The sequence below is a fragment of the Chiloscyllium punctatum genome, chromosome 1 (assembly GCF_047496795.1).
Source record: "Chiloscyllium punctatum isolate Juve2018m chromosome 1, sChiPun1.3, whole genome shotgun sequence".
Lineage (NCBI taxonomy): Eukaryota > Metazoa > Chordata > Chondrichthyes > Orectolobiformes > Hemiscylliidae > Chiloscyllium > Chiloscyllium punctatum.
In genome coordinates, this window is record NC_092739.1 from 165,465,535 (window position 1) to 165,536,906 (window position 71,372).

The 71,372-nt window shown below is 48.1% G+C and overlaps 2 protein-coding genes across 3 annotated transcripts; one reads left to right on the plus strand and one right to left on the minus strand.

Moving 5' to 3' along the window:
- The first annotated feature begins 5,502 nt into the window (after positions 1-5,502).
- smyd5 (SMYD family member 5) lies at positions 5,503-47,832 on the plus strand. Of its 2 annotated transcripts, none has more exons than XM_072578053.1 (13): positions 5,503-5,622; positions 10,448-10,556; positions 11,338-11,477; positions 18,701-18,822; positions 21,935-22,004; positions 24,877-24,981; positions 30,684-30,746; positions 31,508-31,578; positions 33,465-33,571; positions 38,098-38,154; positions 39,246-39,340; positions 40,512-40,582; positions 47,560-47,832. In XM_072578053.1, the coding sequence occupies exons 1-13, from the start codon at positions 5,533-5,535 to the stop codon at positions 47,696-47,698; spliced, it is 1,239 nt and encodes a 412-aa protein (XP_072434154.1). In that variant the 5' UTR covers positions 5,503-5,532; the 3' UTR covers positions 47,699-47,832. The 2 variants fall into 2 exon arrangements, with proteins under 2 accessions (XP_072434154.1, XP_072434164.1); XM_072578063.1 differs by lacking the exon at positions 5,503-5,622 and adding an exon at positions 7,889-8,059.
- A 3,018-nt stretch (positions 47,833-50,850) lies between these two features.
- LOC140481603 (protease-associated domain-containing protein 1-like) lies at positions 50,851-64,565 on the minus strand. The gene is made up of 5 exons (XM_072578076.1): positions 64,474-64,565; positions 62,749-62,849; positions 61,720-61,829; positions 52,768-52,935; positions 50,851-51,075 (listed from the first exon to the last, which is right to left on the minus strand). Exons 1-5 carry the CDS (start codon positions 64,547-64,549, stop codon positions 50,955-50,957), a joined length of 576 nt encoding a protein of 191 aa, XP_072434177.1. The 5' UTR covers positions 64,550-64,565; the 3' UTR covers positions 50,851-50,954.
- Positions 64,566-71,372: the final 6,807 nt, after the last annotated feature.

The window sequence follows — 71,372 nt, forward strand, 5'->3', positions numbered from 1 at the left end:
CCCACACCTCCTCCCTCACCTCTATCCAAGGCCTTAAAGGAGCCTTCCACATCCATCAAAGTTTTACTTGCACATCCACTAATATCATTTATTGTATCCGTTGCTCCTGATGCGGTCTCCTCTACATTGGGGAGACTGGGCGCCTCCTAGCAGTGCGCTTTAGGGAACATCTCCGAGACACCCGCACCAATCAACCACACCGCCCCGTGACCCAACATTTCAACTCCCCCTCCCACTCTGTCGAGGACATGGAGGTCCTGGGCCTCCTTCACCATCGCTCCCTCACCACCAGACGCCTGGAGGAAGAATGCCTCATCTTCCGCCTCGGAACACTTCAACCCCAGGGCATCAATGTACACTTCAACAGTTTCCTCATTTCTCCTTCCCCCACCTCACCCTAGTTCCAAACTTCCAGCTCAGCACTGTCCCCATGACTTGTCCGGACTTGCCCTATCTGCCTATCACCTTTTCCACCTATCCACTCCACCCTCTCCTCCTTGACCTATCACCTTCATCCCCTCCCCCACTCACCCATTATACTCTATGCTACTTTCTCCCCACTCCCACCCTCCTCTAGCTTATCTCTCCACGCTTCAGGCTCACTGCCTTTATTCCTGATGAAGGGCTTTTGCCCGAAACGTCGATTTCGAAGCTCCTTGGATGCTGCCTGAACTGCTGTGCTCTTCCAGCACTGCTAATCCAGGGTTGGACCAAAGGTTCTGTTTCCATGCTGTACATTTCTATGACTCTATTGACTCGAAACGTTAACTCTACTTTCTCTCCATAGATGCCAACTTGCCCCAGTAATCTCTGTTTTTGTGAACTGTCTTGTTCAAGCTCAGAGTTGCCATCTGGAGTTGATTGCAAATGAGTAGAATACCAAAGACAGCCTTTACAAATTCAATTGGAAGAGATTTTGACTCAGTTAGCACTAGGTATTGGATACGATGTCTGTCAATTGAGAGACAGTGGAGGAGCCAAGAGAGAGGTCAATGTGAATTAGATCTGGGTGCCATTAGGGAATGTGTGAAAGCAAAGTTGTGCCTTCAGCTGATCCTGCTGAGGGACAGCATGGAGATGAGAAGTAGGCATGATCAATGAATAAATCTTGGGGAACACCAGAACAAATGGTGTGGGAACAGAAAGAGAAACCATTATTGTTCTAATGCCTACCATTAGAGTATTAAGAACGACATGGTGAAATATATATGATTTATATAATAAATACCATTTTCGGGCTGGGATTTCAAAATATTTGGGTCTTGATTCTTTCTGTCAAAAACATCTTAAAAATAGGTGAGGTCGTCTTTCTGGAACAGTGACCTAATTCATTATGTGCCAGAGAGCAGATTATTGCGAACTCTTGAAATGCTCGTGGAAAATTGTTTATAATGTGATGGTTTACAATAGGGAAAGTAGGATTGAAAGCCATTAGCTTGTTTGTTTGGTTCAGATTATTCACGGATTGATTTTATCTGAGTCAAGTTAGAAGTTGAAAGTTTATCGGGCAATTTAGAGGAACCTGGATGGGGTCAGAAGCAAGGATAGTCTCTCCCATGGAAAAGATGTTTTTTTCTCAAGCAGTTGAGGGAATGGGTGACTTCAACTGAAAACTGTAATTTGTACTACTTTTGTACCAGGATTGTTGGCTAAGAAATCCGTAGGTTATTCAAAGCAGAGAAAGCCTCGTGTCTCAGTTTTGTAATTGTAAAATGACTCTCAGTTCACAGGACAGGAACAGTGAAAAATCAGTTAAGTCAAACTTAAAGATTTGATCTCAAGCGGGTAACTTCTCTGGATTTGAATCTCTGTAAAGTGGTGATGTTGGGGAGTGTACAGCACGGAAACAGACCCTTCAGTCCAACTCGTCCATGTTGTCCAGAGATCCTAAACTAATCTAGTCCCACCTGCCAGCACCCCGCCCATGTCCCTCCAAACCCTTCCTATTCATATACCCATCCAGATGCCTTTTAAATGTTGTAATTGTACCAGCCTCCACCACATCCTCTGGCAGCTCATTCCAGTCACGCACCACCCTCTGTGTGAAAAGGTTCCCATTCATGTCCCTTTTAAATTTTCCCCTCTCATTCTCACCCTATGCCCCCTAGATTTTATTTTGTAGTTTTAATAATTATCTGGTTATATTTTGGAGTTTTAATGGCTTTTTGGATTATATTTTATAGTTTTAATAATTATCTAGTTATATTTTGTAGTTTTAATGATTATTTGATTATATTTTGTACTTTTAATAATTACCTTGTTTTTATTTGTAGTTCTAATGATTATTTGGGTTATATTTTGTAGGTGTAATGATTTTTTGGTTATATTTTGGAGTTTTAATGATTATTTGGATTATATTTGGGAGTTTTAATGATTATTTGGTTTATATTTTGTCGCTTTAATAATTATCTGATTATATTTGTAGTTTTAATGTTTTTTCATTATAATTTGTAGTTTTAGTAATTACCTGACTATATTTTGGAGTTTTGATAATTAGTTGCATTATATTCTGGAGTTTTAATAATTATTGGGTTATATTTAGAGTTTTAATAATTATTTGGTTTATATTTTGGATTTTTTAAATGATTATTTGGGTTATATTTTGGAGTATTAATAGAACAAAGAACAAAGAAACTTTACAGCCCAGGAACAGGCCTGAGCTGATCTAAATGTACTGTCTAAACCTGTCAGTCAATTCCTAAGTATCTGTATCCCTCTGCTCCCCACCTCCTCATGCATTTGTCCAGATGCATCTTAAATGAATCTACCGTGCCTGCCTCTACGACCTGTGCTGGTAACGCGTTTCAAATGCCCACCACCCTCTGTGTGAAGTACTTGCTGCGTGTATCCCCCTTAAACTTTTCACCTCTCACCTTGAAAGCGTGACCTCTCGTTATTGAATCCTTCATCCTGGGAAAAAGCTTGTTTCTATCCACCCTAGCTATACCCTTCATGATCTTGTAAACCTCAATCAGGTCCCCCCTCAATCTCCTTTTTTCTAATGAAAAGAAACCAAACCTACTCAACCTTTCTTCATAGCTAGCACCTTCCATACCAGGCAACATCCTCGTAAACCTTCTCTGCACCCTCTCCAAAGAGTCCACATCCTTTTAGTAATGTGGCGACCAGAACTGTACACAGTATTCTAAATGTGATCGAACTAATGTTTTGTACAATGTTAACACGACTTGCCAGCTCTTATACTCAATACCCCGTCCAATGAAGGTAAGCATACTATATGCCTTCTTGACCACTCTACCCACCTGTGCAGCAACCTTCAGGGTACAATGGACCTGCACTCCCAGATCTCTCTGCCCATCAATTTTTCCCAAGTCTCTTCCGTTCATTGTGTAATACACTCTAGAATTAGTCTTGCCTAAATGCATCACCTCACATTTGTCTGGATTGAAAACCACCTGCCACTTTTCTGCCCAACTCTCCAGTCTATCTATATCCTCCTGTATTCTCTGACAGTCCCTTATGCTTTTTGCTACTCCACCAATCTTCGTGTCATCTGCAAATTTGCTGATCATACCAATAGTGCCCTCTTCCAGATCATTTATGTAAAGTATAAACAACAGTGGCCCCAACACTGACCCCTGTGGAACACCACTGGTCACCTTTCTCCATTTCGAGAACCTCCCTTCAACTATTGCTCTCTGTTTCCTGTTGCTCAACCAGTTCTTTATCCACCTAGCTAGAACACCCTGCACACTATATAACTTCACTTTCTCCATTAGTCTACAATGGGAAACCTTATCAAACGCCTTACTAAAGTCCATGTATATGACATCAACAGCCCTTCCTTCATCTATCAACTTGTTCACTTCCTTGAAAAACTCTATTAAGTTGGTAAAACACGATTTCCCCCACACAAAACCGTGTTGCCTATCACTGATAAGCCCACTCTTTTCTAAATATAAATAGATCCTATCCCTCAGTACCTTCTCCAGCAACTTTCCCACCACTGACATCAGGCTCACTGGTCTGTAGTTATCCGAAATATCCCTACTACCCTTCTTGTACGGGAGGACAACATGAGCAACCATCCGGTCCTCCGGCACTTCACCTGTATTTAAGGATGCCACAAAGATATCTGTCAGGGCCCCAGCTATTTCCTCTCTCGCCTCCCTCAGCAACCTGGGATAGATCCCATCCGGTCCTGGGGATTTGTCCACCTTAATAACCTCTAGCCTACCCAACACATCTTTCCTACTTATGTCAAAGTGATCCAGACTAATCAAACTTCTATCTCTCATCTCAACATTCATCATGTTCCTCTTCTCAGTGAACACTGATGCAAAGTAATCATTCATTCTCTCAGGTTCGACACACAGCCATCCTTCGTTATCCTTTAGTGGACCAATCCTTTCTCTAGTTACCTACTTGCTTCTTATACAAGAGTAAAATGCTTTCGGATTCTCCTTAATTCTGCTCGCTAAAGCTATTTCATGACCCCTTTTAGCCCGCTTGATTCCTCGCTTAAGACTTGTCCTATTCTTCCGATATTCCTCCAGGGCCTGTTCTGTTCTCAGCTGCCTAGACCTTATGTATGCTTCCCTTTTCCTCTTGGCTAGTCGTACAATTTCTCCTGTCATCCACAGTTCACGAGTCTTGCCCTTCCTATCCTTACCCTTCAACGGGACATGTCTATCCTGCACGATCTTTAACCTATCTTTGAAAGCCTCCCACATCTCAAATGTGGACTTTCCTTCAAATAGCTGTGTCCAATCCACATTTCCGAGCTCCTGCCTAATTTTGATATAATTAGCCTTGGCCCAGTTTAGTACTTTTCCCTTAGGACCACACTCTTCTTTATCTACGAGTATTCAAAACTAACAGAATTGTGGTCTCCGTTCCCAAAGAAATCCCCCACCGCAACTTCTACCACCTGGCCTGGCTCGTTCCCCAGTACCAGGTCCAATGTGGCCTCTTCCCTCGTCAAGACTATTGACGTAATGATTACTTAGATTACATTTTGTAGTTTTAATGACTATTTAGGTTATATTTTGAAGTTTCAATGATTATTTGGATTACATTTTGGAGTTTTAATAATTATCTGGCTATATTTTAGGCTGGGGTTTTCCCCTGAAGCGTTGGAGGCTGAGGGGGTGACCTAATAGCGGTTTATGAAATCATGAGGGGCATGGACAGGATAAATAGAGAAGGTATTTTTCCCTGATGTGGGGGAATCCAGAACCAGAGGGCATAGGTTAAGGGTGAGCGAGGAAAGATATAAAAGGGACCTAAGAGGCAACTTTTTCATGCAGAGGGTGGGAATGTTAATTATTATTATTTGGTTTATATTTTGGAGTGTTAATAAGAATTTGGGTAATATTTGGTGTTTTAATGATTAGTTGAGTTATATTTAGGAGTATTAATGATTATTTGGATTGTATTTTGGAGTTTTAATGATTACAATTTCCCATTCACCTTCTGTTCTGTCCCACCTCTGAGGCGGGCTCTGCTCTGATTGGTTGAACCTAGTGGTGGGTGGTGAGGGTCAGGGGTCAGAGTTGAGAGGACAGCAAGATGGCGGCTCCCATGTGCGAGCTCTTCTCGTTCTGCAGAGACGCGGCCGCCGGGACACGGGTCGAGGTTCGGTTCATCAGTAACGTTAAGGTAAGCGAGGCCGAGGCTGAGGCCTGATCCTGATCCTGGGACAGGCCCCACTGGAGGGTCAGGGTCCTCCAGGTAAGAGCGGGGTCAGCAGGAGCTGGGATCCGCCTGGCGGGGGACAGAGGGACTTCTCCCAGAGAGTGGAGTGTGAGGTTCATTCAGAGAGTGAAGGGGGGGGAGAGTGTGGGGTCCCTTCAGGAGAGTGAGGGGGGGGAGTGTGGGATCCATTCAGGAGAGTGAAGGGGGGGGGAGAGTGTGAGATCCCTTCAGGAGAGTGAAGGGGGGGGAGGGGGGTGTGGGATCCCTTCAGGAGAGTGAAGGGGGGGAGGGGGGTGTGGGATCCTTTCAGGAGAATGAAGGGGGGGAGGGGGGTGTGGGGTCCCTTCAGGAGAGTGAAGGGGGGAGAGTGTGAGATCCCTTCAGGAGAGTGAAGGGGGGGAGGGGGGGAAGAGTGTGGGGTCCCTTCAGGTGAGTGAAGGGGGGAGGGGGGGAAGAGTGTGGGATCCCCTCAGGAGAGTGAAGGGGGGGAGAGTTTGGGATCATTTCAGGAGAATGAAGGGGAGGGGGGGGAAAGAGTGTGGGGTCCCTTCAGGGGAGTGGGGGAAGAGTGTGGGATCCCTTCAGGAGAGTGAAAGAAGGGGGTGGGAGAGTGTGGGATCCTTTCAGGAGAGTGAAGGGGGGGGAGAGTGTGGGATCCCTTCAGGAGAGTGAAGGGGGGGAAGAGTGTGGGATCCCTTCAGGAGAGTGAAGGGGGGGAGGGGTGTGTGGGATCCTTTCAGGAGAGTGAAGGGGGGGAGGGGAGTGTGGGATCCATTCAGGAGAGTGAAGGGGGGGAGGGGGGTGTGGGATCCTTTCAGGAGAATGAAGGGGGGGGAGAGTGTGGGATCCTTTCAGGAGAATGAAGGGGAGGGGGGGGAAAGAGTGTGGGGTCCCTTCAGGGGAGTGGGGGAAGAGTGTGGGATCCCTTCAGGACAGTGAAGGGGGGGAGAGTTTGGGATCCTTTCAGGAGAGTGAAGGGGGGTAGGGGAGTGTGGGATCCTTTCAGGAGAGTGAAGGTGGGGGGGAGTGTGGGATCCCTTCTGGAGAGTGGTGTGCTGGGGACAGAGTTGTGGGATCCCTTCTGGAGAGTGAAGGGCGGGGGGGAAAAGAGTGTGGGATCCCTTCAGGACAGTGAAGCGGGGGAGGGGTGTGTGGGATCCTTTCAGGAGAATGAAGAGGGGGGAGAGTGTGGGATCCCTTCAGGAGAGTCAAGGGGGGAGAGTGTGGGATCCCTTCTGGAGAGTGGTGTGCTGGGGGCAGAGTTGTGGGATCCCTTCTGGAGAGTGAGGCGGGGTGGGGGAAGAGTGTGGGATCCTTTCTGGAGGGTGAGGCGGGGGAGAGTGTGGGATCCCTTCAGGAGAGTGAAGGGGGGAGGGGAGTGTGGGATCCCTTCAGGAGAGTGAAGGGGGGAGGGGAGTGTGGGATCCCTTCAGGAGAGTGACGGGGGGAGGGGAGTGTGGGATCCCTTCAGGAGAGTGAAGGGGGGAGGGGAGTGTGGGATCCCTTCAGGAGAGTGAAGGGGGGAGGGGAGTGTGGGATCCCTTCAGGAGAGTGAGGTGGGGAGGGGAGTGTGGGATCCCTTCTGGAGAGTGGGGGGGGGGGGGGGGGGGGGGTGGAGAGAGGGGGAGTGTGGTATCCCTCCTGCAGAGTGAGGGTGGGATTTCTTCTGGAGTGTGAGGAGTGGGGGGGGGGGTGGAGTGTGAGATCTCTCCCGGAGAGTTGGGAGGGAGGAGGGGTTGCGGGGTGAGATTCCTCCCGGAGATTGAGGGGGGAGGGTGTGATGTGGGATCCCTCCTGGAGAGTGAGAGTGAAGGATGGGGAGTGGGCTGTGGGATCTGGGATTCCTCCCAGCGTGGTGGTGGGTGGAGTGTGGGATCCGTCAAGTTGGGTTGTGGATCCCTCCCAGGGTGAGGGTGGCGGAAGTGGAGTGTGAATCCTTCCCAGAGTGAGGAGGGTGTGGTGTGGGATCCAGGATCCCTCCCAGAGAGAGAGGCTGGGAATGTGTGGAGAATTTGGAGAATTGGTTACAGATGGGTTGTGGATTGTCCCCAGAGAGAGGGTAAGGTATGTTACAGGGCTGTAGGATACTACCAGAGAAGGTTATTGGGGGTTATGGGGCCACTGACCCCCCCCCCCCCCCCTCCCCCCCCAAACAATGAGAGAGGAGTGGCGGGGGGTTGTGGAAGACGTGGGATTCCTTTGGAGAGAACGGTTGAATGGTTGCCCTAGAAGTAGATAGTGGGGGGGGAGTTGGGTCCCTCAGAGAATTGGAAGAGCGAGTAAGAATCCAAGGGCTGGGGATGAGGAGTCATGATTACCCAGAGAGAGGGGAGTGGGGGACACAATTAAGGTCATGTTTGAGCTTGTTATAACATATAAGATATCTCATGGATTTGACAAGGTAAGTGCTGAAAGATTGCTTTTCCTGAAAGGAGACTCAGGACCACTGGCCACAATCCTAGAATAAGGGAAATAAAGAGGAATTTCTTCGCTCAGCGAATACTCAATCTGTAGTATTCTTTCACGCAGAGGGCTGCTAAAGTTGTATCCTTAGTATGTTCAAGGCCGAGACAGACAGATTTTTAATCAATAAGACAATCGGGGCGAGAGGGAAAAGGCAGGGAAGTGGAGCTGATGATTATCAGATCAGCCATAATCCCACTGAATGGTGGAACAGACTCGATGGGCTGAATGGCCTTCTTCTGCTCCTAAGTTGTGTGCATTCTCTTTCCTACTGGAATGTTTCTTTTCTGGCTATTCTGAAATACCCCTTAAATTTCTGCCAGTGTATTTCTCCTTATTGATACCTCAATCTAACTTTCCAGTTTACATTAGCCAGCCCTGTCTTCGTGCCCATGTCGTTGCTTTTATTTAAGTTTAAAACGCCAATGATTGATCCATTGAGTGCTGTAAATTTTGATAGAATATAGAAAAGATTTTAGTCTATGTTCTAAATCTTTTCATTTTTATTCTTTATGGACAATGGACTATAAACGATAGAAATGGTCACTACTTTTAAAAAATGGAAAATATGCAATGAATTATAGAGTCATAGAGATTTACAGCATGGAAACAGATCTTTCGGTCCAACTCCTCCATGCTGACCAGATATCCTAAACTAATCTAGTTCCATTTGCCAGCATTTGGCCCATATCCATCTAAACCCTTCGTATTCATATACCCATCCAGCTGCTTTTTAAATGTTGTAATTGGACCAGCCTCCACCACTTCCTCTGGCAGCTCATTCCATACACGCACCACTCTCTGCATGACAAGGTTGCCCCTTAGGTCCCTTTTAAATCCTCCCCCTCTCACCCTAAACCTCTCTCCTCCAACCCTGGAAAAAGACATTGTCTATTTACCCTGTCCATGCCCCTCTTGATTTTATAAACCTCTATAATTCACAGCTTTGGGAAAACAAGTGAAGCTCTAACTGCTGCGTGTGAGACAGTGTAGGTCTGGAGATAAATTAAGCCACATGCTCCACAGCTAGTGGTACTCTTCTGTCAAGTCCTTTTAGTCTCAACTTTGCAACCATAGTCCTCCTGGAACCCAAAGACTTTGGTTTCCCAGGAGCTGCTCGGCAGGTCTGCATCTGGAGCTGTTTCTGAATCAAACTGTTACGATATATAACGATGCACCTCGGGGGCAGATGAAACTTGAACCCAGGTCTTCTGGAAACACTGTGTTCAGACAAATTAATACCACCTGGTTGTGTTCAGGGTAATTTTGCCCAGGTACAGTGTTTTGGTTGGCTTTCAATTTGCACAAGTTGCCCACAGGTTCAGGAGAACCCAGCTTAGCAATATGCCTCTGATTGATCAGAATGCAGTGAGAGAAGTGAAACAGAGTAAAAGCAAGGAGACTTTATTAGGCTAGCTGCACAATCGTGCTGTCCCCTTTTTCTGTAAACTAGCTATCTCTCATTCTCTGTTGAAGGAGCAGGGATGCTGAGAAAGTGGTTTTAAAATCCAAAGACAACTAGTTAGACGCTGAATCCTGCCCAACAGCCATTGAGCTAAAGGTAATCATTGCTGTGCAAATAACTTCAAAGCAAGATGGTCTGGTCAATTTGTCCAGTGACTGTGAATTGGAAATGCTCTTTTTTGGCCCTCCACTGATGATATATATTTTACTCTCTGTCTGTGTGTATGTGTGTGTTGGGGGGGGTGGTTTGGACGGAGAAAAGTTCAAGTTGAGTTTCACAATAAAAAAAACTTATTTTAATTGTGACTGAAGGAACCTGGTGTGGTTTGTTTTCATCCTGGGTATCAGTCAGTCAAAGACAAATTGAAAATCACACAACACCAGGTTATAGTCCAACAGATTTATGTGGAAGAATTAACTTTCGGAGCGCCGTTCCTTCATCAGGTGGTCCCCCTGATGAAGGATCAGCACTCCGAAAGCTAATGCTTCCAAATAAACCTGTTGGACTATAACCTGGTGTTGTGTGATTTTTAACTTTGTACACCCTAGTCCAACACTGGCTCCTCCAAATCAGAGGTAAATTGGCTCTTCCGGTAGTTTCATTTGCTCTGGGAATCGTGGGGCTCAATTTCCCGTGCAGTACCTCAGTGAGTCATGGTAATATGAGATGTAAGAAGATGAGGACTGAGATAGACTGTGGTTGGACACATTATTCAGTTTTGTGTTGGGTCTTTTGGATGAGCAGCCTTCCCCTGGGTTGTCAAAGGCATTCACCAGACCCCTCTTCATCCTTCAGGGCAGATCAACTGTCTCCAGCATTTCGGACAGGACTGCTCCATTTAAGCTTTTTTTTGTTTCCAAGGGGAAAGGACTCTTCGCCAGTACGGATATAAGGAAAGGGGAGACCGTTTTTGTGGAGCAGCCAGTTGTTTCAGCACAGTTCCTCTGGAATGCCTTATACAAGTACAAAGGTAAGGTGCAGAGAGAGCATCAACTGGCAACACTTGTTGGTTCACATATTGGGCGAGTGCATTTGCCTCTCAGACACTCCCCTGCATCTGGTTACGCCAGTGGACAGAACTATGTGACACTGTGGTCAAATTGTATGAGCATTCCATGTAATATCCAATGCATATGCAATATATATGTTCAATTCAATTCATGTGTAATTCCATGCAGTATACATTCAATTCCCACAATCTGCACACACTTAACAAAGTATGCATATGTGCAATGTAGGATTTAGATAATATGCCACACATAACCCAACCCAAAAAAAGCATTCCAGGATTAATGTTCTCAGGCAGCAAACCAGGGATAGTGTGTTCTACATCTGCAAGTCAAATGACCAGACTAAACCCTGTGATTAAAGGTTCCCAGGATTGGAGCTATGCACTTAAAAACTGGCTCACTATCATCAAATACTTCTCAAAGGCAACTAAGGGCAAGCAATCAACGCTGGCCCAGGCAGCAAGGCCCACGTCCCATGAGTGAAATTTTAAAAATCCCCACTGCTTTATTAAATTTCACCAAGAAAGGCAATCCCGATGCAGCAGTTGCTTCTGGTACAATAATTGGTTACTCAAGGTGCTTCAGCATTCGAACAAGTAGGAATCAGCAACCAATGTGTTGTCACAACTGCTTAAGCTCCCCACCTCGTGATGTCCCGGTCCGGGGAGAGTTTGATGGGGACAGTAAAGGAGGAAATTTGAAACGGTTGCAATCCTGTCATGTTGTTGAATTTCTCTCCAGCCTGTGATTACTGTATGAGGTCCCTGGAAACAGCTGAGGAGAACAGCCGCAGACTGTCGGGAAACCCCACTTTGATCCTCCCGCACCCTGAACAGTGCAGCGTCCGGAAGGAGCTCCTGGATACTTGCCCTGCCTGCAAGGTAACGGACCTGCTGGCACAATGCACAGGCCACCCTCTGTTCAGTGAACCCACCTTGGGATAGCATGTATTTGCTTCAAGGATCACATGGAGGGAGGGGGACAAACTGCCTGTGAGCAATTGGCATATCAAGGTGGGACTGCAACTTCAACTACAGACTGTGCACCACTGTAACATCTACCGTGACACAGAGCAGTGGAGGGGGGTATGCTAGAGGATGTTGTTGGGTTGTTTAACAGGTAGTAGGTGGTGTTGTGAGTCAGTCCGGACCCCCTAACCGTCAGTGCAGTGATCAGGAACCGTGTGGACCCTCCGACGGTGGGGGATAATTAGCGACAGTGCGGACCCTGTAACAGTGGAGGATGATCAGGAACAGTGTGGACCCTCTAACAATTGAGGATGATCAGGGACAGTGCAGGATGATCAGGGACAGTGCGGACCCTCTAACAATGGGGGATGACCAGGGACAGTGCGGGATGACCAGGGACAGTGCGGGACGATCAGGGACAGTGCCGGATGGTCAAGGACAGTGTGGACCCACTAACAATGGGGGATGATCAGGGACAGTGTGGACCCTCTAACAATTGGGGATGATCAGGGACAGTGTGGACCCTCTAACAATTGGGCATGACCAGGGAAAGTGCGGGATGATCAGGGACAGTGCAGGATGATCAGGGACAGTGCAAGATGATTGGGACAGTGTTGACCCTCTAACAATGGGGGATTATCAAGGACAGTGCGGACCCTCTAACAATTGGGGATGACCAGGGACAGTGCGGGATTACCAGGGACAGTGTGGGATGATCGGGACAGTGCGGGATGACCAGGGACAGTGCCGGATGATCAGGGACAGTGCGAACCCTCTAACAATGGGGGGTGATCAGGGACAGTGCGGGATTACCAGGGACAGTGCGGGATGATCAGGGAGTGTGCACCCTCTAACAATTGAGGATGATCCGGGACAGTGCGGGATGATCCGGGACAGTGCAGGATGATCGGGGACAGTGCTGGATGACCAGGGACAATGCAAGATGATTGGGACAGTGTTGACCCTCTAACAATTGAGGATGATCCGGGACAGTGCGGGATGACCAGGGACAGTGCAGGATGATCAGGGACAGTGTGGACCCTCTAACAATTGGGGATGATCAGGGACAGTGTGGACCCTCTAACAATTGGGCATGACCAGGGAAAGTGCGGGATGATCAGGGACAGTGCAAGATGATTGGGACAGTGTTGACCCTCTAACAATGGGGGATTATCAAGGACAGTGCGGACCCTCTAACAATTGGGGATGACCAGGGACAGTGCGGGATTACCAGGGACAGTGTGGGATGATCGGGACAGTGCGGGATGACCAGGGACAGTGCCGGATGATCAGGGACAGTGCGAACCCTCTAACAATGGGGGGTGATCAGGGACAGTGCGGGATTACCAGGGACAGTGCGGGATGATCAGGGAGTGTGCACCCTCTAACAATTGAGGATGATCCGGGACAGTGCGGGATGATCCGGGACAGTGCAGGATGATCAGGGACAGTGCTGGATGACCAGGGACAATGCAAGATGATTGGGACAGTGTTGACCCTCTAACAATTGAGGATGATCCGGGACAGTGCAGGATGATCCGGGACAGTGCGGGATGACCAGGGACAGTGCAGGATGATCAGGGACAGTGCGGACCCTCTAACAATTGAGGATGATCAGGGACAGTGCCGGATGATCAGGGACAGTGCCGGATGATCAGGGACAGTGCGGGATTACCAGCGACAGTGCGCTTCCTCTAACAGTGCGGGATGATCAGGGACTGTGCGGACCCTCTAACAATTGGGGATGATCAGGTACAGTGCGGGCCCTGTAACAATGGGGTATTATCAGGTACAGTGCGGGCCCTATAACAATGGGGTATGAACAGGGACAATGCAGGTCCTGTAACAATGGGGGATGAACAGGGACAGTGTGGGCCCTGTAACAATGGGGGATGAACAGGGACAGTGCGGGCCCTGTAACAATGGGGTATGAACAGGGACAGTGCAGGCCCTGTAACAATGGGGGATGAACAGGGACAGTGCGGGCCCTGTAACAATGGGGGATGAACAGGGACAGTGCGGGCCCTGTAACAATGGGGGATGAACAGGGACAGTGCGGGCCCTGTAACAATGGGGGATGAACAGGGACAGTGCGGGCCCTGTAACAATGGGGGATGAACAGGGACAGTGCGGGCCCTGTAACAATGGGGGATGAACAGGGACAGTGCGGGCCCTGTAACAATGGGGGATGAACAGGGACAGTGCGGGCCCTGTAACAATGGGGGATGAACAGGGACAGTGCGGGCCCTGTAACAATGGGGGATGAACAGGGACAGTGCGGGCGCACTAACAGTGAGGGATGATCAGGGAGACTGCAGACCCTCAAACAGTGCAGGATGATCAAGGACAGTGCGGACTCTCTAACAATGGGGGATGATCAGTGACAGTGCAGACCCTCTAACAGTGAGGGGATGATCAGGGACAGTGCAGGATGATCAAGGACAGTGCGGACTCTCTAACAATGGGGGATGATCAGTGACAGTGCAGACCCTCTAACAGTGAGGGGATGATCAGGGACAGTGCAGGATGAACAAGGACAGTGCGGGCGGTGTAACATTGGGGGATGATCATGGACAATGCGGACCCACTAATAGTGCAGGTTGACCAGGGACAGTGCCGGATGAACAAGGACAGTGCGGGCCCTGTAACAGTGGGGGATGATCAGGGACAGTGTGGACCCTGTAACAGTGGGGGATGATCAAGGACAGTGTGGACCCTCTAACAGTGGGGGATGATCAGGGACATTGGGGGATGATCAGAGACAGTGCGGACCCTGTAACAGTGGGGGATGATCAGGGACAGTGTGGACCCTGTAACAGTGGAGGATGCTCAGTGACAGTGCGGACCCTCTAACAGTGGAGGATGATCAGGTACAGTGGGGGATGATCAGAGACAGTGCGGACCCTGTAACAGTGGAGGATGAGCAAGGACAGTGCTGGCCCTGTAACAGTGGAGGATGCTCAGGGACAGTGCGGACCCTGTAACGGTGGAGGATGCTCAGGGACAGTGCGGACCATGTAACGGTGGGGGATGCTCAGGGACAGTGCGGACACTGTAACAGTGGAGGATGCTCAGGGACTGTGTGGACCCTGTAACGGTGGAGGATGCTCAGGGACTGTGCGGACCATGTAACGGTGGAGGATGCTCAGGGACAGTGCAGACCCTGAAACGGTGGGGGATGCTCAGGGACAGTGCAGACCCTGTAACGGTGGGGGATGCTCAGGGACAGTGCGGACCCTGTAACGGTGGGGGATGCTCAGGGACAGTGCGGACCCTGTAACGGTGGGGGATGCTCAGGGACAGTGCGGACCCTGTAACTGTGGGGGATGCTCAGGGACAGTGCGGACCCTGTAACGGTGGGGGATGACCAGGGACAGTGCGGACCCTGTAACAGTGGGGGATGATCAGGGACAGTGCGGACCCTGTAACGGTGCGGGATGATCAGGGACAGTGCGGACCCTGTCATGGCGGACGATGCTCAGGGACAGTGCGGACCCTGTCATGGCGGACGATGCTCAGGGACAGTGCGGACCCTGTAACGGCGGGGGATGCTCAGGGACAGTGCGGACCCTGTCATGGTGGAGGATGCTCAGGGACAGCGCGGACCCTGTAACGGTGGGGGATGCTCAGGGACAGTGCGGGCCCTGTAACGGTGGAGGATGCTCAGGGACAGTGCGGGCCCTGTAACGGTGGAGGATGCTCAGGGACAGTGTGGACCCTGTAACGGTGGGGGATGATCAGTGACAGTGCGGACCCTGTAACGGTGGAGGATGCTCAGGGACAGTGCGGACCCTGTAACGGTGGGGGATGCTCAGGGACAGTGCGGACACTGTAACGGTGGGGGATGCTCAGGGACAGTGCGGACCCTGTAACGGTGGGGGATGATCAGGGACAGTGCGGACCCTGTAACGGTGGGGGATGCTCAGGGACAGTGCGGACCCTGTCATGGTGGAGGATGCTCAGGGACAGTGCGGACCCTGTCATGGTGGGGGATGATCAGGGACAGTGCGGGCCCTGTAACGGTGGGGGATGCTCAGGGACAGTGCGGACCATGTAACGGTGGAGGATGCTCAGGGACAGTGCAGACCCTGAAACGGTGGGGGATGCTCAGGGACAGTGCGGACCCTGTAACGGTGGGGGATGATCAGGGACAGTGCGGACCCTGTAACGGTGGGGGATGCTCAGGGACAGTGCGGACCATGTAACAGTGGGGGATGCTCAGGGACAGTGCGGACCCTGTAACGGTGGACGATGCTCAGGGACAGTGCGGACCCTGTCATGGTGGGGGATGATCAGTGACAGTGCGGACCCTGTAACGGTGGGGGATGCTCAGGGACAGTGCGGGCCCTGTAACGGTGGGGGATGCTCAGGGACAGTGCGGGCCCTGTAACGGTGGACGATGCTCAGGGACAGTGCGGGCCCTGTAACGGTGGACGATGCTCAGGGACAGTGCGGGCCCTGTAACGGTGGACGATGCTCAGGGACAGTGCGGACCCTGTAACGGTGGGGGATGCTCAGGGACAGTGCGGACCCTGTAACGGTGGGGGATGATCAGGGACAGTGCGGACCCTGTAACGGTGGGGGATGATCAGGGACAGTGCGGACCCTGTAACGGTGGGGGATGCTCAGGGACAGTGGGGACCCTGTAACGGTGGGGGATGCTCAGGGACAGTGCGGACCCTGTAACGGTGGGGGATGCTCAGGGACAGTGCGGACCCTGTCATGGTGGGGGATGATCAGGGACAGTGCGGACCCTGTAACGATGGACGATGCTCAGGGACAGTGCGGGCCCTGTAACGGTGGGGTATGATCAGGGACAGTGCGGACCCTGTAACGGTGCGGGATGATCAGGGACAGTGCGGACCCTGTCATGGTGGAGGATGATCAGGGACAGTGCGGACCCTGTAACGGTGGGGGATGCTCAGGGACAGTGCGGACCCTGTAACGGTGCGGGATGATCAGGGACAGTGCGGACCCTGTCATGGTGGGGGATGCTCAGGGACAGTGCGGACCCTGTAACGGTGGGGGATGATCAGGGACAGTGCGGACCATGTAACAGTGGGGGATGATCAGGGACAGTGCGGGCCCTGTAACGGTGGGGGATGATCAGGGACAGTGCGGACCCTGTAACGGTGGGGGATGCTCAGGGACAGTGCGGGCCCTGTAACGGTGGGGGATGATCAGGGACAGTGCGGACCATGTAACAGTGGGGGATGCTCAGGGACAGTGCGGACCATGTAACAGTGGGGGATGCTCAGGGACAGTGCGGACCCTGTAACGGTGGGGGATGATCAGGGACAGTGCGGACCCTGTAACGGTGGGGGATGCTCAGGGACAGTGCGGGCCCTGTAACGGTGGGGGATGCTCAGGGACAGTGCGGACCCTGTAACGGTGGAGGATGCTCAGGGACAGTGCGGACCCTGTAACGGTGGACGATGCTCAGGGACAGTGCGGGCCCTGTAACGGTGGGGGATGCTCAGGGACAGTGCGGACCCTGTAACGGTGGACGATGCTCAGGGACAGTGCGGGCCTTGTAACGGTGGGGGATGCTCAGGGACAGTGCGGACCCTGTCATGGTGGGGGATGCTCAGGGACAGTGCGGACCCTGTAACGGTGGACGATGCTCAGGGACAGTGCGGACCATGTAACAGTGGGGGATGCTCAGGGACAGTGCGGACCATGTAACGGTGCGGGATGATCAGGGACAGTGCGGGCCCTGTAACGGTGGGGGATGATCAGGGACAGTGCGGACCCTGTAACGGTGGAGGATGTTCAGGGACAGTGCGGACCCTGTAACGGTGGACAATGCTCAGGGACAGTGCGGGCCCTGTAACGGTGGGGGATGCTCAGGGACAGTGCGGACCCTGTAACGGTGCGGGATGATCAGGGACAGTGCGGACCCTGTCATGGTGGGGGATGCTCAGGGACAGTGCGGACCCTGTAACGGTGGGGGATGATCAGGGACAGTGCGGACCATGTAACAGTGGGGGATGATCAGGGACAGTGCGGGCCCTGTAACGGTGGGGGATGATCAGGGACAGTGCGGACCCTGTAACGGTGGGGGATGCTCAGGGACAGTGCGGGCCCTGTAACGGTGGTGGATGATCAGGGACAGTGCGGACCATGTAACAGTGGGGGATGCTCAGGGACAGTGCGGACCATGTAACAGTGGGGGATGCTCAGGGACAGTGCGGACCCTGTAACGGTGGGGGATGATCAGGGACAGTGCGGACCCTGTAACGGTGGGGGATGCTCAGGGACAGTGCGGACCCTGTAACGGTGGGGGATGCTCAGGGACAGTGCGGACCCTGTAACGGTGGGGGATGCTCAGGGACAGTGCGGACCCTGTCATGGTGGGGGATGCTCAGGGACAGTGCGGACCCTGTAACGGTGGACGATGCTCAGGGACAGTGCGGACCCTGTCATGGTGGGGGATGCTCAGGGACAGTGCGGGCCCTGTAACGGTGGACGATGCTCAGGGACAGTGCGGACCCTGTCATGGTGGGGGATGCTCAGGGACAGTGCGGACCCTGTCATGGTGGGGGATGCTCAGGGACAGTGCGGACCCTGTAACGGTGGGGGATGCTCAGGGACAGTGCGGACCCTGTAACGGTGGGGGATGCTCAGGGACAGTGCGGACCATGTAACGGTGGGGGATGCTCAGGGACAGTGTGGACCCTGTCATGGTGGGGGATGCTCAGGGACAGTGCGGACCCTGTCATGGTGGGGGATGCTCAGGGACAGTGCGGGCCCTGTCATGGTGGGGGATGCTCAGGGACAGTGCGGGCCCTGTCATGGTGGGGGATGCTCAGGGACAGTGCGGGCCCTGTAACGGTGGACGATGCTCAGGGACAGTGCGGACCCTGTCATGGTGGGGGATGCTCAGGGACAGTGCGGACCCTGTAACGGTGGACGATGCTCAGGGACAGTGCGGACCATGTAACAGTGGGGGATGCTCAGGGGCAGTGCGGCCCGTGTAATGGTGGGGGATGATCAGTGACAGCGCGGATCGTCTGACGGTGGGGGATGATCAGGGACAGTGGGGGATGATCACAGACAGTGCGGACCCTCTTATAGTGAGGGATGATCAGAGACAGTGCAGAATGCCCCTGTAATCACACTCTCTTTCTCTCCAGGAGCTGTACTGCAGTACTGAGTGCCGCCAGGCTGCAATGAAGCAGTACCACCAGGTCCTGTGTCTTGGCCCCTCAAAAGATGACCCTCAGCACCCCCTGAATCAGCTGCAGGAAGCCTGGCGGTGAGTGAAATTTTACCTGAACGTATTCCAACTTACAGCTTTCCTGACAAGCATGACAGGGTGGATACAGATAGAATACTTCCAGTGGCTGTTGAGTCTAGAATCAGAAACATCTCAGGATAGAATAGACTAGAACAGCCTTTATTGTCATATATACTCAATGAGTGTTGGGACATGTTTATAAGTTACCAGTTCCAGCGCTGACTTAGATACAAAAGTACCTCAGTGCAGCTTCTTTAGTTCCAAGATTTTAACCAATACATAAAGAAAGCATTCAGCATGATAGGAAAGAGTTCAGTACAGCAGACTACACTGCCATTTAGCTTCCAGTCCCCACTAGACTCTGGCTCCACCTCGTGCCGACGATGTGCCATGCCATGAGGCTGCCACACCATCACCTAGAGGCTGCGGCACTCTGCCTGGAGGCCACTGCACCAGGCCGGGAGTCATTACTCACCAGAGACTGAGGATCGTCCCTCCTCACGGGAGGTCAGTGTTGTTGGTGGTGGCCGGGAGTCAAACTAAAAAAAGAAGGGAAAAAATACGAGGCGTAAGAAAAAAAGAAGAGAAAGAAGAAGAGTGGGCGGAGCGAATGGGTTGCAGCTTGAGCGGCCTACTCTACTGCCACCTTGTAATGCAGAATAAGGGGTAGGCCTTTGAAGACTGAGATTTGGGTAATTTCTTCACTTCGATGGCATTGAATCTTTGGAATTCTCCTCCCCGGAGGACGATGAAAGTTCAGTCATTAAGCAGGTTCACAACAGGCATCAATGTTCATGGTGAGCTGCCTTCTTGAACCGCTGTAGTCCATGTGCTCTGGGTTGACCCACAATGCCCTGAGGGAGGGAATTCCAGGATTTTGCCCCAGCGACAGTGAAGGAATGGCGATTTATTTCCAAGTCGGGATGGCGAGTGGCTTGGAGGAGACGTTACAGTTGGTGGTGTTCCCATGTACCTGCTGCCCTTGTCCTTCTGGATCGGTCGGGGGTTTGGAAGGTGCTGTCTGAGGATTTTTGGTGAATTTCTGCAGGGCACCTTGTAGATAGTACACACTGCTGTTACTGAGCTTCAGTGTTGGAGTGAGTGGACATTTCAAATGCTGGATGGGATGCTTGTTATATGGTCTACTTTGTCCTGGATGAATTGAACTTGTGTTGCTGGGGATGTATTCAGGTGAACCTGCTGTTATCTCGCTCTCAGGCCTCTGTGTCCTTCCTGAAGGGCAATATTTAAAACTCATTGAGCTAGTTGGTTAGGCCACTGTTGGAATATTGCATGCAATTCTGGTCTCCTTCCTATCAGAAAGATGTTGTGAAACTTGAAAGGATTCAAAAAAGATTTACAAGGATGTTGCTGGGGTTGGAGGATTTGACCTATAAGGAGAGGCTGAAAGCTGTTTTCCCTGGAGTGTCGGAGGCTGAGGGGTGAGCTTATAGAGGTTTACAAAATTATGAGAGGCGTGGATAGGATAAATAGACAAAGTCTTTTCCCTGGGGTCGGGGAGTCCAGAACTAGAGGGTTTAGGGTGAGAGGGGAAAAGTATAAAAGAGACCTAAGGGGCAACCTTTCACCCAGAGGGTGGTACGTGTATGGAATGAGCTGCCAGAGGAAGTGGTGGAGGCTGGTACAATTGCAACATTTAAGAGGCATTTGGATGGGTATGTGAATAGGAAGGGTTTGGAGGGATATGGGCCGGGTGCTGGCAGGTGGGACTAGATTGGGCTGGGATATCTGGACGGGTTGGACCGAAGGGTCTGTTTCCATGCTGTACATCTCCATGACTCTAGTTGGTGAAGGAGTCTGCTCCTCAAATGTCTATGTGAATGGAAGTTACTCATGGCCGAGTGGTATTATCACTAGACAATTATGACAGAAACCCTGGAAATGATCTGGGATTTTGGTTTTTAATCCCACCTGGGCATATCGTGGAATTTGGATTCAGTTTAAAATCTGGAATCTAATATTGGCCCAGAAACCATTGTTGGTTGTTAGAAAAACCCATCTGACTCACTAATGTCCTTTAGGGAAGGAAACTGCCATCCTTACCTGGTCTGGCCTACATGTGACTCCAGACCCACACCAGTGTGGTTGACTCTTAACTGCCCTCTGGGCAATTCGGGATGGACAATAAATGCTGGTCTAGCCAGTGATGCCCACATCCTGTCAATGAAAAAAAAAGCCAGAGTTGGAGTTAGATTGTGATCCTGCTCGTGTTTTTGCGTGCAATAGGGTTACAGCAGCAGAATGGTCAAGTCAAGAATAGCTTTCTTTGGCTTTTCTACTGTATACAGCTGATACAGTAAAAACGAGAAGTGTTCCTCCAGGAGGTGGTTACACCCTTTAAATTGGGTAACTCAAATATCTGTGATCAAGTACAGGAAGGTATGATTGTAGGTGAGACAGGTACGGGGCAACAGCCAAAGAGCCTCGGTTTCTGTAATTGTCCAGCAGTTAAGGGGTTCTTGGAAGCTGTCTGAATGTGAATGGTGACTGCAGGGAGGATGCACGAAGTGACCACGGCATTTTGGAACGGGGAGCCATTCAACTGGGAGGGAGAAATAGGAATGTAGTGGCAGTAAGGGACAGTATACTTAGGGAGGTAGATACTGTTCTCTACAGCCATGAGCAGGAGTCCTGAAGGCCATGTTACCTGTCCAGTGCCAGGGTTAAGGACATCTCCTTGTGGCTGGGGAACAACTTCAAGAGGGTGGAGAGAGGTCCAGTTGGCTTTATCCACATTGGTCCGAACAGAATTGATACGATTGGAAAGGAGGTTCTGCTGAGAGATTTCAAGCAGTTCAGAGCTACAGAGCCATTACGACAGAGAAAGAGACCACTCCGCCCATCAAGTCCATTGCTGGACATTGGAGACACTACAGTGAGACAAGCTGCAGAAGGGTGTGATTACAGCGTGACAAGTTTATACAGACAGTTTGTACGACCAATCTACACATTGGAATTTGTAATAAGCTTGTAAAAAATAGTTGATTTTAAAATGGTGACTGAACCATATCCTGGTCAATTAGCTCTCATGCTCAGATATGGGTTTGCCACTCCATGTGCAGGGTTATGGGTCATTGAGTGGTAATAAAAATTCTTCTGTTTGTTACAGGAACATGCACTACCCTCCAGAAACAGCCAGCATTATGCTGATGGTTAGGATGGTTGCCATGGTGAAACAGGTAACTAGAGATTGCCAGGCTCTGTAAGGTATGTCTTGTTGTACCTGAACTGATGAATGATAGGTTTCTTTTCACTCAGTGAGATGTAGAAAGTGGTGTTAATTCAGTTTGGTTATCCTGGGTCAGCTGACCTCAGCAATGGTAACAATTTGCATTTATATAACCCCTTTAATGTTAAAAATAGAACCCACAGGCATGGCTGTGGATGAATATCACCTCTTCGATCAACATGTCGAAGTCCCAGTCCAGAGAACTGAGTCCATCATCCAGGGTGACACTCCCCATACATAGGCAAAAGTGGGTACTGCAGATGCTGGAGATCAGAGTCAAGATTAGCGTGGTGCTGGAAAAGCACAGCAGATCAGGCAGCATCCGAGGAGCAGGAAAAATTGGCAAACGTCAATTTTCCTGCTCCTCGGATGCTGCCTGACCTGCTGTGCTTTTCCAGCACCACTCTAATCTTGATTCCCCATACATACTGAGGGAGTGCTTCACTTCCGGATGTGCTATCTTTCATTCAGATGTTCCGTTAAATTGCAACCCCCATTGGAATCTGTGAAAATTCAAGAGGCGAAGAACTGTCCCAAAAGTCACTATTTAAAGTAAAAACGAACAACTTTATATTTTTAAGTCTAACAGAGAATAATTAACTAACAACCATTTACAACTCCTTTCTCTGAACCTATCTTTTACCTTCCCCTCTACCAGTCCGATAAAACTCCCATTAGGATTTACAAAAAAAAATCAAATTTCAAAACCAGCCAGTTGTCGAATCTTCTCATTGTATGTTCCTCTGTAGATTTTCTCTCCAGGCCAGTGTCAATGTTTCTCTCTGTGCAAACTCCTTCTCCAGACAGATACCTCTCAGAATGCTCTTACTAGCAGCCTACATCTGTTGATCTTTTGGAGTTTGCTTTGCCACTCTGGCTAACTGTTCAAAATGTCTGATCTCTATACCCCAAAACATCAGATCGCTTCATTGGTTTTAATATTGTCAAAATACCAAATTCAAACTTGATTGGAGTTTGGTATCTTGGGGCATAATTTAAACTGATTGGCTGAATTTGAATTTGTTTTTTTTATCCTGGCAACACCGCTCTTAGCTAGTTGTTCGACCAAATGTTACATCATTACCTTGTTCAGAACACTTTTGCTGAGTCAGGTAGTTCTGCTAACGTTTCAATTCTCTTAAAGGTTCATAACACAGGTTTAAATGAAACCATAAGCTTTCAGAGTGCTGCCGTGTGTAGTGAAGAAAAGCAGACAGGCAGAGACATCAATGGACAGTGTAACAGATGTCAGTTTTTCTGTTTAACAACTGTGCCTATATTTTGAAATAGTGTTCTTTTTATGAGCATTGTATAAAGCAGATTTCTTAGATACCCTACAGTGTGGAAACAGGCCCTTCAGCCCAACAAGTCCGCACCGACCCTCCGAAGAGCAACCCACCCAGACCCATTCCCTTACATTTATACTTGCACCTAACAGTATGGGCAATTTTACATGGTCAATTCACCTAACCTGCACATCTTTCAATTGTGGGAGGAACCGGAGCACCCGGAGGAAACCCACACCGACACGGGGAGAATGTGCAAACTCCACACAGGCAGCTGCCCGAAGTGGGAATTGAACCCGGGTCCCTGGTGCTGTGAGGCAGCAGTGCTAACCACTGAGCCACCGTGCCACCCCAATGTATGGGAGGTTGTGGAATCTGATAGTACTGAGTCATTCATGTGAGAATTGGATACATTTCTTTCAGAATGCAACATTTAGGAATGCGATTCGTCAGTAGTGATGGGGTGAGTGTACATGTTGGGGGTGCAAGTAACTTTGGGCTTTGAGCCCCAACTCTCTCCATCACTGAGAGTTTTGCACACCTCATGACTGGTTCTGTTGTCAACTCATCAATGGAGGTCGATTGCTGTAATTAATCAGTTTCACCTGTGTAGACAGTCCCTTGATAATGCAGAACCTGAATGTTGCAGATAAGAGAGGCATGTTCACCTGCTCTCATCAGGACAGAAGGCAAGAATGCCAAATTGCAAATAATTTACACTATGGAAGGAAAGGCTGCTGATTGGTTGGCAAGTTGATTCTGTTTGAGGTCAGAGATAGCGATTCTTTGATTTGGGTCCTGTTTACCACACCCTGAGAAAAAGAACCGGAAATGATGTCACCACAGGAAATGACACCACCAACCCAAGGAAACCCAAACATATAAAGAGAAAGCAGGAAACACCAGCAGTGCTTCATCCGGAGGCTCACTGACGATGTTACCTAGTATGGTGACAAAATGTCTGAAAATGAACCTTCCAGTTCACCGAGCAAACCTGCATCCAGAACCTCAACCTGAGCTACAAATCATATCAAAACTCGCTAGTGATTCTTTTAGTTACCCGGCACTTGGGGAGCTGGTTGTTTTCTCCATAGCCAATCAGATGCTACTTGCCAACCAATCAGCTACCGTTTGGGTTGAAGTTTGGCATTCTTGTGTGTGTCCTAATGAGCGAGAGAGGAAAGCTTGGAGAATTGTTTCGTTTCTCAGCAATATTCAGCCTGATTATAGTTGTAGCATGTGACTGTGAGGATGGTATAAAGTGAGCCAGATGGACCCTGGTCTTCGGAATTTCAAAGTTCTTAACGAGATTTGTCTTTTGCACTAAATATTATGAAACTGTTTTACGTTAGTGTAACTCTTGCTCTGTGAGTGATAATAATTTCTCTAGATTTCCCAGTTTCGGTCACCATTTTTTAAGAACTGCATGGGGATGGGTCCATGACTGGGGTGAGGTTGCTAACCAGTGCCCTGGTGTTTGAAAATGTGCAGGGTTCGCTTTAGCGTCCTCATTTCTGTCCCTCTTTCTGTTCAAAGGCTAAAGACAAGGCACGCTGGGTGAAGCTTTTCTCTCAGTTTTGCAGCCGAACAACCAATGAAGAGGAGGAGATCGTTCACAAACTGATTGGCGACAAATTCCAGGTGGGAGTTTCCATTGGCCTGAGTGTTACGGAAAATAACCTGACCCGCACGGTCGGTGAGGGACCTCTAAGTAAACAAGGTCATGAAGGAGTCAGTAAACAGTCCGACTAACTGGGTGCTGTTGGATTTGTAGCTGCTGCTGTTATCCTTGGCACCCACTTCCATTCCTCCTCGAATTGTGGGAAATGCTGTCAGTTTGTGGCCGATTACCCATTGTCAATGAGAAGGTAATGATGGTTGTCCTCCGACAGCCATTGCTCTGGTTTTCTCAATGGAGCACTTTGCAAGAAGGGGGAAGCAGCATTTTGGTGGTGCAATGGTAGTGCCACCGCACTTTCTTTACTTATTCACTCGCAGGGCATGGATGTGTCTGGCCGGCCAGCATTTATTGTCCATCTTTAGCTGCCCTTGAACTGAGTGGCTTGCTAGGTCATTGCAGAGGGCCGTTAAAAGTCAGCCACATTGCTGTGGGTCTGGTGGTGCATGTAGGTGGGGATAGCAGATTTCCTTCCCTGAAGGGCATTACTGAACTAGTGGGTGTTTCTGACAATCGGCAAATGGTTTCATGGTCATCAGTAGATTTTTAATTCCAGAATTTATTTTTAAATTGGCTTTGAATTTCACCATCTGCCTTGGTGGGAATTGAACTCAGGTCCCCAGATCATTAGCCAACTTTCTGAATTAATATTAATTAATTTGAGTGGGAGCAGCGGCCGAGGAAAAACGAACCCGGGAGACTACAGCTAAGGTAAGACAGTTTGTTTCAAAATTACTTACCTGTAGCGGGCAGCAGAAGTGAGGTTGGAGCGCATAGCTGGGCGGGAAGGTAAGTGATTAGTATTTGAGTGGGTGTGTTCTAGACCCCAGGTCCTACTTCCGTAGGGCCTCCCTCCCACCCTCCTCCTCTAACCTAACTTTAAAGTCCACAGGTTATTGACTCAGTGTTCTTGTTTTTGGAGACAGTGTACAGTCATGGCAGCGCAGGCGGTGGAATGTTCCTCCTGCAGGATGTTTGAGGTAGGGGTGACCACCGATACTCCTGCCGACTTCGTGTGCAGGAAATGCAGTCAGATCCTGATCCTCACCGAACGAGTTAGGGAACTGGAACTGGAGCTGGATGAGCTGAGGATTATTCGAGAGGCTGAGAGGGTGATCGATAGAAGCTACAGGGACATAGTTACGCCGGAGAACAGAGGTAGCTGGGTAACAGTTAGAGGTGGGAAGGGGAAGAAGCAGGCAGTGCAGGGTTCCCCTGTGGTCGTTCCCCTAAAAATAAGTATGCAGCTTTGGAAACTGTTGGGGGGGACAGCCTTGCAGGTGTAAGCTGCAGTGAAGGGGTCTGTGGCTCTGAGATTCAGAAGGGAAAGGGGGAGAAGAGGAGAGCGCTAGTTATAGGGGACTCTCTAGTTAGAGGGACGGACAGGCGGTTCTGTGGACATGGGCGAGACTCTCGGATGGTTTGTTGCCTCCCGGGTGCTAGGGTCCGAGACGTCTCGGACCGTGTCTTCAGCATCCTTAAGGGGGAGGGTGTGCAGCCAGAAGTCGTGGTACACATTGGCACCAACGACATAGGTAGGAAGAGGGGTGGGGAGGTCATTCAAGAGCTCAAGGAGTTAGGCTGGAAGCTAAAAGCTAGGACAGACAGAGTCGTCATCTCTGGGTTGTTGCCGGTGCCACGTGACAGTGAGGCAAAGAATAGGGAGAGAGTGCAGTTGAACACGTGGCTGCAAGGATGGTGTAGGAGGGAGGGCTTCAGATATTTGGACAATTGGACTGCATTCTGGGGAAGGTGGGACCTGTATAAACAGGACGGGTTGCACCTGAACCAGAAGGGCACCAATATCCTGGGGGGTAGGTTTGCTAGCACTCTTCGGGGGGGTTTAAACTAATTTGGCAGGGGGATGGGATCCGGACTTGTAGTCCAGCAAGTAAGCTAGCTGTGTGTCAGGATGTCCAAGACTGTAGGGAGGCTGTGGAGAAGGTAGCACTGACAGGGACTACTTGCGGACACAGAGATGGGCTCAAGTGCGTATACTTCAATGCAAGGAGTATCAGAAATAAGGTGGGTGAACTTAAGGCGTGGATCGGTACCTGGGACTACGATGTTGTGGCCATCACGGAAACATGGATAGATGAGGGACAGGAATGGCTGTTGGAGGTTCCTGGTTACAGATGTTTCAGCAAGATTAGGGAGGGTGGTAAAAAAGGAGGGGGGGTGGCATTGCTAATTAGAAATGGTATAACGGCTGCAGAAAGGAAGTTTGAGGGGGATCTGCCTCTGGAGGTAGTATGGGCTGAAGTCAGAAATAGGAAAGGTGCAATCACCTTGTTGGGTGTTTATTATAGGCCCCCCAATAGCAGCAGAGATGTGGAGAAACAGATTGGGAAACAGATTTTGGAAAGGTGCAGAAGCCACAGGGTCGTAGTCATGGGCGACTTCAACTTCCCAAATATTGATTGGAAGCTCTTTAGATCAAGTAGATTGGATGGGGCGGTGTTTGTGCAGTGTGTCCAGGAAGCTTTTCTAACGCAGTATGTAGATTGTCCAACCAGAGGGGAGGCCATATTGGATTTGGTACTCGGTAACGAACCGGGACAAGTGATGGGCTTGTTAGTGGGTGAACATTTTGGTGATGGTGACCACAATTCTGTGACTTTCACCTTGGTTATGGAGAGAGATAGGTGCGCACAACAAGGAAGTTTTTACAATTGGGGGAAGGGAAATTACGATGCTGTAAGACAGGATTTGAGGAGCATACGTTGGGAGCATAGGCTGTCAGGGAAGGATGTGGTGGAATTGTGGAACTTTTTCAAGGAGCAGATACGACGTGTCCTTGATATGTATGTACCGATCAGGCAGGAAAGAAATGGTCGTGTGAGGGAGCCTTGGTTGACGAGGGAGATTGAATGTCTAGTAAAGAGGAAGAAGGAGGCTTACATAAGGTTGAGGAAACAAGGTTCAGACAGAGCAGTGGAGGGATACAGGATAGCCAGAAGGGACCTGAAGAAAGGGATTAGGAGAGCTAAGAGAGGGCATGAAAAATCCCTGGCGGATAGGATCAAGGATAACCCCAAGGCATTCTATGCGTATGTGAGAAACCTGAGAATGACGAGAACGAGGGTAGGTCCGATCAAGGACAGTGGTGGGAGACTGTGTATTGAGTCGGAAGAGATAGGAGAGGTCTTGAACAAGTACTTCTCTTCAGTATTTACGAACGAGTGGGACCGTATTGTTGAAGAGGAGAGTGTGAAACGGACTGATAAGCTAGAAGAGATACCTGTTAGGAAGGAAGATGTGTTGGACATTTTGAACAACTTGAGGATAGACAAGTCCCCCGGGCCTGACGGGATATATCCTAGGATTATGTGGGAAGCAAGAGAGGAAATTGCAGTACCGTTGGCAATGATCTTCTCGTCTTCACTGGCAACGGGGGTGGTACCAGGGGACTGGAGAGTAGCGAATGTTGTGCCCCTGTTCAAAAAAGGGAATAGGGATAACCCCGGGAATTACAGGCCAGTTAGTCTTACTTCTGTGGTAGGCAAAGTAATGGAAAGGGTACTGAGGGATAGGATTTACGAGTATCTGGAAAGACACTGCTTGATTAGGGACAGCCAGCACGGATTTGTGAAGGGTAGGTCTTGCCTTACAAGTCTTATTGAATTCTTCGAGGAGGTGACCAAGCATGTGGATGAGGGTAGAGCAGTGGATGTAGTGTACATGGATTTTAGTAAGGCATTTGATAAGGTTCCCCATGGTAGGCTTATGCGGAAAGTCAGGAGGCATGGGATAGAGGGAAATTTGGCCAATTGGATAGAAAACTGGCTAACCGGTCGAAGGCAGAGAGTGGTAGTAGATGGTAAATATTCAGCATGGAGTCCAGTTACAAGTGGAGTTCCGCAGGGATCAGTTCTGGGTCCTCTGCTGTTTGTAATTTTTATTAATGACTTAGATGAGGGAGTCGAAGGGTGGGTCAGTAAATTTGCAGATGATACAAAGATAGGTGGAGTTGTGGACAGTGAGGAGGGCTGTTGTCGGCTGCAGAGGGACTCAGATATGATGCAGAGCTGGGCTGAGGAGTGGCAGATGGAGTTCAACCCTGCCAAGTGTGAGGTTGTCCATTTTGGAAGAACAAATAAGAATGCAGAATACAGGGTTAATGGTAGGGTTCTTGGTCAGGTGGAGGAACAGAGGGATCTTGGGGTCTATGTACATAGATCTTTGAAGGTTGCCACTCAGGTGGATAGAGTTTGTAAGAAGGCCTATGGAGTATTATCGTTCATTAGCAGAGGGATTGAATTCAAGAGTCGTGAAGTGATGTTGCAGCTGTACAGAACTTTGGTTAGGCCACAGTTGGAGTACTGTGTGCAGTTCTGGTCGCCTCACTTTAGGAAAGATGTGGAAGCTTTGGAGAGGGTGCAGAGAAGATTTACCAGGATGTTGCCTGGAATGGAGAGTAGGTCGTACGAGGATAGGTTGAGAGTTCTCGGCCTTTTCTCGTTGGAACGGCGAAGGATGAGGGGTGACTTGATAGAGGTTTATAAGATGATCAGAAGAATAGATAGAGTAGACAGTCAGAAACTTTTTCCCCGGGTACAACAGAGTGTTACAAGGGGACATAAATTTAAGGTGAAGGGTGGAAGGTATAGGGGAGATGTCAGGGGTGGGTTCTTTACCCAGAGAGTGGTGGGGGCATGGAATGCGCTGCCCGTGGGAGTGGTAGGTGGTAGAGTCAGATTCATTGGCGACCTTTAAGCGGCATTTGGATAGGTACATGGATGGGTGCTTAATCTAGGATAGAAGTTCGGCACAACATCATGGGCCGAAGGGCCTGTTCTGTGCTGTATTGTTCTATGTTCTATGTTCTAATATCCACCAGGCCATCATTCTCCTGGGTGAATATTGTGGGGACATGAGTTCAAATCTCACCATGGCAGCTGGCAGAATTTAAATTCAATTAATAAAATCTAGGATTGAAAACTATTCTCAGTGATGGTGGCCATGGCAGTCATCATTGGTTGTTGTAAAAAGCGAGTTCACTAATGTCCTTCAGGGAAGGAAACTGTCTTCCTTCCTTCGTCTGACCTACATGTGACTCCAGACCCACAGCAATGTGATTGGCACTTACCTGCCCTCTGAAATGGTTCTGGCAAGCCTTTCGGTTGAAGGACAACTGGGAAGGATAACAAATGCTGACCTGGCCAATGACGTTCGCCTTCCATGAAAGAATTAAAAGAGGTTAGGTACCTGAGGTGTAAGTTTGAAGTCAAATGTAGGCCCGAGCAAGTAATGGTCGCAAATTTCCTTCCGAAAGAATATTAATTAACCAGATGGCCTTTCACTGTCAGAAGCTTTTACATATTCAGTTTTATTTTTGTTTTTAAGATCCCTGTGGAAACAGGCCATTTGGCCCATTAAGTCCATACTAACCCTCCAAACAGCATCCTGTCCAGACCCACCCTCCTACCCTATCCCTGTAACCCTACATTTCCCACTGCTAACCCACCTGACCTGCACATCTTTGGTCTGTGGGAGGAAACCAGAGCACCTGGAGGAAACCCACGCAGACACAGAGAGAACGTACAAACTCCAAAGGTGGAATCGACACTGCTCCTGTGAGGCAGCAGTGCTAACCATTGAGCCACTGTGACACTCCTTCAACTTCTCTTACTGGCTGCTTCATATCTCTGCTGCTTTCTTTCAGGGTCAGTTGGAAACATTACGGCAGCTCTTCACCAAAGCTCTCTATGAGGACACCCTCAACCAGGTAAGCTACCAAATAACAACCTAACTGGATTAGCAACTGGGTGGTTTTACTAACCTAACCTAACAACTGAGCACAGCAAACTCAATAATCTCATCACATTAGCTTAGTAACCAAGCCAGTTTAACATAGCATCCTCAACTAACCAGTAATTGTCACGTGAGTATAGGATGTGACCTAACCAGATAAACTCAGTGAACTAACTGGGTTAACAGAATTGCTGAACTGGATAACTCAATAATCAATCTTGTGGATTTTCCCTGACAATGGATTTTAATCCTTTCTCTGTCTCTATCTCTCTCTCTCTCTCTCACTCTCTTGCCCCCTCCTCTGACCCCTGCCTGCACCCCCATCCTTCAACATCCCATCTCCTTCCTCTTCTCATTCTCACCTACTACTCACCTCATGCAATCACTGTCTCTCTCTCTCTCTCTCTCTCTCTCTCTCTCTCTCTCCCTCTCTCCCCCCCTCCCTTCTCCCTGGCACCCCATTCCCACCCCCCAAACTTGTCCTCACTCCCCCTCTCTCTTTTGCACACCCCTCCTCTCTCTCTCTCACACTCACCCCTCCCCTCTGCCCCATCTCTGTCATGCTCTCTCTCTCTCTCACTCCTGCTCTCTTTCTCTTGTACACTGTCTCTTTCCCGCCCTCGCACTCCCCCTCCTCCCCCAACTCTCATTCCTCTCCACTCTCCCTCCTACCTCTCTCCCCATCATGTGCCTCTCCTTTCATTCCTTCCCCCCCCACCCCCCTCATTCTCGCAGTGGTTCACTCCTGAGGGATTCCGCTCACTCTTCGCGTTGGTTGGAACCAATGGGCAAGGCATCGGGACCAGGTGGGTGGTGTCCCTGTGCGGCTGGGGATCTACTTACCCTCTGTGTTGTGGGGGTGGGGGGGGGGAGGTGGAAGCTCCTTTCCCCCGATCCCCCTGATCATTGGCTCCACGCCCACTGGAGTCAGTCAGATGTTGTGAGGCGAGACCCCAATGGTGGGGCTTGTCTGACTATTTGCAGTGACATCACAGGCCAGACCCATCAGTGCGGTCAATGGCAGTCCGGCCTGAATGAAGCCCGACTGACCACCCCTTCCTGAACTGAAAATGTGTTGCTGGAAAAGCGCAGCAGGTCAGGCAGCATCCAAGGAGCAGGAGAATTGACGTTTCAGGCATAAGCCCTTCTTCAGGAATGAGGAAAGTGTGTCCAGCAGGCTAAGATAAAAGGTAGGGAGGAGGGACTTGGGGGATGGGCGTTGGGAATGCGATAGGTGCATTCCCAACGCCCCACCCCCACCCTCCACCACCCTCCACCTATCGCATTCCCAACGCCCCTCCCCCACCCTCTGTCTATCGCATTCCCAACGCCCCTCCCCCACCCTCCATCTATCGCATTCCCAACGCCCCTCCATCTATCGCATTCCCAACGCCCCTCCACCTATCGCATTTCCAATGCACCTCCTCCCTACCTTTTATCTTAGCCTGCTGGACACACTTTCCTCATTCCTGAAGAAGGGCTTATGCCCGAAACGTCGATTCTCCTTCTCCTTGGATGCTGCCTGACCTGCTGCACTTTTCCAGCAACACATTTTCAGCTCTGATCTCCAGCATCTGCAGTCCTCACTTTCACCCCTTCCTGAAACCTCTCCCAGCTGAGACCACTCCCGATTCGTGGAACATTGCCTTGCTCAGTTGGTTCAGCTAAAGAAGTGCATTTGTATGACGCCATTCTCGACCTCTGATATCTGCTTCTCAAGGACAATATGGGATAGGAAGCAAACCCAGGTCCTGTCAGTTATGCCAAATGTGAATAAAACATACAATTTTGCAACAAATGAAGTATTTTTTAAAGTACAGTTACAGACGTAACTTGAAAATATGATCATCAATTTGTGCTTCCACACCATTGTGATAATTTTTTTTTGTCTTCCTGGTAAAGATTGTCTGAAGACATTGAGGAAGACTCATCTCTCTCTTTCTTCCAAGTAGTGACACCGATCATTTGTATCTACTCGTGAGGGTAGACCAGGCCTTTGTTGAATGCCTTCTCTGGCAGGTAGCTCCTCTGACAGTGCTGCACTCTCTCCACACTCCACCGGTGTGTCAGCCTGCTTTGTGGGCTCATGTTTGGAACTAAAAACCACAACCTTGAGTTGTGCAGATTGAGAGTTCAAATCCCAAGCTGACGTGAGATTGAATAGAAAGAGAGAGGCTTGGGTTTAGTCACAGTTCTGCTTCATCACTGGCCTACAAGTAACTCCAGTCCCATATCGTCTGTTTAACACATTAGGGGGCATTCGGATTAAGGTAGTTCAGAGGAATGATAAAGCTGAAAAGTGTCTCTGCTGGTGGGTGGGGGAGGGAGGGGAGAGGAGCAGGGGATAGCTGAAGTCCCCAACAATGTGACAGAAGTTTGCCTTCTTATCTGGCCTGTCCTGGGGTGCTGTTAACAAGCACACCTTCACACAATGGGCAGTACCAGTTCGAGACAAATAACAAGTTGTGGCTGTGTGCCAATTGAGTCGGTTATATATGATCCTCAGTGAGGATGTTCGGGTGATGCAGTCAAGGCAATGGGTGGAGAAACTATATATAGCAGCATCAATCCAGTCAAATAACAAGCAGCTGAATGACCACCTTTATGTTTTCCTATATAATGGATTTGAGGGGGTGAATGGCTACCTAGTGTGCCTACAGATGAGTTGATTATGTGTTTGATTTTCTGACAGCTCCTTGAGTCAGTGGGTCCATGGCTGTGATGCACTCCAGCTTCCTGCACAGGTGAGGGAAGAGCTGGATGCTTTCATAGACCAGCTGTACAAAGACATTGAGAAAGGTAGGAATGGTAGAGAACAGTGCCTTTCTGTACATCGCATGGTGTTCAGAGTTGGGGGGGGGGGGGGGGGAGGGGAGGAGGTGAGGGAAGGTGAGGGAGTGTGTGTGCGGGTGGGGGTGGGTTCACTGGAGGGAGTGTGTGTGTATAGGGCTGAGTGTGTGTGGGGGTGTGGAGTGCGAATGTGTGTTTGTGTGCATGTGTGTGCATTGAGTGTTGGGTATGGATATATAAGTGTGGGTGTGTATGTGTGCACGTGGAGTGTCTGCGCGCAGGTTCAGGCATGGAGTGTCTGCACGCGGTGTCTGGCATAGAGTGCCTGTACACGGGGTCGGGCATGGCGTGCCTCTGTGCGCAGGGTCGTACTAATTCTGGATTGACCCATGAGAGGGAACATCTTTTGTGCATTCATCTTGTCAACACTACTCAGGATCTTATTCACCTCTGTCAAGTTACCCCTCACTCTTCTAAATTCCAGTGGAAACAACACAGTCTGTTCAACTTTTTCTCATAAGACAACCCACTCATCCCCAGTACTAATCTGATATACTGCCTCTGAACCACCTCCCATACATTTGCATCCTTTATATAAAGTGACAAAAGGTGTACAGTATTCAAGTGGGTCTCAACAATGCCCTGAATAACTAACTTTTATATTCAGTTCCTGTCATAATAACATACTACGTTCCCACCTGCCAGACTTTTACTCACCTGTCAGTTTGCACCTTCTTTATGTTGTCCTCACAAGAGCACCGTGTTTTTGCAGCCCTCATCTAGGTCATTGATGTAAATAGTGAAAAGGTGAGGCCCCTGAAGTTTCCACTCATCACATCCTCCCAATCTGAAAAAGACCCATTTATGCACACTCTGTTTTCTGACAGCCAGCCAATATTCTATCCATGCTAATACGTTAGCCCCTATTTTAGGTTCTCCACGGGAGGCTATTGTACAAAATACAGAGGCATGGGATCGAGGGTAAGTTGGCAGTATGGATCAGAAATTGGCTAGCTGAAAGAAGACAGAGGGAGGTGGTTGATGGGAAATGTTCATCCTGGAGTTCAGTTACTATTGGGGTATCGCAAGGATCTGTTTTGGGTCCACTGTTGTTTGTCATTTTCGTAAATGACCTGGATGAGGGCATAGAACAATATGTTAGTAAATTTGCAGATAATACTAAGGTCGGTGGAGTTGTGGATAGTGCTGAAGGATGTTGCAGGTTACAGAGGGACATAGATAAGCTGCAGAGCTGGGCTGAGAGGTGGCAAATGGAGTTTAATGTGATTAGATTAGATTACTTACAGTGTGGAAACAGGCCCTTTGGCCCAACAAGTCCACACCGCCCCGCCGAAGCGCAACCCACCCATACTCCTACATTTACCCCTTACCTAACACTATGGGCAATTTAGCATGGCCAATTTTCCTGACCTGCACATCTTTGGAGTGTGGGAGGAAACCAGAGCACCCAGAGGAAACCCACGCAGACAGTGGGAGAACGTGCAAACTCCACACAGTCAGTCGCCTGAGGCGGGAATTGAACCCAGGTCTCTGACGCTGTGAGGCAGCAGTGCTAACCACTGTGCCACCGTGCCGCCCACGGTGGAAAAGTGTGAGGTAGTTCACTTCAGAAGAAGTAACAGGAATGCAGAGTACTGGGCTGATGGTAAGATTCTTGATAGTGTAGACGAGCAGAGATCTCAGTGTCCATCTACATGGATCCCTGGAAGTTGCCACCCAGGTTGGCAGGGTTGTTAAGAAGGTACATGGTGTGTTAGGTTTTATTGGAAGAGGGATTGAGTTTCGGAACCATGAGATCATACTGTGGCCACATTTTGGAGTATTCCGTACAGTTCTGGTCACAGCATTATAGGAAGGAAATGGAAACTTTGGAAAGGATTCAGAGGTGATTTGCTAGGATGTTGCCTGGTATGGAGGGAATGCCTTATGAGGAAAGGCTGAGGGACTTGAGGCTGTTTTTGTTAGAGAGAAGGTTGAGAGATGACTTAATTGGGACATATAAGATAATCAGAGAGTTAGATAGGGTGGACAGTGAGAGCCTTTTTCCGAGGATGGTGATGGCTAGCACAAGGGGACATAGCTTTAAATCGAGGGGTGATAGATATAGGACAAATGTCAGAAATAGTTTATTTACTCCAAGAGTAGTAGGGGCATGGAACATGCTGCCTGCAACAGTGGTAGACTCACCAACTTTAAGGGCATTTTTTAAAATGGTCATTGGATAAACATATGGATGAAAATGGAATAGTGCAGGTTAGACCAGCTTCAGATTGGCTCCAACAGGTCAGCACAACATCGCGGGCAGAAGGGCCTGTACTGTGCTGGAATGTTCAATGTTCTATTCTGCATTGTCTGTAAGATATGATTCCATGTGACTCTCAGAAAGTTGCTTAACTTGTCTGCCAGATAGTTCCCCTAGTTTTGGTACAGTGTAGTGATTGCAATAAGGTCAGCCAGGTGGACATCACAGAATATGAGTCCCCTGAAAGGGGCTGTCAATGTGGTCCAATCAAGGAGCCCTGGATGACAGATATAAACAGGAGCGTCAAAGGTTCTGAAAAAAAAAATAAACAGGAGGATCGGCCATCCTGTTCATTCAGTGCTGGCACTGACGAAGCTAGGTCAGTGTCAAGGCCTCTCCAAGTGTCAATAAAGGGTGATTTGGTGACAGAATACTGTGGTGTTATTTCAGCTACTACCCCAGATGTTAGTACAGTGGTCTTTGCAAGGAGGTATCCAGTGCTTCTCTACAATGTGTTTGTGGTTTTTATTTTTAATTATTCATGCACAGAATAAGGGTGTCACGGCATTTATTTCCCATCCCTAATTGCCTCGAGCGCAGTTAAGAGTCAAACAGGTTACTGTGGGGTCATGAGGGTACTCTTACTTCCAGAGTTTTATTGAATTCAAATTCCACAGTGAGCAGGATTTGAACCCCAGGTCCCCAGAATATTATCTAGGTCTCTGAAGTAATAGACTAGTGATGATGCCACTAGGCCATTGCCTTCCTCAGGTGTGTGTTTGTGGATTGTATACATTTGTGTCGTGTTTGTATATCTGTCATGCAGTCTGAGAGTAGGCAGTGTTTTGGGGAAAAGGGTTTTTTTTCTCATGGGTTATGGGTATCAATGGCAAACCTGGCATTTATTGCCTGTTCCCTGAACTGAATGGCTTGCTGGGCCATTTCAGACTACACTTTGGAGTCAACCACATGTGGGTTCACATTGTAGACCAGATGGCATAAGGACGGCAAGTTTCCTAGAGGGACGAGAGAGCCAGGTGGGTGTTTATGACAATCGACAGAGGTTACATGAGCACCATTTGGCTAGCTTTTTATTCAAGATTTTTAATTGATTTCAAACATCACCTTCTGCCAAGATGGATTCGAACTCTCAGCCCCGGTATACTAGCCCAGATTGGACGATTACCAACCCAGTGACATTACCACTGCATCACTAATGCAAGTGTGTGTGTGATGTGGGTATATATTGTGGCTGTGCATGTCAAGTGTCATGTATGTGTGACCAGTGTTAGCAAGATTCCTTTGTTTTCAGCGCTTCAGTAATTATTGACCTGTCTGCGCTCATCCCATTCAGTATGTGGCCAGAGTGCACCAGAGACGATGCTCCCATCTGTACCTGCCTCCCTGTGACATCCACATCCTGAGCATACGGTAGGGGTGGAGCTCCCTCCAAGCCACTCGCCATCCTGGCTTGGCCGTTACTTCTCTGTTGCTGGGTCAAAATCCTGGAATTCCCTCTCTAAGGGCATTCTACACCAACCCACTGGTTCAAAAAGATACCATCCCAAGAGCAACTAGGGATGGCCAATAATGCCAACTGCCAGCCAGTGATGCCCATAAACCCATGAGATAATTGTATCTTCTCTGCTCTTCTGAGATGAGATGGAGTTCTGGGTGTGCAGGGAGGTGCAGACCTTGTCTCCATGAGGCCTGTGTTGTTCCTTTGAAAAAGGTCATGCAATTAGTCCCAACCCCCTGCTGTTTCCCCATGACCCTGTAGGTTTTCTGCACTTTCTGAGTATTGCAACTTTCTCACAGAAGTTAGTATTGAAACTGCATCTGGCTCCCTTTCTGTAGGTGCATTCCAGATCTCAGCCACATGCTGAGTTTCTCTTTGTCTCTCTGCTTCTTCTGCCAATCACATTAAACCTGTGCCTTTGTGTGGACCCTGCAAACTGCTATGCCTTCATCACTTTATTAAAGTACCCCTTTATAGTTTATACACCTCCAAGAGATGTGATGGTCTCTCTTGCAAGGGAGCAGTTCCAGCTTCTCTAGTACAGAATTGTAAAATTCACCGGAGTCCCACTCTCTAACTCAGTCCACATACCTCAGCAATTGTTTCCCTTCCTAACTGGAATCCATCAGCCCCCCAGCCCCGGTGCGGTTGTTGGAGCTCGTGTTCTCAACTTGGTGTTGAGGTTGAGTGGCCAGCTGAAGGGGGAGCAGGAAAAAAGAAATCACTGGAGTGATATGTTTTGTTCTTCCGCAGAGAGTGGGGAATTCCTGAACTGCGAGGGATCTGGCCTGTACGTGCTGCAAAGCTGCTGTAAGTAACTAGGATCCAGGACAGAAGCACAACAGGGACAGCATACTTAACCACAGGCATCGATTTCCTATCAACGTTAAGTGAAGCATACAACATTGCAAGCAAGGAATTAACACAGTGCTCTGGCGAGGAAAGGTTAATGGGTGACACTGCGAGAACTGGATTATAATAACAAAGATACAGCTTAACTTTTTGTGGCTTTAGTCTGTATCTAACCCTGTGCTGTCCCTGTCCTGGGAGTGTTTGATGGAGACAGTGTAGAGGGAGCTTTACTCTGTATCTAACCCCGTGCTGTCCCTGTCCTGGAAGTGTTTGATGGAGACAGTGTAGAGGAAGCTTTACTCTGTATCTAACCTCGTGCTGTCCCTGTCCTGGGAGGGTTTGATGGGGATAGTGTAGAGGGAGCTTTACTCTGTATCTAACCCCGTGCTGTCCCTGTCCTGGAAGTGTTTGATGGAGACAGTGTAGAGGGAGCTTTACTCTGTATCTAACCCTGTGCTGTTCCTGTCCTGGGAGGGTTTGATGGAGACAGTGTAGAGGGAGCTTTACTCTGTATCTAACCTCGTGCTGTCCCTGTCCTGGGAGGGTTTGATGGGGATAGTGTAGAGGGAGCTTTACTCTGTATCTAACCCCGTGCTGTCCCTGTCCTGGAAGTGTTTGATGGAGACAGTGTAGAGGGAGCTTTACTCTGTATCTAACCCTGTGCTGTCCCTGTCCTGGGAGGGTTTGATGGAGACAGTGTAGAGGGAGCTTTACTCTGTATCTAACCCCATGCTGTCCCTGTCCTGGGAGGGTTTGATGGGGATAGTGTAGAAGGAGCTTTACTCTGTATCTAACCCTGTGCTGTCCCTGTCCTATGAGTGTTGATGGGGATAGTGTAGACGGAGCTTTACTCTGTATCTAACCCTGTGCTGTCCCTGTCCTGGGAGTGTTTGATGGGGACATTGTAGGAAGATTTTTAGGTCGGTGCAGACTCAAAGAGTGAAATGGCACCCCGCTATATTGTACGGTTTCTATGAAAGAAAGGTCTTCTGTTTGCATGCACTATCCCTGCTCCCTTGACAACTTTAACATTTGACCTTCCTCTGTAGGTAATCATAGCTGTGACCCCAATGCTGAAACCTCCTTCCCAGAGAACAACTTCCTCCTTTACTTGACTGCGCTCCGAGATATAAAAGCAGGAGAGGTAAGGCTTGGCCACAGGAACTGACTTTTTTTACCCTGCAGCACTTGTGCTTGTATGTAACTAGACCAACCTGCCTGGGGATAGTGTGGCTTCTGTCTCATGCTGCAGGTGAGAGAGTGGACAGGGAGGTTGCAACTAGTCCAATTCCCCACTGCTAAAGTGTAAACAGGTCAGATGTTGAATTTGCTAATGGTACCTTGTGCAGGAAGAGGTCACTTCCTTTATTAAGCCTGTGCTGGTTCTTTTAAAGTGCTGTTAAATTAACCCTCTCTCTTCCCTTAAAGTGATAAAAGGGCACGTTAGTCAGAAACCTCAAGTCAGCCATCTCATTCCATCTTAGAGCTGTCTAGCACAGAAACAAACAACCCATCCATACTGACCAGATATCCTAAATTAATCTCGTCCCATTTGCCCTTGGCTCATATCCCCCTAAACCCTTTCTATTCATATACCCATCCAGATGCCTTTTAAATGTTACAATTGTACCAGCCTCCACCACTTCCTCTGGCAGCTCATTCCATACACACACCACCCTCTGTGTGTAAAAGTTGGCATGCTGTCTCTGTCTCTGTCAATCTCTCTCTCTCTCTCTCTGTCACTCTCTGTCTCCCTCTCTCTCTCTCTCTCTCTCTCTCTCTCTCTCTCTCTCTCTCTCTCTCTCTCTCTCTCTCACTCACGCTCACACTCTCTCTGTCACGCTCTCTGCCTGTCACGCTTTCTCTGTCTCTCCTTTGCCCCTCTCTGGTTCTCTCTCCCACTTCCTTTCTCTCTCTCTTTGTCTCACCATGGGTTCAGTCTCATGCTGGTGGCATGTTCTCTGTTCTTCACCTTGCCGATGAATGTGTGACTCTGCAGAGATTATCAGTTTGCTTCCACCCAAATCTCTTTATGGACTCTCCTTCCTCACTGTCAGTATTCAGCCTCAACACCGAGGTCGCCGTTCTTCCTGACCTTGTCCAGAACCTACAGGGATCAGTGGAGCCAACCTCTAATTGAATGGCAAAACGGGCTTGAGGGGCTGAATGGCCTCCTTTTCCAGGAAAGGACTGCAGGGGATGTGTTTGTATGTGTACATTGTGTATTCATCAATATCCCACACACAGCGACAGAGAGTGGGGTACGTGAGAGGATGGCAGCCATGGAATTGATGGTTGATGTGTCTTTTTCACAGGAAGTGTGCATCACGTACTTGGACTGCTGTCAGCGAGATCGGAGCAGGCACACACGGCACAGGATCCTCCGGTACTGCGCCTCATTCCACAATCCTGACACTGCCTTTCGATGATGCCTGACCCTACCATCACCAACTTCACCCCCATGTCGTGAACCCCACCTTTCACTGTCTCTCCCCCAGCTTCTTGCTCCCTTCCCCTTTACCCCACCTTCCAGTCAGCACAGGACTACTTCAAAAACATGTTACTTTTCGTCATAGTGTAATACAGCCCAGGGGCAGGTCATTCAGCCCATCAAGCCTGTGCCAACTCTTTGAGAAAGTGGTTTAATTCAGGCCCACTCTTCACACTAACAGCTCTGCAGTTTCCTCCATTTTTGAGTATTCCTCCCCTTCCCATTTAAAAGGCATCAGCTTCACCACTCACTGATGGTGTCCTGTTCCTCCAGATTGCACTGAGCTTCATTCTGACCACGGGCAAGTCTCAGAGTGACAATGTCGAGTCATTTTATGACATGGAAAGAGGCCATTTGCTCTATCAAGTCTAACCACAGAGCAGCCCAGTCATTCCTCCTTCCCCCACTTGGTCCACACAGACCTTGACATTAATTTCTCTCAAATACCTGGGAGACCGTAGGAAGACGTAGGAACGGAAGTAGGCCATTCACCCTATCGAGTCTGCCCCGCCATTCAGTGAGACCATAGCTGCTCTGATAATCCTTAACTCCTCTTTCTGCGTTTTCCCCATCACCCTTGATCCCCTTACAAATTAAAAATCTGTCTGAACCTTGAATATATTGACTGACCTCACCTCGACAGCCTTCTGTGGTAAACAATTCCACAGGTTCCCTCCCTTCTGAGAGAACAAATTCTTCCTCGTCTTTGTCTTAAATGTGCAAGCCATTAATCCAAGATTATACCATCTGGTCCTCGGGGAAACAACCCGGTAGGTTCCATATCCACCCTGTCAAGTCCTCAAAGAAGCTTGTCTGTTTCAATGAGATCACCTGTCATCCTTCTCAACTCCAATGAGTACAGACCGACCCTACTCAACATCGCCTCATTAGACAGTCCCTCCCTACCCAGTATCAATCGAGTGAACCCTCTCTGGACTGCCTCCAATGCTGAAATATCTCTCCTTCGATAAGGGACCCAGAACTGTTCGCAGTATTCCAGCTGTGGGCTGACTAGCACCTTGTATAGTTTCAGCAAAATCTCCTTACGTTTATACACCATTCCCTTTGAAATAAAGGCCAACATTCCATTTGTCTTCCCAACTACTCTCTAAACACGAGCTCTAGTTTTTGTGATTCATGAATGAGGACTCCCTAATCCGCCTTAATGTAGTTGTCTGCACTCTTTCTCCATTTAAATAATACTCAGCTCCTCCATTCTTCCTGCTAATCTCTCATTTTTCCACATGACACTCCTCCTGCCAGGTTTTTGCACAATGCCGAATCTGCCTCTGTCCCTCTGGACACTCTGTCATGGTACAAAAAGAGGTCATTTGGCCCATCAAGTCTACACTTGTTCTCCACCTCCCTCAGCCCATCATGGGCTTCAGATTTCTGTTCTGTACCACTGGCTGCTTAAGATTTTCCCTCACGTTTGTACCCAAACTGTTAAATCCCTGCCCTCCAGTCTTTGTTCCATTGGTTAATAGGAAGAGCTTTTCTTTTCTTGTCAACCTCCCTAAGCCTGCTTTAATGATGTACCTTTGTCTCACATCCTCCCTCGACTGCCTTTGCTTCAAGGACACAGCCCCACCATCTCCAGTGAGCCTTGGACCTGAACCTCCAGCTGCCCTGGATTACTTCTGGTTAATCTCGTATGCTCCCCCTCAAAGATCCTTCTTTCTGTGCCTCTGTTACCAGCCACTGAGATACAGCCCCACTATTCCCAAGTCATCTGACAAGTTAGACATTAATTAAATTACTCAAGGACTCCAGTTTACCTGCTTGAAAACACTGACCAGGTTTCTGTACTTAAAAAGAAACTACTATTTATTACAAATCAATGGATTTCAATGCAGAGAAATGTGAGGCCGTGCATTTTGATAGAAGAAACATGAAGAGACAGTACAGGTTCAATGATTCAACTTTGAAGGAACTACAGGGATATAACGACCTCGGGGTTCATGTGTATAATTCTCTGAACTACGTTAGGGCGGATTAGGGGGGTCCTCATTCATGAAGCACCTGGTGGAAACCCACGCGCACACGGGGAGAATGTGCAAACTCCACACAGACAGTCGCCCGAGCCTGGGTCCCTGGCATTGTGAGGCAGCGGTGCTACCCACTGAGCCACACGGCAGGGTAGGATCCTGGGATTTATAAATTGAGGCAAGGGAAGTGATGCTACACCCCTACAAGTCATTGGTCAGACCAAATTTGGAATATTGTGTTCAGTTCTGGACACCTTATTTAAGGAAGGATGTTAAAGCCCTGGGGAGAGTTCAAAGGAGGTTTACCAGAATGATACCAGGAATGAAAAATTTTAGATATAAAGAAAGATTAGTGAGATTAGACTTATTCTTCTTAGAGCAGCGAAGATTAAGAGATAACCTTATTGAGGTGTTGAAAATTATGAACAGTTTTGACATAGTGAAGAAGGATATTCTGTTTCCACTAGTTGGTGTGTCAGTAACTAGGGCTCACAGTTTCAAGATTGTCAGCAAGAGAGCTCGGAGTGAGATAAGGAGAAACCCCCTTCTATACTCAGAGACTTGTTAGGATTTGGAATGTGCTCCCTGGGAGAGTGGTGGAGGCGGATTCCATCAGAGATTTCAAAAGAGAACTGGATATATAACTGAAAGGGATGAAGATAGAGGGCTACAGAGACAGGGCTGGAGAGTGGGACTAGCTTTAAGGAGTTAGTACAGACACAATAGGTGGAATGGCCTCCTTCTGGGCTGGAAAACTCTTAAATCAGTTTTGACCACAGGCAAACAAAACATGAATGCTCAACTTATAATTTTTATTCATTGCACCACTTTCTTAAACCCTTACATACGCATGCAATCAGACAGACAAGTAAGTAAATGTGAATGTTACAGATAAAGTACAAGACATTGGAGGATTGTGGTGCGATTTCACCAGTCCATAGGATTTTTCAAAGTGTCCTTTTACTTCTTTCCAAATCCTTCCAGGTCTTTACTAAAGGCACTGGGTGGTTGGCACAGAAATTGTTAGAGGGAATAGTTTACAGCAAATGAGTGGAGGGGATAGCTAGCTATCCTTCAGCTGTAGGTTACCTCACTGCAGAAGAGATGCTGTCTTTTTATAGTCTGGAGGCTTTCTGCTGCTTTATTGTTCACACCCAAGTTGGTTATCAGTAAGTTGGTGTCATGTTGATGATTCACGGCTGGTCTTGAGTGAGAAACCAGTTAACAGTCTGTCTCTGGGCAAAACCTGAACACAGACCCACAGTGCCTTGGGGCACAAACATCTTCCCAAAGCTTTACTCAACTCCTCTCCCACTGCTGGAACAAAGCAACCATCTAAATGCAACTCTCAGTGCGTTACAGTGTTAGCGTTTTTAAAACTGCAACATCTTTTTCTGCAGTTTCCTTAGTTTAAAGCAGTATTCTTTCCCCATATAGGACCACAATGTAAAAATAAAGACAAATAAAAAAATGCGGTCTTTACACTTCCCAACACATGTTGGGACCACAATTGTTTACAATTTACATTGATGATTTGGAGTTGGGGACCATGTGTAGTGTGACAAGGTTCACAGATGACACTAAGATGAGTGACAGCAAAGTGTGCAGAGGACACAAGGTTCAGTGAGTGGGCAGAGGTCTGGCAGATGGAGTACGATGTTGGTAATTGTGAGATTATCCATTTCAATCAGAATAACAGCAAAATGGACTATTATTTCAATGGTGAAAAATTGCAGCACGCTGCTGTGCAGAGGGACCTGGGTGCCTTGTGCATGAATCACAAACATTGGTTTACAGGTGCAGCAAGTAATAAAGAAGACAAATGGAATATTGTCCTTCATTGCTAGAGGGATGGAGTTTAAAAACAGGGAGGTTATGCTGCAGCTGTATAGGGTGCTGCTGGTGAGGCCACACCTGGAGTACTGTGTATAGTTTTGGTTTTCTTACTTGAGAAAGGATGTACTGGCACTGGAGGGGGTGCAGAGGAGGTTCACAAGGTTGATCCTGGAATTAAGAGGAATGGCTTATGAGGAGAGATTGAGTAGACTGGGATTTTACCCACTGGAATTTAGAAGAATGAGGGGAGAATTTTATAGGAACATATAAAATTATGATGGGAATAGATAAGATAGAAGCAGGGAGGTCATTTCTACTGGGGGGTGAAACCAGAGCTAGGGGACATCGCCTCAAAATAAGGGGGAGCAGATTTAGGACGGAGCTGAGGAGGAACGTCTTCACCCAAAGGGTTATGAATCTGTGGAATTCCCTGCCCAGTGAAGGAGTTGGGGCTACCTCGTTCAATGTTCTGAAGGTAAACAGATTTTTGAACAGTAAAGGAATTTAGGGTTATGGTGAGCGGGTGGGTAAGTGGAGCTGAGGCCGTGAGAAGATCAGCCATGATCTTATTAAATGGTGGAGCAGGCTCGAGGGGCCAGGTGGGCTACTCCTGCCCCTAGTTCATATAGAACATAGAAAAATACAGCGCAGTACAGGCCCTTTGGCCCTCGATGTTGCACCGATCCAAGCCCACCTAACCCACACTAACCCACTATCCTCCATATACCTATCCAATGCCTGTTTAAATGCCCATAAAGAGGGAGAGTCCACCACTGCTACTGGCAGGGCATTCCATGAACTCACAACCCGCTGAGTAAAGAATCTACCCCTAACATCTGCCCTATACCTACCACCCCTTAATTTAAAGCTATGCCCCCTCGTAATAGCTGACTCCATACGTGGAAAAAGGTTCTCATGGTCAACCCAATCTAAACCCCTAATCATCTTGTACACCTCTATCAAATCACCCCTAAACCTTCTTTTCTCCAATGAAAACAGCCCCAGGTGCCTCAGCCTTTCCTCATACGATCTTCCTACCATACCAGGCAACATCCTGGTAAACTTCCTCTGCACTCGTTCCAATGCCTCCACATCCTTCCTGTAGTATGGCGACCAAAACTGCACACAATACTCCAGATGTGGCCGCACCAGAGTCTTATACAACTGCAACATGACCTCAGGACTACGGAACTCAATTCCTCTACCAATAAAAGCCAGTACGCCATATGCCTTCTTCACCGCACTATTTACCTGGGTGGCAACTTTCAGAGATCTGTGTACATGAACACCAAGAACCCTCTGCTCATCCACACTACCAAGTATCCGACCATTAGCCCAGTACCCCATCTTTTTGTTACTCTTCCCATAGTGAATCACCTCACACTTACCCACATTGAACTCCATTTGCCACCTTTCTGCCCAGCTCTGCAGCTTATCTATGTCCCGTTGTAACCTGCCACATCCTTCCTCACTGTCAACAACTCCACCGACTTTCATATCATCCGCAAACTTGCTCACCCAACCTTCTAACCCCTCCTCCAGGTCATTTATAAAAATGACAAACAGCAATGGTCCCAAAACAGATCCTTGCGGAACACCGCTAGTAACTGCACTCCAAGATGAACCTTTACCATCAACTACTACCCTCTGTCTTCTTCCAGCCAGCCAATTCCTAATCCAAACCTCCAACTCAACCTCAATGCCATACCTCCGTATTTTTTGTAGTATACTCGATTAGTGGTGCTGGAAGAGCACAGCAGTTCAGGCAGCATCCAACAAGCAGCGAAATCGACGTTTCGGGCAAAGGCCCTTGCTGATGAAGGGCTTTTGCCCGAAACGTCGATTTCGCTGCTCGTTGGATGCTGCCTGAACTGCTGTGCTCTTCCAGCACCACTAATCCAGTATTTGGTTTTCAGCATCTGCAGTCATTGTTTTTACCTTGTTGATTTTTTGCAGTAGCCTACCATGGGGGACCTTATCAAACGCCTTACTAAAATCCATATATACCACATCTACCGCTTTACCCTCGTCCACCTCCTTAGTCACCTTCTCAAAGAACTCAATAAGGTTTGTGAGGCACGACCTGCCCTTCACAAAACCATGCTGACTGTCCTTGATCACATTATTCCTATCCAGATGTTCATAAATCCTATCCCTTACAATTCTCTGTAAGACTTTGCCCACAACAGATGTGAGACTCACCTGCCTCTCGTTATTAGGGTTATCCCTACTCCCCTTCTTGAACAAGGGAACCACATTTGCTATCCTCCAGTCTTCTGGCACTATTCCTGTAGACAACGAGGACATAAAAATCAAGGCCAATGGCTCTGAATCTCCTCCCTTGCTTCCCAGAGAATCCTAAGATAAATGCCATCAGGCCCAGGGGACTTATCTATTTTCACCCTTTCCAGAATTTCCAACACTTCTTCCCTACATACCTCAAAGCCATCCATTCTAATTAATTGTGACTCAGTATTCACATCGGCAATAATGTCCTGTTCCTGAGTGAATACTGACGAAAAGTATTCATTCAGTGTCTCCCCAATCTCTTCAGCCTCCACATGCAACTTCCCACTACTATATGTTCTTGTGTTGCCAAGACTGGACACAATACCAGAGTTGAGGATCTGACCAGAGCTTCAGAAACATTTTGCTCCCACAGCAGGCACAGCATGGATTAGATACACTGTAAAGGGAGTTTAACTCTATCCAATCGCATGCTGTTCCTGTCCTGGGAGTGTTTGATGGGGGACAGTGTTGAGAGAGCTTTACACTGTATCTAACCCCATGCTGTCCCTGTCCTGGGAGTGTTTGATGGGGACAGTGTAGAGGGAACTTTACTCTGTACCTAACCCCGTGCTGTCCCTATCCTGGGAGTATTTGATGGGGACAGTGTGGAGGGAGCTTTGCTCTGTATCTAACCCTGTGCTGTCCCTGTCCTGGGAGTGTTTGATGGGGGATGTGTGGAGGGAGCTGTATGCTGTATGTAACCCCGTGCTGTACATGGGAGAGTTTAGGTTATATCTGAAATCTTTTTTATTTTTGAAGGGAGAATTATCTGTTCGTCTGCTCCTGTCCGAAATGTGTGGCTCAGGCCGCTGACCCTGACCTGACCTCAGACGAAGAAGAGGAGATTGAAGCTGATGCTGAAAGTGCTGAGCTGGAAGATGAGATGACCGATGTGTAAGGCAGTGACTGGGCACAGGGTTCCACAGAAACATGGCTGTGCCAGAGGCCCTTTACCAACAATGCAATAACCACAGCTAGACATCATTATCACACATACACATGTGCACACACTCACACACACACACACACACAAAGGAAATACAAATCCGTACAAGCACTGGGCAGGCTGGTTCCTCAATCACGCCAGTTGCTTCATGTGAGTGAGGAAGATTGTTGCTGTTTTGGGGAGGGGGTTGTTGTTCAAGGGGGCAGTCTCCTGTTCCCCATGAGCACAGCCTTCCATTACCTTCTCCTCCTGCAAAATTGTCACCTTCTGATGTCTGCCTTCTTGCCCCCCTCCATGCCCCCTGTGCTGGTGGGTGTAATCAGAATCTGTGCCATAAACACCTCTGTGACGGCAGCCCTGTGATATACAATGACAGACCAGGCTTGGAGGGGATGGGGTGGGGAGGGTCAGCGAGGAACAGCCAGGGACTGACGTTTTGAGTTTCGATCACTGTTGGGTGATCCCTCTTGCCAAGTGAGTCGACACAGCCTGAAGCATTGCATTCCCCTCAATGCTGCCTCCCCTCCCCCAGTGGGATAGCCTTTCCATCAACACCCTGTCTTGGTAGATGCTGGATGAGATTACAAAGAGGTGGCCAGTAGATCCCTGAGCCTATTCCCCAGCCCAACCAGCACCTCCATGAAGGTGAAAGCAAGGGTTCAGGCCAGAGAGCTTAGAGGGCAGGTTATAGTTGTATTAAATTCTGGTGTAACATGCACTCTCTCCAGCTGCAAGAGAATTATTTTAAATGGATCTAAAGTCCAGTTGGCTCCAGTTTAGCTGATGTGCTGAGAGACAACAGCTGGTTACAGTGTGCTGTGTGAGAATGTGATTTCTGATGTTTGCATTTTGTTGCTGTCGAGTTTGTGTGTGGGGGTTCCTGACTTGGTGTGGGACTGCATGTGTGGGTGGGGGGGGAGAGGGAGATGGGCAGGGGCTGAGTAGTTCTCTGTCTTGGTTCGTGTTCTGTTTGGGTGGATGTGGGGGTGTGTGTACGTCTGTCTCAGTGTGGATTGTCTGTATGTGTGGGATTGTGTGTGTGTGTGTAACACACACACACATACACACACATCTCTTGCTGTGGGATGTTTGTCTCTTTCTGTGTCTGTTCCACTATCTGCCTTAGGGATAAGGTAGCTGTCTCTAGTGCCTGGGTCTTTTTAACTCCACACGAGGGAGTGAGACTGTCTGTCTGCCAATCTATTGCTGGGCCTACAGTAACCTGTGAGCTGCTCCTCAGTGGCCCAGAGTCCTGACATGTTCCTATTCATGGCCTACCTGTCTGTCTGTGTTTGTCTCTCTCTCTCTCTGTCCTCCCTGCACAGTGACAGGACACAGTGGAGTCAGACATTGTATGTGGGCAATTCATTGATGTGATTGCTTTATGTAGGTCATTGCAGCAAAAGGCTGTTTGGCCCATCTGGTCCTTCCTGCTGTTCATGGTCCTCACCAGCCTTTTCCCAATTCTCTGTCTCCCTTCATTGGTGATTCCCCTGAGTTGCATCGTTAGTCTCTTCCAGGGAGGGTTAGGAGTGAACAAGGAATGTTCAGTTTCACATCATTCATCTACTGTGGAGTAGGGCAACAGCACTCGTTGCTTTCCAGTCACCCTGGGACCAGGATCAGGGGGAACTTGGAGGCTGCTAAGGGAGGGTAAGAGGTGCTGAACTGTTCTTATCCTGATCACAATCCTGCTGATCCCAGTAAAGAGGGTGGCTGTGGGTGGGGGGGGAGTTGGTGGATAAGGGCCATAATTGGAAAGGCCACCAGTGAGATGAGGTGGGGAGGTTGGGGGGGGGGGGGGGGGGGGGGGGGGAGGGGAGCGGCGGAAGAGGGTCACTGTGCTGAGGCTGGTGTATCCCAGGTCCCAATGCGAACTTTGTGAAGTTGGGGGGGGGGAAATGGAGATGTGGTAAAGAGATGATTTTGGTGAGATTATGCATATAGTCTAGAAAGATGCTATATCAATACTTAGCTTTAGGATAGGCTATAACTTAGAGCAGTCAGGCTCCACTTGGGTCAGCAGTATAGCAGCTTCCCATTTAATCATCACAGATTCTCACAGCACTGAGGCGTGACCAATCTGCATGTACTCAATAAAATGATGGAAAACAGCAAATGGAGTCTGGTTCTTTTTATTGTTTCACAGGATGTGGACATGACTGTCTAACTCTAATCACTGAGCTATTTCAGAGGAAGTTTAAGAGTCAAACTCGTTGCTGTGGGTGTGGAGTCGCGTTCAGGCCAAACCAGGTATGGATGGCAGATTTCTTTCCCTAAGCAGCATTATTATACCAGATGGATATTTAACCACTGGACGAGCTTGAACTCAAGTTTTTATTGAATTTAGATTTCACAATCTGATCTTGTGGGATTTTAATCCGTATCATGAGAGCATTAATTAGCTCAGGGTATTTACATTCCTGACAAAGGGCTTTTGCCCGAAATGTCAACTCGTCTACTCCTCGGATGCTGCCACTGTGCTTTTCCAGTGCCACACTTTTTGACTCGTACTGGATTATTAGTCCGGTAACATTACTCTGTGTGTGCTTGTGGGGAGGGTTTCCTTTAAGGAGAGTGGTAATTTGGTAATGGATTATTACCCAGATGTTTAATTCACCCTCGGGGTCATGTTGTCCTTTACAGTTGGGAAAGGGTGGGGTTTGAGCTGCTATTTTGAAACACTGCTGGTTTGACACAAGTGGAGTGTTGTCAATCAGAGGCTGGCAATGTGGCTCTGAGTGTCAGCAAAGACTTGGGGAGGGACAGCAGACTTCCAGCCCTGAATGGATTGACTCGTTCCACTCAAACTTCCAGCAAAGCCCTCCCCACAAAACCAAGCTTGGCAGGCAGATGAATTGTAACACCTCTGAGCTGGCATGGGTTTATGCTCGGCCAGTCAGCCAGGGTTCCAAGTGACCGCAAAATGAGCGTCAGGACAGAGGCTGGTGATGTCCCCGGAAGGAATCACTGTACGAGAAGATCCTGTGACTACTGCAGGAGTATGAAACATAGGCATGAAAATGGACAAGTATGTGGCAGCATGTTTCCAGCCTAGTCCATAACTACGGGAAAGATGGAAACAAACAGGGAGAGGCAGAAAGTTAACAGCAGATTAATTTATTAAATAAAGTTGAGAAGACATCACAAAGTATGATCAAGAGAGATTAGTGCAAACGGACTGACTGAGTCCAGGGGCTGGCTGCTGTCACCAGAGGGTCCATGGTGGCTGTTGGAGCTGAAATGTTGGGATCCCACTCACATTGACTGGGATGGAGATGACAGCCCACGGGAGACCATGCAGCTCCAAAGATCGCCTGATCATGTACCTGTCAATAGTGGGGAAAGCAAACACTGTCAAATAATAGCATGATACCTGCCAAACAGGCCATTTGACCCATCATGTCTGTACTGGCTGTTTGGTTTGGTCCCACTCCTCTGTTCTCTGCCCCCCCCATCCCCCATGACCCCTTCAGGAATTTATCCAGCTCTCTTGTGATTGTTATGTTTGGACCTGTTTCTATCAGCTTTTCGGGCAGTACGTTCTACATCACAACTGTGTAATAAGAATGTTTCTGCAAGTGCCTTTTTCTTGGCTCGCTCCCAGGAGCTCTCCAAGTTTATTCCCCTCAATTGCCTCCCAATTTGCTCTATGAAACCATTTGCTGTCTCTACTCCATGTCCCCTGTGCATGGGCAGCAAGTCCCAGGCCATTACCCCTCGCTGTGTAAAGACATTCCTCCCCATCTGCTTCTGCACCTCTTGCCCAAAGCATCAATATTTCTATCCCCTAATCCTTGTCCAATCAGAGCAGCATCTTTGTTTTTATTGCAGAGCGACAAAGCCTCATACTGCAGATGTGGATGTTTTTCCTGCATCAACCTGTTCAGGGATGTTATTAAACACATTCGAAACAGATAGGACTTGAACCCAGGTTCCAAGTACAGAGTTATGAAAACTATTGCTGTGCCGCAATATCCCCCTTTTCTCTTTCGCTTGAGGCCTGTCAAATGTTACACACCTCAATCAAATCTCCCCTCGATCTCCATGTTCTAAGGAAAACAACCCCAATCTTCCAAAGGTTGGAAAGGCTTGAGAAATGTGAAGCACAAAGGGACTTTGGAGTCCTCGTTCAGGATTCCCTTAAAGTTAACAAGAAGGTTCAGTTGGCAATTAGGAAGGAAAATGTAATCTTAACATTCATTTTGAGAAGGCTGGAATACGAGAGCAGGGCTGTACTGCTGAGGCTGTATACAGCTCTGGTCAGGCCGCATTTGGAATATTGTGAACAGTTTTGGGCCCCGTATCTAAGTAAGGATGTGCTGGTGTTGGAGGGAGGTCCAGAGTAGGTTCACAAGAATTATCCCAAGGATGAAGGGCTTGTCATATGAGGAGCAGTTATCATATGATCTCTGGGTCTCTACTCAAGTTTCGAAGGAAGAGAGAGATTTTGATTGAAACTTAGAGAAAATTGAGAGGCCTGAATAGAGTGGACATGGAGAATATGTTTCCGTTGTAGAAGCCGAGAGCACCACCTCAGAGTGAAGGGACAACCCTTTATAACTGAGATGAGGAGGAATTTCTTCAGCCACAGGGTGGTGACTCTGGAATTGCCATAGAGGGCTGTAGAGGCCAAGTCATTGAGTGTATTTAAGAAGAGCTAGACAGGTTCTTGATTACTAAGGGGATCAAGGGTTATGGGGAGAAGACAGAATGAGAATGATACTGAGAAACATATCAGCCATGATTGAATGGCAGAGCAGACTCAGTGGGCTGACTGGCCTAATTCTGCTCTTCTATCTTATCTTTTCAACCTCAGACCTAAAACTCCCCAATCTTAGTATCCCCACACCTTCTCACATCTTTCCTGAAGCATGACGATCAGAACTGAATGCAATATTCCAGTCGTGCACCTCCGTTAGACTCTGCATCCCCAATTTACTGGTCCAATTTGATTTGATTTTTCTCTGCCCTGGCTGACCCAGTCCAAGGAAGCACTGACGGGAAATACCCAATCTCACCCATCCTTCCCAAGGAGGAACAGTGCTGGGATGTCGCTGTCCCTGGCCGTACCATCCTGCACCATCTCAATATAGGAGCTGTCGTTGTCATACACGTTGTCCGAGATGATCACTGCTCTGCCACCGTGCTCCTGGATAACGCGAGCTTTTGACAAGAATGAGCAGGCCCTGTGGCACACAGAGAGAGACAGACAGACAGACTTGTTGCATCCATTGCTCCCCCTCCCACTGCGGGCACACATTTCCCTGTCACATTTTAATGCTTCAGGCAAGGGAACAATTTTCGGAACACATTCCCATAACTGCACAGGGGCAAGTGCTGGAAAATTTGTTTTTCTCTTTTATTCATTCACAGGATGTGGTATTGCTGGCTACGGCAGCATTTATTGCCAAGAGGACAGTTAAGAGTAAACCATATTACTGTGGGTCTGGAGCCAGATATCAGCCAGACCAGGTTAATGCTGGCTGTTTCCTTCCCTAAAGGTCATTAGTGAAACAGATGGGTTTTTCTGACAATTGGCAATGGATTCCTGGTCATCATTAGACTTTTAATTCCAGATATTCTTGAATTCAAATTCCACCATCTGCCATGGCAGCATTCGAACCTATGTCCCCAAAACATTATCTAGGTTAGAAGTTAGATGATACCACTCGGCCATGACCTCCCCTGATGGGATTATAGACTCCCTGCAGTGTGGAAGCAGGCCATTTGAACCATTGAGTTCACGCTGAATCTCCAAACAGAATCCCACCCAGACCCAGCACCTAGCCTATCCTTGCATTTCCCATGGCTAATCCACCTGGCCTGCACGTCACTGGACACAATGGGCTGTTCAGCATGGCCAATCCAACCTAACCTGCACATCTTTGCACTGTTGAAGGAAACCAGAGCACCCAGAGGAAACTCACACAGACACTGGGATTGTTAGCAGTTTGTTGTTGACCAGCACAGACTTGATGGGCTAAAAGACCTTTGCCTGTGCTAAGACTTCTATCAACACATGAGGGAAGCTAGACCACTCCTATGGGATTGGCCTTTGACTATTGTAACTGACGATAGCAGCACTGACTGCACAGTGGTTGGGGTCTGGTTTCCCTGTCAAAGAAAGAACATTATGTTATGTCACACATACACCGCATTAATCCACCCAGACACGGGAAGGAGCCGGTGGTATCAAAGCAGAATCTCAGGGATGCTCAGGAAGACACAACAAAACCACAATATTTCACACAAACCATCTTGCAGGTTACACTGAGTACTGAATAGCAAGGGATTTGAAAACTGTCAAGTCAACACAACGAGTCTAGTCAATGATATTTTCAACCCCCAGCCACTTTTCTCAAAGTGAGTACTTGGATCCCAGGAACACGAGTGAGCAGTAAATCTGATAGAAAAATTGAAGCTTTTTAATTAATGTGGAGATTCGATTCACTGGGAAATGTCATCACAGATAAAGAGTGAAATGCAACAGCCGATCTGTGCACAAAAAAGTCCCAGATAAAACACCAATCTTTTTTTTCAATGTCTTATGTTAAGCTTTAGTTTTCTTTCAAGGGATGTGAGTGTCACTGACGAAGTCTATATCTATTGCTCACTCCTAATTGTCTTTCAACTGATTGGCTCACTCGGTCACTTCACCAGGCAAAAATAAGCTTGGCTACAATTGTACAGAGCTCTGCTGGGATATCGTTTGTAAGGACTGCATTCAGTTCCAGGTAGAGCAGTCAGGAAATCCAGTCCTAGCCTTGGAGAGGATGCACTACAGATTCACCTGAGAGCTGTGGGGCTTGAATGGGTCAATGATGGGGGTGAGATTGCATGAATGAGTCTTTTTCTTCCAGTTTAGAAGATTAAGTGAATGGCTCTTTGGATGTCATGGGAGTGTCCCTACCCCTAGACCAGGAGGCTGAATTCAAATTCCACCTGCTCCAGAGATGTGTCATATCATAGTTGAGCAAGTTGTTTAAAAATATCTCGATGATGGTTACAAGAGTTGAAAGCTGAGGTAAAGGAGTAATTACTGGAAGTGGGGAAGCTCATGTTTAATTGTTTGTTTCAGCGGTGATCCAGTAAAGCGCAATGAATTAACATCAATCGATCGACCAAACACAGGCAAATGGGGCTGGATTAATTGTCCATCCTGCCTAGTTTTCACAAGTTGGGCTGAAGGACCTGTTTCCATGCTGTGAACCTCCATGACTGACTAAATGCAACACTATTCCCTTTAATTACAATCCATGTAGGATTCACTCTTTGACGATGAAGCACACTGCTGTCCTTTATGGGTTTACTCCACGGCATGCGCAGCTCACCTATCAAAACATCAGTGACGCTCGAAAGAGCTCTTTATGATGCAGTGGTAGCGTCACTACCACTTTTGGGGCAGCACTGCGGCTCAGTGGTTCGCCCTGCTGCCTCACAGCGCCAGGGAGCCAGGTTCAATTCCTGCTTCATGCAACTGTCTGTGTAGAGTTTGCACATTCTCCACATGTCTGCGTGGGCTTCCTCCCACAGTCCCACAATGTGCTGGTTAGGTGAATTGGCCATGCTAAATTGCTCGTAGTTTTAGGACCATTAGTCGGGGGTGTCCGTTGGGGAATGTGTCTGGGTGGGTTACTCTTCGGAGGGTCGGTGTGGACTTGTTGGGCCGAAGGGCCTGTTTCCACACTGTAGAGAATCTAAAAGATCTAATAAATAATCTACCTGTAGATCAGAAGGCCCAGGTTCAATACAATTAGTGTGTAATAATTCCTCTGAACATGCTAACCGGGAAATATCTGAGTGAAGTTCCTGCACTATTACAATCCTTAACAATTATATTAGAAGGTATCAGTGACTCAGAGAAAAGTCTATTGTGTAGAATCACAGCTGGAAAAGATCAGGTCTTCAGCTGGTGTCCTACATTTGTTGAGCCCTTTACCTGGTTGTGCTTTCAAAGAGAAACAGTCACTTCCTTTGAAATTCCATTCTGTTTTCATGGTTTAAAATTAAATTCTAAGATGGTTTTGTGATCATGTAGCCTTTCTAATAAATTCCATGTATTAACTGAATGTATGTGTGTTTTACTATCTCAGTCTTACCTTGCTGATTGTGCAAAAATATCAGTGCGTAAAGACAAACTCAGTCTAGATTTTAAGTGTAGGCTACTTTCTAATTTCTGTTTCAGAATTAAATGTTGTAAAAAACTTTGTTAGTTTGCTTATTTTTAACAACTCTGTTCCAAACACCGACAGTCGTCCATTGAAAACGCATCAGTAGCTGGCTTCTCAAACAAAAAACACATTAGTAGGAACCTGAGAGGTCAATAAGATATTAATGCCTCGGGAGAAAGTGAGGGTGGCAGACGCTGGAGAGTCAGACTCAAAATGTGTGGTGCTGAAAAAGCACAGCTGGTCAGGCAACATCCGATGAGCAGGAGAGTCAATGTTTCAAGCATAAGCCCTTCATCAGGAACATATTAATGCCTCACCCAGGACATCGAGTCCAGAGATCACTCAAAGATTGCACTCATGCCCTGTCTGATCATAAACAAGTGATCAATGACTTGCAATGACATAAAGGTGTCCTGTAAACTCAGTGGAAAGTATTAAAATTTGTGAATAACAGAAGAAACTATAAAGAGGGGGAACTCCTAGTAATAACCAACATCTTAGAGATCCAGTCAGGAGGTACGCTGCCTTTCATTTCTCCAGCAGTTGTGCAGGTCTCTGAGGTCTGTGTGTGTGTCAGGGACTGAGAAAACTGGGAGCAAATGCGATTGATTCACACAGGCCCCTGGAGCAGTGGCTGCACATTGGTCAGAACTCCAACAGCAAAAACAGAAGTGGCTGGAGATTAGAGTCAAGATTAGAGTAGTGCTGGAAAAGCACAGCAGGTCAGGCAGCATCCGAGGAGCAGGAAAACCAATGTTTCGGGCAAAAGCCCTTCATTAGGAATGTGAAAACGAGACCTGGTGTGTGGGGTTGGGCAGGAAGACATGGGAGAGTTCAGACCCTAAAGTTATTGAACTCGTTATTGAGTCTGGAGGGTTACAGGGTCTCCAAGTGGAAAATGAGGTGATGTTCTTCCAACTTGTGCTGAGCTTCACTGGAACACTGCAACAAACCTGAGACAGAGATATTGGCCAGGGAACAGGGTGGGGTGTTGAAATGGCAGGCAACTAGAAGCTCGGGGTCTTCTTATGGGCAGAACATAGGTGTTCTGTGAAGCAGTCCTCCAGTCTATGCTTCACTTCCCCAAGGTAGAGGAGACCATATTGTGAGTAGCGGAAGCAGTAGACGAGATTGTGTGAGGTGCAGGCAAAGTGCTGCTTCACCTGGAAGGTGTGTTTGGGCCTTTGGATACTGAGGAGGGGGGAGGTAAATGGGCAGGTGTTACACCTTCAGCAGTTGCAGGGGAAGGTGCAGTGGGGCTGTGGAGGAGGAATGTTGAGTGAAGCAACGGTCCCTATGAAAGGCGGACAATGGAGGGAAGGGGAATGTGTGTCTGGTGGTGGCATCTTGCTGGAGGTGGGGAAATGGTGGCTGATGGTCCTCTGGATGTGGATGCTGGTGGGATGGTAGATAAGAACAAGGCAAACCCTATCGCTGTTGTGGGAGGGAAGAGAGGGGTGAGGGCAGAAATGCCAGAGATGAGTCAAACCCAGTTGAGGAGAAAGTGAAGACTGCAGATGCTGGAGATCAGAGCTGAAAATGTGTTGCTGGAAAAATGCAGCAGGTCAGGCAGCATCCAAGGAGCAGGAGAATCGACTTCTTCAGGAAGGGCTGACTCTAATCTTGACTCTAATCTTTCCTGAAGAAGGGCTCATACCCGAAACGTCGATTCTCCTGCTCCTTGGATGCTGCCTGACATGCTGTGCTTTTCCAGCAACACATTTTCAAACACAGTTGAGGGCCCTGTCAACATGGTGCTGGGCATACTTTCGTTGAGGAAGAAGGTGGACATTTCGGAAGCTCTCTTGTCGAAGTTGACCTCATTAGAACAAATGTGACAGAGATGGAGGGACTGGGAGAATGGAATGGAGTTTTGAGAAGATTTGTAGCTCAGGTTGAGGTTCTGGATGTAGGTTTGCTCGCTGAGCTGGGAGGTTCATTTCCAGACATTTCGTCACCCTACTAAGTAACATCTTCAGTGGGCCTCCAGGCAAAGCACTATACATGATTCTTGCTTTCTATTTATATGTTTGGATTTCCTTGGGTTGGTGATCTCATTTACTGTTCTTTTTCTCAGGGGGTGGTAGATGAGGTCGAACTTGATGTGTTTATTGATAGAGTTCCGGTTGGAATGCCATGCTTCTAGGAATTTTCGTGCGTGTCTATTAGCTTGTGCTAAGATGGATGTGTTGTCCCAATCGAAGTGGTGTCCTTCCTTATCTGTATGCAAGGCTACTAGTGAGAGAGGATCATGTCGTTTTGTGGCTAGTTGGTGTTCATGTATCCTGGTGGCTAGTTTTCTGCCTGTTTGTCCAATGTGATGTTTGCTACAGTTCTTGCACGGTATTTTGTAAATGACATTAATTTTGCTTGTTGTCTGTATAGGGTCTTTCAAGTTCATTAGCTGCTGTTTTAGTGTGTTGGTGGGTTTGTGGGCCTCCATGATGCCAAGGGGTCTGAGTAGTCTGGCAGTCATTTCTGAGATGTCTTTGATCTAGGGGAGAGTGGCTAGCCCCTACATCAAAGACATCTCAGAAATGACTGCCAGACTACTCAGACCCCTTGGCATCATGGTAGCCCACAAACCCACCAACACAGTAAAACAGCAGCAAACGAATTTAAAAGATCCATACAGACAACAAGCAAAACTAATGTCATTTGCCAAATACCATGCAAGAACTACATTGGACAAACAGGCAGAAAACTAGCCACCAGGGTACATGAACACCAACTAGCCACAAAACGACATGATCCTCTCTCACTAGAGTCATAGAGTCATCGAGCATAGAAACAGACCCTTTGGTCCAACCCATACATGCCGACCAGATATCCCAACCCAATCTAGTCCAACCTGCCAGCACCCGGCCCATATCCCCCAAACCCTTCCTATTCATATACCCATCCAAATGCCTCTCAAAATGTTGCAATTGTACCAGCCTCCACCACTTCCTCTGGCAGCTCATTCCATACCCGTACCACCCTCTGTGTGAAAATGTTGCCCCGTAGGTCTGTTTTATATCTTTCCCCTCTCACCCTAAACCTATGCCCTCTAGTTCTGGACTCCTCAACCCCAGGGAAAAGACTTTGCCTATTTATCCTATCCATGCCCCTCATAATTTTGTAAACCTCTATAAGGTCACCCCTCAGCCTCCGACACTCCAGGGAAAACAGCCCCAGACTGTTCAGCCTCTCCCTATAGCTCAAATCCTCCAATTCTGGCAACATCCTTGTAAATCTTTTCTGAACCCTTTCAAGTTTCACAACATCTTTCCGATAGGAAGGAGACCAAAACTGCACGCAATATTCCAACAATGGCCTAACCAATGTCCTGTACAGCCGCAACATGACCTCCCAACTCCTGTACTCAATACTCTGACCAATAAAAGAAAGCATACCAAATGCCTTCTTCACTATCCTATTTACCTGCGACTCCACTTTCAAGGAGCTATGAACCTGCACTCCAAGGTCTCTTTGTTCAGCAACACTCCCTAGGACCTTACCATTAAGTGTACAAGTCCTGCTAAGATTTGCTTTCCCAAAATGCAACACCTCGCATTTATCTGAATTAAACTCCATCTGCCACTTCTCTACCCATTGGCCCATCTGGTCAAGATCCTGTTGTAATCTGAGGTAACCTTCTTTGCTGTCCACTACACCTCCAATTTTGGTGTCATCTGCAAACTTACTAACAGTACCTCTTATGCTCACATCCAAATCATTTATGTAAATGACAAAAAGTACTGATCCAGCACTGATCCTTGTGGCACTCCACTGGTCACAGGCCTCCAGTCTGAAAAACAACCCTCCACCACCACCCTCTGTCTTCTATCTGAGTCAGTTCTACATCCAAATGGCTAGTTCTCCCTGTATTCCGTGAGATCTAACCTTGCTAATCAGTCTCCCATGTGGAACCTTGTCGAACGCCTTACTGAAGTCCACATAGATCACATCTACCGCTCTGCCCTCATCAATCCTCTTTGTTACTTCTTCAAAAAACTCAATCAAGTTTGTGAGACATGATTTCCCATGCACAAAGCCAGGTTGACTCTCCCTAATCAGTCCTTGCCTTTCCAAATATATGTCCCTCAGGATTCCTCCAACAACTTGCCCACCACCGACGTCAGGCTCACTGGTCTATAGTTCCCTGGCTTGTCTTTACTGCCCTTCTTAAACAGTGGCGCCATGTTAGCCAACCTCCAGTCTTCCGTCACCTCACCTGTGACTATCGATGATACAAATATCTCAGCAAGAGGCCCAGCAATCACTTCCCTAGCTTCCCACAGAGTTCTAGGGTACACCTGATCAGGTCCTGGGGATTTATCCATCTTTATGCGTTCCAAGACATGCAGCACTTCCTCCTCTGTAATATGGACATTTTGCAAAGTGTCACCATCTCCCTACATTCTATATCTTCCATATCCTTTTCCACAGTAAATATTGATGCAAAATACTCGTTTAGTATCTCCCCCATTTTCCGCGGCTCCACACAAAGGCCGCCTTGCTGATCTTTGAGGGGCCCTAATCTCTCCCTAGTTACCCTTTTGTCCTTAATGTATTTGTAAAAACTCTTTGATTTTCCTTAATTCTATTTGCCAAAGCTATCTCATGTCCCCTTTTTGCCCTCCTGATTTCCCTCTTAAGTATATTCCTACTGCCGTTATACTCTTCTAAGAATTCACTCGATCTATCCTGTCTATACCTGACATAGGCTTCCCCCTTTTTCTTAATCAAACCCACAATTTCTTTAGTCATCCAGCATTCTGTATATCTACCAGCCTTTCTGTTCACCCTGACAGGAATATACTTTCTCTGGATTCTCGTTATCTCACTCCTGAAGGCTTCACATTTTCCAGCCGTCCCTTTACCTGCGAACATCTGCCCCCAGTCAGCTTTTGAAAGTTCTTGCCTAATACCATCAAAATTGGCCTTTCTCCAAATTAGAACTTCAACTTTTAGATCTGGTCTATCCTTTTCCATCAATATTATAAATCTAATGGAAATATGGTCGCTGACATACAGATAAGGAAGGACACCACTTCGACTGGGACAACACATCCATCATGGGACAAGCCAAACAGAAACACGCACTAGAATTCCTAGAAACATGATATTGCAACCAGAACTCTATCAACAAACACATCGAGTTCGTCCCCATTTACCAGCCCCTTGAGAAAAAGAACAGGAAATGACATCACCACATGACATGACATCACCACAGAAAATAAGATCACCAACCCAAAGAAACCCAAACATATTAATGGAAAGCAGGAATCATGTATATTGCTTCGCCTGGAGGCCCACTGAAGATGTTACCTAGTAGGGTGATGAAATGTCTGGAAATGAACCTTCCAGCTCAGAATGGAATGGAGTTTTTACAGGAAGCAGGGTGTGAGGATGTACAGTCAAAGTAACTGTGGGAGTCAGTGGGATTATAGTGGACACTAGTGGCCAATCTATCCCCAGAAAGGGCTTACCCACTTAGCCTGCATACCCCTGAACATTATGGGCATTTTAGCCTGGCCAATCCACTGTAACTTGCACGTCTTTGGTCTGTAGGAAGAAACAGGAGAACTCGGAGAAAACCCATGCAGAAACAGGGAGAATGTGCAAACTCCACACAGATCTACTCAAAAGAATAGACTCAAGGGGAAAAATGGCCTTCCCTCATTTCTAACAGAGATGACTATGAAGCATTTCGGATACTGGCATCTCCAAATCATTTGGATAACCTAGCTTTCTGAAAGGCGCCAGTTGAATGCAAATGTGGCTGTAGAGCAGTGTTGAACTGCTGCAACTCACCCTCTCTCCACCAAGGCAATCTGATCCTGAATGAAGGCGCCATTGTTTAAATCACTGCAGGCATGGGGTGGCTCAGCAGGAACCAGATAGATCTGCTCATACCTCGTGTGCTGCATGAAGAAACAAAGATCTGGATTAGTGGTGCTGGAAGAGCACAGCAGTTCAGGCAGCATCCAACGAGCAGCGAAATCGACGTTTCGGGCAAAAGCCCTTCATCAGGAATAAAGGCAGTGAGCCTGAAGCGTGGAGAGATAAGCTAGAGGAGGGTGGGGGTGGGGAGAGAGTAGCATAAGAAACAAAGAGCCCAGTCAACATTGCAAACAAGTCAAGGTTTATTCTTGCTTTGAATCTGGGCACCACCAGGAAAGTCAGAATTTGATACCCATCCATTATTGACCAACTTGTCTGCAGTGGCTTGATACAACTGGGCAGGTGGCTAGACATTTTCAGAAAGTCAGTGGTCTACAGTCATATATAGGGCGGACCGGGGTAAGGAAGGCAGATTTCCCATATTAAGCAGCATCAGTGAGCTCCTAATGGTTCTTTCCAACAACCAATGATATTCCTGTGGTCACCATGGCTGAAATTAAATATAAATAATCAGGAACTGAGTTTCAATTCCACCAGGGACCATGGAGGGGAGAGATTTGATCCCATGTCCCCACACTATCTGCCAGTGCAATTGGATGCTCAGTGACATTATCATTGCAACACTGTGGCCCATTCTTCCTTAAGTAAGGTGACCAATACAGTACACAATACACCGGATGGGGTCTCACCAATGCCCTGTATAACTGAAGCATAATCTCCCTACACTTGTACTCAATTGTATGCCTTCTTCCACACCATGTCTACTGTACTGACACCTTCAGGGATCTATGAAATTGTACACCAGGGTTCCTTAAAATTGTTCCTTCTATTTCGAACTGACGAGAAAGCAACACTATTCTTGTGGTGTTTGGTCCTCTGTCCAAGTTCACTGGATGTTGGAGAACTGCAGCAGATATTGTAAAGTGAAGTGGTACTTACAAAAATACCTCCAAAGTCCTTGGCCAAGTTAGTCTGAAAGATGTAGCGTATGTCTCCAGGGCTCAGCACTTGGAAATATAAATATTCGTTGACCCCTAGACCTGAATGAAACACAGGAAACAGTATAAATCTCGACAATCTATCAACGGACTATTCTAGTTTAATGAATTGGGATTGGAGCAGCAGGTACACATTCACAGTTCTAAGAACCCCCTCCACCCCCCGTCACCTTCCCCCAACCATGACCTTACCCCATGACTTCAGTAAATCTCTGGCCTCACTCACAGGTTAAGACCATCTCCTTGTATCATTCTCAAGACACATTCTCCTACTAAACACCAACTGAACCTTCTTCTGTACACACTGGAAAAGAAAATCTCCCCAATTCAGAGGATCCATTCAATCATCCACATCCACATATCATTAGAGAGCCGTCCAGTTTGAACAACACAGAAAGAGGCCCATCATATCTGCAGCAATCATTAAGCGTCTATCTATTCTAAAAGCTAGAACAGTTCTGAGGAAGGATCATTGGACCCAAAACATTAACTCTGCTTTCTCTCCACAGATGCTATCAGACTTGATAAGCTTTGCCAGCAATTTCTGGTTTTGTTTTTATACCCTCACTTCACTTGCATAAAACCTGACTATAATTTACTAAATCTGTGGAATGATTATCAAACTCCAATATGATTCTGACTTTCCTTCTACATGACCTGCTGAAGAGTTAGCATTTTCTGTTTCGGTTTAACTGAACTTTAACTTAATTGCAGCTGTGCCCCGTAATCCTGCAGTACACCTGGCAGGAATGATAGAATGATTACAGGCATAGGGGAGGTAATTCAGTCAGCTCAGTTTAAGGAGTGGATGCTGCCAGAGGAGGTTATAGCATCATAGAGATGTACAGCACGGAAACAAACCCCTCAGTCCAACTCATCCATCCCAACCAGATATCCTAACCTAATCTCATCCCATTTGCCAGCACTTGGCCCACATCCCTCAAAACCCTTACTATTCAGATACTTATCAGATAGATGCCTTTTGAATATTGTAATTGTACCAGCCTCCACCACTTCCTCTGGCAGTTCATTCCATACAAGTACCACTATCTGCATGAAAAAGTCACCCCTTAGGTCCCTTTCAAATCTTTCTCTCTCACCTTAAAACCTATGCCCTCTAGTTTTGGACTCCCCCACCCCACGGAAACAACTTTGTCTATACTCTTTGGGTCAACTCAGTGATTCAGGGGGTTTCCAAGTCGAGGCACATTGAACCCTGTTCTCAGATGTAGTGATTGCTAGCATCTACACAACCCCTTTCCCTCCCTGCTCCCACCCTGTCAAGCCTCCCTCCATCCTTCTGTCAACCTCCCCCTTCCCTGTCAACCTCTCTCTCTCCCTGTTAACCTCCCTCTCCCTCTCCACCTGTCTATCAACCTCTCCCTCACCCTGTCAACTTACCTCTCCCCTCCTCTCAACCTCATCCTCCCTTTCTCTGTCAACCTCCCCCTCCCTCCCTCCCTATCAACCTCCATCTCCCTCCCTGTCAACCTTCCCGTCCCTCTCCCTCTTCCTCCCTCCCTCCCAGTCACTCTCCTTCTCCGTCTCCCTGTCGTCCTCGGGGCTTTGGAAACCGCGGTAATCCGAAGAGAGAAGGGGATCTCAGTGCCGGCCCACCCGCCCAGGCCAGAGCAATGCAATGCACGGAGTCGGTGCATTGACTGACCTGCATTGAGCAGCGCCTGATGGAGCAGGAGGAGAGTCTGGAAGCAACTGTACACCAGCGGCACCCACGGCCGCATCCTCCTTCCTCCTGCAGCCGCTGTCAATCAGAGCACCGTCTCCCGGGCAACCAGCATTATCCACGGGGTACCACTACACAGCCATTGGTCAGAACCTCTGTCAATCAGCGGGTCCAGGGTGGGAGGAGCCAAACACCTGACCACCTCCCATTGGGTAACACTGCACCACCCCACGTGGCTATTGGACAGATACACTACCCATCAGATTCGACATTGTCTCATTGGGCAAACTGTATCAGGAGCTGACAAGTCGCAAGTTATATTGGCATCACACTGCCAAGCAATGACCATCTCCAATACTGGACAATCTAAGTACCATCCAACATCATTACCATCACTGACTTGCCCACTATCAACATCCTCGGGGTTATCAGATCAGGGCAATGAACACTCCCCCTCCCCCATCCCCACCCCAGAGCAATAGCATAGCTCCCTTAGCCCGATGAACTTGCACCATTCACCCACACCAAAAAGGGATTCAAGGGTTCATCCAGAGTGTACAAGACAATTTTCTGATTCAGTATGTGGATGTACCTACTAGAGAAGGTGCAAAACTTGACCTACTCTTGGGAAATAAGGCAGGGCAGGTGACTGAGGTGTCAGTGGGGTAGCACTTTGGGACCAGCAACCATAATTGTATTAGATTTAAAATAATGATGGAAACGGATGGACCAGATCTAAAAGTTGAAGTTCTAAATTGGAGAAAAGCCAATTTTGACGGTATTAGGCAAGAACTTTCGAAAGCTGATTGGGGGCAGATGTTCGCAGGTAAAGGGATGGCTAGAAAATGGGAAGCCTTCAGAAATGAGATAACGAGAATCCAGAGAAAGGATATTCCTGTCAGGGTGAAAGGGAAGGCTGGTAGGTATAGGAATGCTGGATGACAAGAGAAATTTGAGGGTTTGGTTAAGAAAAAGAAGGAATCATATGCAAGGTATAGACAGGATAGATCGAGTGAATCTTTAGTAGAGTATAAAGGAAGTAGGAGTATATTTAAGAGGGAAATCAGATGGGCAAAAAGGGGACATGAGATAGCATTGGCAAATAGAATTAAGAAAAATCCAAAGAGTTTTTACAAATACATTAAGGACAAAAGGGTAAATAGGGAGAGAATAGGGCCCCTCAATGATCAGCAAGGCGGCCTTTGTGTGGAGCCGCAGAAAATGGGGGAGATACTAAACGAGTATTTTGCATCAGTATTTGCTGTGGAAAAGGACATGGAAGATATAGACTGTAGGGAAATAGATGGTGACATCTTGCAAAATGTCCATATTACAGAGGAGGAAGTGCTGGATGTCTTGAAATGGGTACAGGTGCATTAACCCCCAGGACCTGATCAGGTGTACCTGAGAACTCTGTGGGAAGCTAGGGAAGTGATTGCTGGGCCTCTTGCTGAGATATTTGTATCATCGATAGTCACAGGTGAGGTGCCGGAGAACTGGAGGTTGGCAAATGTGGTACCACTGTTTAAGAAGGGCGGTCAAGACAAGCCAGGGAACTATAGACCAGTGAGCCTGACATCGATGGTGGGCAAGGTGTTGGAGGAATCCTGAGGGACAGGATGTACATGTATTTGGAAAGGCAAGGACTGATTAGGGATAGTCAACATAGCTTTATACAGGGAAGTCATGTCTCACAAGCTTGATTGAGTTTTTGAGGAAGTAACAAAGAGGATTGATGAGGGCAGAGCAGTAGATGTGATTTATGTGGACTTCAGTAAGGCGTTCGACAAGTTTCCCCATGGGAGACTGGTTAGCAAGGTTAGACTTCAAGGAATACAGGGAGAACTAGCCATTTGGATACAGAACAGGCTCAAAGATAGAAGACAGAGGGTGGTGGTGGAAGGTTGTTTTTCAGACTGGAGGCCTGTGACCAGTGGAGTACCACAAGGATCGGTGCTGGGTCCTCTATGACATTTACATAAATGATTTGGATGTGAGCATAAGAGGTACTGTTAGTAAGTTTGCAGATGACACCAAAATTGGACGTGTAGTGGACAGCAAAGAAGGTTACCTCAGATTACAACAGGATCTGGACCAAATGGGCCAATGGGCTGAGACGTGGCAGATGGAGTTTAGATTAGATTAAATTCCCTACAGTGTGGAAACAGGCCCTTCAGCCCAACAGCCCAACAAGTGCACACTGACCCTCCAAAGGGAAACCCACCCAGACCCATTTCCCTCTAACTAATGCACCTAACACTATGGGCAATTTAGCATGACCAATTCACCTGATCCGCAAATCTTTTGACTGTGGGAGGAAACCGAAGCAACCCCATGCAGACACGGGGAGAATGTGCAAACTCCACACAGACAGTCGCCAAGGTTGGAATCGAACCTGGGACCCTGGTGCTGTGAGGCAGCAGTGCTAACCACCGTGTTGCCCCTAATTCAGATAAATGTGAGGGGCTGCATTTTTGGAAAGCAAATCTTAACAGAACTTATACACTTAATGGTATGGTCCTGGGGAGTGTTGCTGAACAAAGAGACCTTGGAGTGTAGGTTCATAGCTCCTTGAAAGTGGAGTCACAGGTAGATAGGACAGTGAAGAAGGCGGTTGGTATGTTTTCCTTTATTGGTCAGAGTGTTGAGTACAGAAGTTGGGAGGTCATGTTGTGGCTGTACAGGACATTGGTTAGGCCACTGTTGGAATATTGCGTGCAATTCTGGTCTCCTTCCTATCGGAAAGATGTTGTGAAACTTGAAAGGGTTCAGAAAAGATTTACAAGGATGTTGCCAGGGTTGGAGGATTTGAGCTATAGGCAGAGTCTGAACAGGCTGGGGCTGTTTTCCTTGGAGTGTCAGAGGTTGAGGGGTGACCTTATAGAGGTTTACAAAATTATGAGGGGCATGGATAGAGTAAATAGACAAAATCTTTTCCCTGGGGTCGGGGAGTCCAGAACTAGAGGGCATAGGTTTAGGGTGAGAGGGAAAAGAGATAAAAGAGACCTAAGGGGCAACTTTTTCACACAGAGGGTGATACGTGTATGGAATGAGCTGCCAGAGGAAGTGGTGGAGGCTGGTACAATTGCAACATCTAAGAAGCATTTGGATGGGTATATGAATAGGAAGTGTTTGGAGGGATATGGGCCAGGTGCTGGCAGGTGGGATTAGATTGGGTTGGGATATCTGGTTGGCATGGACGGGTTGGACTGAAGGGTCTGTTTACATGCTGTACATCTCTATGACTCTATGACTATGAGGTAAAATGGGTTTTAACCTATATTAGGGGAAAGTGAAGACTGCAAATGCTGGAGAGCAGAGTTGAAGAGTGTGGTGTTGGAAAAGCACAGCCAGCCAGGCAGCATCCGAGAAGCAGGAGAATCGACATTTCGGGCATAAGCTCTTCATCAGGAATTAGGCTTGTGGGCCAAGTGGGCTGAGAGATAGATGGGAGGGGGCTGTGGCTGGCAGGAAGGTAGCTGGGAATGCAATCGGTAGATGAAAGTAAGGGAGAAGGTGATAGGTTGGAGAGGAAGGTGGAGCAGATAGATGGGAAGGAAGATGGACAGGTAGGACCATTCAAGAGGGTGGTGTCGAGTTGGAAGATTGGGACTGGGATAAGGTGGGGGGAGGGGAAATGGGGAAACTGGTAAAATCCACATTGATCCATGTGGTTGGAGGGTCCCAAGGTGAAATGAGGCATTTTTCCTCCAAGCATCAGGTGGTTAGGGTTTGGTAGTGGAGGAGGCCCAGGACTTGTATGTCCTTGGTGGGGAGTGGGAGGGAGAGGGAGGGAGAGTTAAGGAGTTCACCCACAGGGCGGTGGGGTTGGTCAGTGCGGGTGTCCCAGAGATGTTCTTTGAAATGATCCGCAAGTTGGCGTCCTGTCTCCCCAGTGTAGAGGAACCTTTTCCAGTACCATACTCTTTGACTTGAACCTTTATTATTTAGTATGGTGATCTAAAACTCTTAAAATGGGTTGGAACATTGCCAGCATGAACTTGCCTAGCGTAAAAGTCACTACTCAATATGGCTTACCTGGCCAACATCAAAGCCTCCTGTTTCTGCAGGAGTGTGGGATCCCACACCTCAGCAGCGACAGGCAATGGTCAAGCTTATGGGCCCATGGGCCTTCGATCTGATCAGGAGGTAATGATTGCCATTCCTCTGGGGTGGGTATTCTGCTGTGAGGAGGAATCTTCAGCATCTCTGAGGTTAAGGAGGTGGTAGGTGGGCGCCTCCTTGTAGCAGACGCTAGGTACAGGAATGTTCCCCTGAGACTAATTAATGTGTACACCTCAGTGCTACAGAGTGGGCGGTTGGCAGTCCTGTAGCTCCCACTGCTGCTGGCGATGTCCAGGCTGGTCATTCTGACTGGACACTTCAACTGCAACATTGATGTAGATGGACGATGTGGAGGGCCTATACCAAACCGGACTCTATGTCCAGATTCCTGATGGAAATGATTAAAATTGCCAAGCTACACAATGTCTTCAGACTCCCTGCGGATGGAGCACAGCGTAAATACACCTGATCAAGACCAGATGGGTCTATCTGCTCCAAGATAGACTTCCTGTTTGCACGTTCTCAGTCAGATGCACCAATGTCAAGCTGGTGTTTTTCTCTGACCACTCCCTCCTGCTGGCTGACTGTCACCTAACAGATGACCAGCAGGCTGGCAAGGAAATGTGGAAGCTGAATGTGAAATTGTTGACCCCAGGAAACATTCAGGATCTCAAAAGTAATTATATAGGTTGGAGAACCATGAAGCCCTACTTTAAGTCTCCAGTGGACTAGTGGGAAACAGTCAAGGGAAACACCAAAGGTTCTTTATCCTCAAAGGTGTTCAGAAGAGAGAGAGAGAGAGAGAGAGAGAGAGAGAGATATCGGGGAAATGGAGCAAACACCAGAAAACCATGTAGAACCTACATGGGGGTTGATGTGATGGACGATCTCCAGGAGGTGAAGAGCCAGCAAGTCTCGCTGTCTACCTCAGCGGCCTCCATGATAATCTTCCTGTCCAGGGTCCAAAGTGTGGAGCAGGATGAGATGTGTTCACGTTTCTTCTTCCAGAAGGTGCACAGGGAGAGCTCTGTGCTCAGCAGCCTGAAGAAAGGAGATGGCTCAGTAACATCATCTCAGTCTGATGTCCTGAGGATCAGCAAATCCTTTTATTGCCAGCCTGTATGACACAAAGCCCACAGATAACCTGGCCTCCCAGTCGTTCCTGTTCTCTATCATGGAGGTCTTAGACGACAGCATATGGGAGAGGCTGGACTAGCCACTAGCCTAGGTAGGTAAAAACAATGACTGCAGATCTGGAAACCAGATTCTGGATTAGTGGTACTGAAGAGCACAGCAGTTCAGGCAGCATCCAAGGACCAGTAAAATCGACGCTTCGGGCAAAAGGCCTTCATCAGGAATACCTGATGAAGGGCTTTTGCCCGAAACATCAATTTTACTGCTCCTCGGACGCTGCCTGAATAGCAATTATCTCAGGATGAGCTGACCAAGGCCCCCCCAAGTCCTTAGAAAAGGAGAAAGACCATAAGACCAAAAGACACAGGAGCAGAAATTAGGCCATTCAGCCCACTGAGTCTGCTCCACCATTCAATCATTGCTGATGAGTTTCTCAACCCCATTCTCCCACTTTGTCCCTGTAACCATTGATATCTTAATGTTCAAAAACCTGAAACTCCCAGAAGCGACAACTTCCTGACCGAGGTGTACTCAGGTCTGTGGGACTTGATAGGCCAGGACACACCGGTGGTGGTGTGTGACAGGGTGCTTCTGGCAGGTGCCATGTGCAAACCCATGAGGAAACTTATCGTCACCCTCATCTACAAGCGGAAGGGAGAGAGGGAGGAAATTAAAAATTGGTAACCAATTTCACTGTTGAATATAATTACTATTCTGTCTAAGGTCATCGCCAACCAGGTCAGGTCTGCTCTGGGATTGATGATGTACCCTGACCAAACCTGGGCTGTACCGGGCAGGACAATCTTGGAGAACCTCATGCACCTCAGGGATATGATCATCTATGTGTAGTACAGGGGTGAGGTGGACATGTGCCTCATCAGCCTGGACCAGGAGAAGGCCCCTGACAGGATCTCGTACACCGAGGTGTAGGACATGCTCTTCAAAATGGGATTTGGGGAGGTAATCCACAATCGGACCTGACTGCTCTCCACCAACATCATTAGTGCAATCTCAATCAACCGGTGGGAATCAGAAAGGTTGTCTGCCTTGTGTGTGTGGTGTATAGAGTCCATTGGGGAGGATGTGAGCTGAGAGGGGTGACTATTCCAGGCAGCGGAGGCCTGCAGGTCAAAGCCTCCCTGTATATGGATGACGTTGCCGTTTTCTTCCTGGATCCACTGTCAGTGAGCAGACTCGTGAGCATCTCTGACCAGTTCGAACTGGCCTTGGGAGCCAAGGTAAGTTGAGGCAAAAGCGAGGTCATGTTCTTTGTGAACTGGGCTGACTGATCCTTCATTTCCTTCACTATCAGGACAGATTACCCAAAGGGGCCAGGGTATGTGCCAAAACATGGGAGGAGCATATCGCTAGGGTGAGGCAGTCACCGCGCTTTTGGGAGTACCCAACTCTCTGTGTTGTGGGTAAAAACCTGATCATCAGGTGTGAAGTACTCACTCTGTTTTACTTGGCGCAGGTCTGGTGCACTTCCTGAATCTGCATCCTTGCAGTTACCCAAGACATTTTCCGCTTCATCAGGAAGTCTAACCTGGACCGTGCCCACAGGGACTCTGTGTACAAAGCTCTGGATAAAGGGAAAAAGAACATAACCAATGCCGCCCTCTTCCTGATGGCCACCTTTGTGTGTGGCTGCATCAATCTGTGTGGAGATCCTTGGTATCACC

Excerpts from the sequence above, each read along its gene's own strand:
- LOC140481603 (XM_072578076.1), bottom strand. The coding sequence starts at position 64,549 with ATGCGGCCGTGGGTGCCGCTGGTGTACAGTTGCTTCCAGACTCTCCTC. Across the intron at positions 62,850-64,473 it reads TCAGGCGCTGCTCAATGCAG|GTCTAGGGGTCAACGAATAT; the intron begins GTCAGTCAATGC and ends TGTTTCATTCAG. Across the intron at positions 52,936-61,719 it reads ATTGCCTTGGTGGAGAGAGG|GGCCTGCTCATTCTTGTCAA; the intron begins GTGAGTTGCAGC and ends TGTGTGCCACAG.
- smyd5 (XM_072578053.1), top strand. The coding sequence starts at position 5,533 with ATGGCGGCTCCCATGTGCGAGCTCTTCTCGTTCTGCAGAGACGCGGCC. Across the intron at positions 31,579-33,464 it reads GGGCAAGGCATCGGGACCAG|CTCCTTGAGTCAGTGGGTCC; the intron begins GTGGGTGGTGTC and ends ATTTTCTGACAG. Across the intron at positions 39,341-40,511 it reads GAGATATAAAAGCAGGAGAG|GAAGTGTGCATCACGTACTT; the intron begins GTAAGGCTTGGC and ends TCTTTTTCACAG.